The sequence below is a fragment of the Adiantum capillus-veneris genome, chromosome 9 (genome assembly GCF_014529385.1).
Source record: "Adiantum capillus-veneris isolate H3 chromosome 9, ASM1452938v2, whole genome shotgun sequence".
Classification (NCBI taxonomy): domain Eukaryota; kingdom Viridiplantae; phylum Streptophyta; class Polypodiopsida; order Polypodiales; family Pteridaceae; genus Adiantum; species Adiantum capillus-veneris.
Window position 1 is genome coordinate 53,749,169 of NC_140939.1, and position 72,089 is coordinate 53,821,257.

Genomic DNA, 72,089 nt, shown 5'->3' on the forward strand with positions numbered 1-72,089 from the left:
AGCCCAAATTGTTTATGGTATCCACCTCCTTGTTCCGTGGAGCCAAAATTGCTCTATCCTTGAAAAAGGATGCATGGCAAGTCTATTTTTCAAGGTCTCTATATATGCAGGCAACCAATGCTTGCAAATTATTTTGTGGTAGCATCATGCAAGCCGGCAGGGCCACATTATCAAGTATGTCCCCATCACAAACATCGCCATTACCAATATCAAGTGTCCATTGCACAAACTCTCTTTCAATAACATCACTTAAACAATTGACCACTCACATATTCTGTGTTAGATGCATGATTTCTGTACGTTTCCAAATGTATGAGTGGAACAAAGATGCATTAACAATGTCTTCTCTTCCCCCTTTTTGCACAACAGGTAATATCTGTCTGAAATCACCACCAAGGAGGAGAACCTTTCCACCAAACAACATGTCATTTTTCATGACATCTCTTAGTGTCTTATCAAGAGCCTCAAAAGCGTGTCTATGAGCCATGGGGGCTTCATCCCATATGATCAGTGAACTCATTCGCAACAGCTCAGCAAGATGACTGTTTACTTTAATGTTACTTGTGGACTCAGAAGTTATATCAATAGGGATCTTGAATCTAGAGTGTGCAGTCCTTCCGTTGTCAAGAAGCTGTGCTGTAATCCCGGACGATGCACATGCCAAAGATACTTTGGACTCTCCGCATATCCAAGAGAGCAAAGCATTGTAGAGATAAGTCTTTCCCATTCCACCTGGCCCATCCAAGAAAAAAACAGTCCCTCTGCTTATGCAAGCTGCTTGTAAAACCCGATTGTAAGCTTCCCTTTGCCCAACATTGAAAGATGATTCCATTTGAGCAGACAATACTCTTTGTTCCTCTCTGTTATACATGAACTCTTCAGGCGGCACTCCATGCTCACTCATAATTTGCAAGGTGTGATCCACCTGGGGCATTCTAGAATAATCCGAGAGCCTCTTTCCATAGTGTTGAAGCATTGTCTCTAAGTTTGACAAAGCTTGGTTTTGTGCCATGTGTTCACAGATATTCGCATCATTTGTGCGAACCCTCATATGATATACATCGTCCTCAGAAAGCTCCTTACAGAAGCAATTCCAGAATGCACCAGGATGTATTGGTTCACAAAAAACCAAAATGACTACAAACAGTAGGCGCAATTGTTGCCATGTTTGCTGAAAAGAAGCTTCTTCCAAACAAAGAAACCATTCATCATCAACTTGCAGTAATCCTCGTGCATTACATGTTTCTTTAAATGTGTCATATACTCGACCATTGAAGGTTCTAATATCCTCAAAAGACTTACATCCTTTGCACATGTTGAGTAACATACGCAAATAGTACAAATCTCCAGCATTGGGAACAATGTGGTACATTCTTCCAATCATGTCACCAATCTGTCTTTGAGTCCATGTTCTACTTGCTGGCTTCCAAACCCACTTTTTACGGAAGTCTATGTACAACAAATCGTTGGCCTCTGGATATTGTTGATTTGCAACAAACCACTCAGTGAGCGTTGTCTTGTTGATGACATCTCCCTCCACCACACTGTGTACAGTCGCTCTGTCGCTAAAGATGACTTGATTTTGATGAGGCAAGTGAACTTGGAGCCATTGTATGTTAGGTTTCTCTTGATGCATGTGAAACCAAAGTATATGCCAAATAGCCTCAGATGCTGATACATATCGAGCATTAAGATAGTTTGTAACTTCATTTAGAAGCCCTTCACTATCTTGTAGAACAACAGTGGCCTTGTCATGTCCCTTATACACATACTTGTAGAGATATCTCACAGCGGATATAGTGGAGCAAACCTCCAAATTGATATGTGCATTGTACCTTATTGACAAAAATGGATTGTATGGAACAATCCATTTATTACTCATTTGCACTTTATTACGAATAGTGTAATTTCCATCATCCCTCCTCATGTACGTTGGGTATCCATCTCTAGCCACAGTAGTCGATGCACTGAAGCTTCGAGGATCTTTAAACCTGCACTTCCCATCTTTCATACATGGAGCATTCTTATTCAAGTTTCCACACGGGCCATGCACATTACACCGACTGATAACATCATACAGCTGTGGAAACATTACTTTATCAGGAAGCTTTGCACACACAATCTTATCATAATGCAATGTCTCTGTTGGCTTATGCTCATATGCAAGTATCAATAGAATGTGAGCATGAGGAAGGCCTCTCTTTTGGAACTCAATCACAGAAATGTGTCCAATGACCTAACCAAAAATAGCTCTCTTAATCAGCAAGCCCATCAAATCCTTGAACCTATGGTAGAAAACACCGGCAGTAAGATCAGGACGATCATTGGATGTTTGCCCAGGAAGTAATGCATCTTGTATCTCCTTCCATCCAGGATTTCATGTGAATGTAATGAAGAGATCAGGTTTTCCTTTCTTGCGTACAATTGCCATGGCATCCTGGTACAGCTGGTGCATATAGCGAGGGCCACCAACATACGAAGAAGGCAATACAACCCTTCTTCCAACATTAGCACCCAATAAGAGTTCTCTATCATCCCTTGTTCCATCTCTCGTAATCACTTTGATGATTACGAACCCACAAAAGCCTCAACTCCTCCATACATTGTGTCGTGTCATCTCTAATTTGCAATCTATACTTGTAGAAATCCATTGTAGAACTATACTTTGTATTTCCATTTACTCGCTCTCTGCTTACTTCTTCTCTTTTCACTTGGGGTATGTAAGGATTCCAATTTTCTTCACCATTTGGAAATAGCAACACATATAATAGAGGCATGTATGACCTATGGCAATTTGAGATTCGTTTTAGACCACCACCCAAAAGATTCAACACAATATCACAATGGCCAATGTTGCTCTCTTCACCCTGACCAGGCATGATTGCAGCAACTTCCACACTTGTTGGAGCAACATATTGCCAGCCATTTGTACGCTTCTCAGTAATGACCATCCTAATCTCAGGAATATTGGAAGTTTGGACCATTGTAGCAAACCCCCTAAAAGCTTGAACATACGGATTAACTCGATGCATCATCGATTGCAAGCTTTCCAAAACATCTGGTTTGAGATTAGAAACATGACTCATCCTGTTTTGCAACTCATTCTCAGTGTCAAAAAAATACAACTGAGCAAAGCGAGGGATTTGACTTGATCGCTCTTCTGGCATCAATGGACCAATGTTATGATAAATAGATCCATGCACCTTGAAGGTATAGATTCCTTTCTTTGGCAGAGAGATTCATCTATATGAGCTCCCAAAGAAGCAAATGCCAACACACTATTGTATGCTCTGATATGTTTCAAGAATTTTCTACTTCTAGTATTACCCCCGTGCATCAATTCCCTTAATTCTAAAGGAGGTTCACTTAATGGCGGCAAAGAAACATTTTCTGAGTTGCAAGAACTCTTCCCCACAAATGTGCGAATGGTCTTTGCTTCCGTTTTCCAAGCTAAACCACCACAAAAGGAACATGCAAAATCCAAGTTGCCTATGTTGTGAAGAATACACTTTTCGTGAGAAATAGACAACATAGAGATTTGCATCAAGGAAGTGGTCTCTGAATATAAGTAGGTGATAGATAGGCAAAGTGTCTCAACTTTGGAGTAATCTCCCTCTCTGGAGACAATAACAGGCTCCTCAAGAACATCTCCATTATTGGCTTCCAAATTGTCTTCCACTTCAATCCCTACATAACTTTGCAAGAGAATTGACTCGTTATCTACATCCAATGCAATCCTTCCCTCAGGAAATTCATTGCATGGATTCACGTTTACCAAATGCTGGCAATCTTCCTAGCGAGGCACATCAATCTCACCCAGAGAACGTCGAACTCTATCTCGCGCTGCTGCACGTCGCGTAGCTCGAGAGGCTTGACATATCCTACTACGTCTTGCATGTCCAGGAGACAGCACCTTTGGACCAATAGCCATCTGTCCAAAAAAGAACTCCTATAAGTACTCACAGGTTTATACAGGTTAGTATCTAGAGAATTAACACTAGGTTGGTAACCTAACAGGACATAAAAGTGTCCTTTCAGGGTTTTGAAAAAAACCTCCAAAACCATAGTAGATCCACTCATTTTGTAAAATCCTTTCATGAGGTTATAGTTCAAGGCCTACTACAAATGGGAAAAATAAGAACCTTGTAAAATTTCTCATCTTTTGGTCACACCAAGCCTCCAAAGTTGATGGACCAGTACATTTTCATCAAAATAGTCATTTCTTACGTTTTGTTGCATAAAAATAAGATTAGGGATTTTTGTAGGACTTGAGATAAATTCCCTAGTGAACTTCAATGGGTTGGTGATCACAACATATGATTGATTCTCACTCACTATTTTTTGTTTTGCCAAAAGAAATAGGTACAAAAAGTTGAATTTTCACCATTCTGCAAACCTATCATCAAAGTTTCTATAGCCACGCTCAATACAAATAATATATGCATGTTTTCTTAGTTCCCTATTGTCCTTTGGGTTCATAAGGAGCCATGGAGCATGTCAAAAGAATAATACATCTCTTACCAAGGGGAATCTTGGCGACAAAGATGAAGTGCTAAATACAGCAAACATGAAAAAACTGGGTTCAGCATTATGAGTTGTAGAATCCCATAGAAACTATTCAATATCTAGCCAAATTTGATCCTTATGACTAGATATGGTTACTACCTACAAAATGCATGTAGTAGTCACAAGAAACTGACAATATTGAAAAAGCTATACTTGATATACTAGAATGTTTCATTTTCTTCTATAATTGAAAAAATCAACCATCGTTGTCTACTATGCAAAATAGGGTATTAGGTGCCCCAAAACTCAAGGAATATTAGCTTTATGTTACAATATTGTTAAGTATGGAGCCTGATTTCCCCTTTGTAATTTTCTGTGGTAAAAGCGCACATTTGTAAGGCCCCCATTATGAGGAGAAGCCATCGTGCGTGAAGGACAATCACTCACCGGAAACCAAAATTTTCACAGACAAGAATCAGGGGCAACTTTAAAGGCCTCGGGGGCGGAAGCCCCCGAGACTTTTTTTTTCGCCGGAATATTCTTTTTCGCCGGAATATTATGGCCGGACGGCGGCCGGAAAACAACCGATCGGTTGGCCGGTGGCCGGTAGTCAATGGCTGATGGCCGGTGGTCGGAAGTCAATGGCCGGTGGCCGATGGTCGGAAGTCAATGGCCGGTGGCCGGTGGCCGAATTCAATGGCCGGTGGCCGAATTCAAAAGCGGACTTTTCTTCTCAAGGGCAGCCACACATGGGCGAATTGGAGGGTCCGATTTGGACTTATTCGCACAAGGGCGGCTACACATGGCTGTCTCTCATAAGAGAGGGCAGCCCTTTTGGCCTATAAAAGGAGGCCATTTCTACACACATTTAATAGTGTGAAGTTGATGCAACAAGGTGAGTGTGAGGTGGTGAGAGTGAAGCAAGGCGGGAGCTCCATTAAGGGTATAATCCCTTTGTAAACTACTTCTTGTTTTGAAGTACTAAAGCCATTGAGTGGCTGCTTTCCCGTGGACGTATCCCACATTGGGTGAACCACGTATATCGTGTGTACTCTCTCTCTCCCTACTCTATAATCTCGTGTATATAAATCTGTCTCTCTCCATTAAGTAATCTACTCAATTATCTATTTAGCTACGTCTTATTTCCTAACAATGCGACATAGAAAATCAAAACTGCATTTGGATATCATGAAAGCCACCAAAAAAATCATAGAAGAGCTAAAATTGGCTAAAAAACAGGATTTGACAATTTTGGTAATTTGGTCATAACTTACAACTTTAACATTTATTTCTCCCTAGAAGCATCAGGACATATATAGGACTACTAAAGATGGTTCTCTAGCATTATAGACCTCACAAACATGAATTCTAGAGTGGTATAGTTGCAAAAAGTTGAAAAAAGCCAAAAACAGGACCCGTTTTTTCACACAGTTTAGGTTGTGAAATGTTGTGCAAGGACAAGGTTATGGAATTGATATTCCAAAAAAATGTGGAGTTTTTTTCAGCTCATGAGACAACTTTCTAGATAGATAGCACCTCATCATTTTGAAACTCTTGACATAATTCAAGGAAAATGGTCACTTAACAGGACATAAAAGTGTCCCATTACCAACCTAGTGTTAAGAAGAGAGTACGGAGAAGAAAGGATTTCCCAACTATGTCTATCTTTCTTTGAGAGAGTCAGTGAGAGGAGGCTTGCCAACCCACATGGTAAATGTCTATATACTTCTATATCTATCTCTCTATATCTCATCTAACTACTACTAAGGATATAGTTGTGGGAGCGAGTCCATCCGATTAGCCCACCGACGATTGTAGGTTAAGTTTCAGCTGGCAGTTTTCCGTTGTGGTTACAACGCGCCGGTCTGCACGTCAATCGGATTCTCGCCAGACTGAGGTCCCCTGACCCTTGAGGAGTCGCCACGTTATCCCATTATTGACCATTGGAAACCTTTGCTCAAGACGGATTCAAAGGTGCATCCAAATCAGCCCCGAAGTGCTTCATTATGAAGAGTTACCATGGTGACAGGTCCCCATTTGAGTTGGTAGAGTTGCATTGAGGCTTGTGTTGTTGTGTACATTCCGTTTACGCAATCAAAAGAAAATACCACATTGGAAATGGTGTGCATGTGATTACATTAGGAGAGACACTCTCGCTTTGCATCTGCCAAAAATAGCCCAGAGCTTCTTGACCCTACCCAAATTGGGCATATCTGGCAATCAATGCATTCAAAGAGACGGCATCCTATATAGGAAGCTCTCTCCCACTTTTTGTGCTTTATGAAGTGCTTCACATTTGTCATATCTAGAAAGAAGTCAGACATTGCACACACCTAGAATACTTTGTGTGTGTGTATGTGTGTGTGTGTGAGTGTATGTGTGCGTGTGTGTGTGTGTGTGGGAGAGAGAGAGAGAGAGAGAGAGGGAGAGAAGGAGAGAGAGATTCACTGCTACATAACTTGAGAGAGAGAGAGAGAGAGAGAGAGAGAGAGAGAGAGAGAGAGAGAGAGAGAGAGGAGAGATTCACTGCAACATAACTTGAGAGAGAGAGAGAGAGAGAGAGAGAGAGAGAGAGAGAGTTTCACTGCAACATAACTTGAGAGAAAGAGAGAAAAAGAGAGAGAGAGAGAGGGTGAGGGGGGGCGGGGAACGGGAGGTGTGACCCAAAAGACACAATGGCAACAAAAATACTACAATTATGGAGATCCTCTGAGAATGTAGTATCCAAAGAAGACAACCAAGAGTCATGAGCAAAATAAGCCTCCCCCAAAATAAGAAGACTACAGACATAAGCCTCCCCCAAAATGTAGTCAATATCCCCAAAGCCACCAAAATATAGATCCGCTATGTCTATAATGAGAAAGAAGTGAATATTACTATCGATTACATAATTCACTTCTTGCAAGGGTTGCCTTGCTTTGAACTGGATGGAACATCTCCAACGGCATTAATCCCCTTCTTGGGCCAATGGGTCGTTACCAATGCATGGAGCTTGTTTGAGATAGATCTAACTTCGGAGAAACCTATAGTATGTTGTACTGCTACGGCGGTCAATTTGTTGATAGTACTTTGTAATTCAGGCACAATGCTTTTGAAATCAATGCTATCCTTGTCAAGAACGGACCTCTCCAAGAGACTCATGATTTTTGCCTGGTTGCTTTCTATACGAGAAAGTTGTCCTTGCATTGAGCTCTACTGATGCAAAATACCATTAATCTGTAGCTGCATCCGCTCCTCTAGACGATGAAGATAAACCCCTTGCTCATATTGTGATTGGCTCAGCCAGTGAATGCTCTCTCTATAGGAAACCTGTGATGCCTCCGCTCTCTCACATGAGGCTTGAATTTTGGAGCATACTGTGTGGATGATACCTAGTCCATCTACAATTTGCTTCTTTGCAGGTCCATCGCCACCTCGGGCAACGGATATGCCTAACTTGGTTAGGGCCAAGAGAGCGGCTGCCCATCCCTCTCTCTCTCTCTCTCTCTCTCTCTTTCTTCTCTCTCTCTCTCTCTCTCTCTCTGATGTGTAGGCATATCCCACAATGAGTGCACTCCAAGAGACGACATCCCATAAATTAAGCTCATTGAAAGCACCTTTTGTGCTTTATGAAGTACATGGCAGTTGGCATACATGTCGACCAAGGCAATGCTAGAATTGAAGGGCAGAATTTCTCCTTTTCCAGAACACTCACTCACAGTCTCAATCTCACGTGGAGAGGACATGTATCAAATGAAACAACTTGAAATGTTATATTAAATGTCTTCAAAGGGCCAAGGTCTATGAGACCTATTTTTTGTATCCGTTGGTAGACTTTGGAAAACCAAGCACCAAATGGAGGGGATTCCAACCTAAACTTTTAGCGTTTCAAAAAGTGTAGCTCACACCACCAAAAGGTCTTGCAGGGTGATATCCGCTGCCATATCTCAAACCCTCAATTGTTAAGAGTGTCATATTGTTCTAAGAGTGTCACCTAGTGTCCGGTGGTACAGAGTGCGCTCAAGATGTTGTCAATGCTTCTCTCAAACCCTCAACTGTTAAGAGTGTCCCCTAGTGTCCGGTGGTAGCTGTTCCCATCTGCGAGTGAGGTACACTTTAATTTATTTGTCTTGTTGTTTAGTGATTAGCCCTACTCACATAGGGCTCTGATCCAGTTTAAAACTCAAAGGATAATAAGCTGAAACACATTTTTCTTGAACACTGACTCACAGACTCAATCTCACGTGGAGAGGAGGGAGATGGAGATGAAATGAAATGTTATACTAAACGTCTTCAAAGGGCCAAGCTCTATGAGAGCCCGCAGAGATGGCGATGACGCTGCTGCAGTAGCCAAGAGGAGGATGTTGAGCCCGGCTACGCTACTGCAGTAAGCAGGCTCAGATGGCAATGAGCCCACAAAAATGACGATGGCGATGAAAAGCGATGACAGCCCGCGTGCGCTGCTATAGTAGCCCGGAGGAGGATGGCGTGTGCTGCTGCAGTAGCCGGGAGGATGAAGGAAGGCTGCAATGGCGAGCCTGCGTGAGAGTCAGGTGGCCAACACTGCGCCATGCTGAGACCTATGAGGGGCGGGTGCGGGGGCATGAGGTTCTGTGGTCACCGCTGCATGCCGAACACCCTCGGGAATTGATGACGGTAACTCACAGTCTCAATCTCACGTGGAGAGGAGGGAGATGAAATGAAATGCTATATTGGCTATTTCAAGCTGGACATTTCCAGCAATCAGTGCATTCCGTCGGCGGCTATCGTAAGAGAGAATATACGTATGTCTGCATGCAATAAAGGAGGATAGTGGCAACACTAATACATGTGGCAAGGCCTTCTCGATCACGGTGTGGGCCGTGATGGGGAACTCTTGCGATCCCCAACCCTTGCGATCCTCAAGATGGACACAACACCCTCCTTCATTGAAGCTTCACCTATAACCCCACTTCATCCATCTCCCCAGAGAATGCTCTCTCTACCATCTTCTCCTTGATTGTTGACGATTGTGAGTAGCCAAGGATGTTGAAGAGGGGAAAGAGGAAAATCTCTTTAGGGTTCTTTGGTGGTCATTTAGCCGGTGGCTACCACAATAGAGAATATACATACGCCTAGGGGCTATAGAGGAGGGTAGTGGCAACGCTAATACATGTGGCAAGGCATTCGAGTGGAATAGCAAGGGCATTGACACGCAGTAGGTGTGGGCCGTGACTGGCAACTTTATGGGCGTCCGCAAATATTGGCTTAGTGCATTCCCGCAATCAGTGCATTCCAAGAGACGACATCCTAGGCCAAGGTCTATAAATGACCCCTCTTAAAATAGCTCAAAGCTTCCTGACCCTGCTATTGGACATCAATGCACCCTTGCGAGGATCGATCGCATCAAAAAACAACACACGCCTACTCTTTCTCTCTCTCTCCCTCTCTCTCTCTCTCTCTCTCTCTCCCCTTGACATCTCGAACAGGAAGCTCCTCAAGCACTTTTTGTGCTAATTCCCAAAATACCCTTTAAATTTCAAAATTCTCAAAAGTACTTTCAAAATTTCAAAATCCGTTTTTTAGTGCTTAGCATGTAATTTGTGGTAAAATAATGAAGCAATTCATCTCCAAAGCCTACATAACCAACACAAATTTCTCTTAAAATAATTTGTCACAATTATCTATAAAAAAAAGGGCATGATGTTGTAAAATAATGAAACAATTTATCTCCAAAAAGCCTACATAACCAACACAAATTCTAGTTTTAGCATATTGTATTGAAAGTGCATCTCTGGCATCTCCAAAGCCTACATAACCAACACAAATTTTTTCTTCTTAAAATAATAAAGCAAAACAGCGCCTTCTCAGGAAAATGAGACTCTCTCTCTCTCTCTCTCTCTCTCTCTCTAACATTACATTCCATTTCATTCTATTCCATAACAATACACAGGCGCGGGGGTTTCATTGCATTTCATTTCTTGCATAATATGGCGGCTTCATTTCATTTCCGCGCTCTTGCATAATATGGCAGCGCAGGGTGACAGTTAATACGGCGGCGGCACAGGCCCATCTCGCAGGTAGAAACAAAGCGAGAGAGAGAGAGAGAGAGAGAGAGAGAGAGAGAGAGAGAGAGGGTGACAGTTCATTGCAGCTCGCAGGTGGAAACAAAGCGAGAGAGAGAGAGAGAGAGAGAGCGCTACGCTTATACCTGCAGTCGGTGGTGCAGTCCTCGAGTGGAGCCGTACTCCGCGAGAGGAGCAGTAGCAGCCGGGTAGAGATGGCATGAGGATAGCCGGGTAGCTCCTGCGATAACGTGAGGAGCCGGGGCAGACCTCTCTCTCAGGAAAATGAGACCCTCTCTCTCTCTCTCTCTCTCTGCCGCTGCAGCGATGGCAGGAAAATGAGACACACTCTCTCTCTGCCGCAGGAGCGCGGATGAGGCAAACCTCTCTCTCTCTCTCTTCTCTCTCTTGAGGAGGGCCTCTCTCTCTGGAGCGTGTGTGAGGACCTCTCTCTCTCTCTTGACGTGAGGAATACAGGAGCAGGAGCAGGAGCAGGACGTGGACCTCCACTTTCTCTCTCTCTCTCTCTCTCTCTCTCTCTCTCTCTCTCCCCCGCCCGCATTGATCAACACTTCGCATCGGTGGGCACGCCAACTTGAGTAGGCGGCTGGTGATGATGGTTTTTTTGAAAAGCCTTGATGGAGAGAGGTCGTGATTGTCCAAAAGCCTGCCCGTGAGGTCCCTGACTCTCTAGGAGTCTCCACGTGGCAGGGGGGGGGGGGGGGGGGGGGCAGAATCCCCTCCCCTTTTATCTATTAGTATAGACGAGAGGAGCAGTAGCAGTCGGGTAGCGAGCCGGTGGTGCAGTCGTCGGGTGGAGCCGTAGTCCGCGAGAGGAGCAATAGCAGCTGGGTAGGGATGGCATGAGGATAGCCGGGTAGCTCCTGCGATTGCGTGAGGAGCTGGGGCAGACCTCTCTCTCAGGAAAATGAGACCCTCTCTCTCTCTCTCTCTGTCGCAGCAGCGATGGCAGGAAAATGAGACACACACTCTCTGCCATAGGAGCGCGGATGAGGCAGACCTCTCTCTCTCTCTCTCTCTCTCTTCTCTCTCTTGAGGAGGACCGCTCTCTCTGGAGCGCGTGTGAGGACCTCTCTCTCTCTCTTGACATGAGGAATGCAAGAGCAGGAGCAGGACCTGGACCTCCACTCTCTCTCTCTCTCTCTCTCTCTCTCTCTCTCTCTCTCTCCCCCGCATTGATCAACACTTCGCATCGCCGGGCGTGCCAACTTGAGTAGGCGGCTGGCGATGATGGTTTTTTTGAAAAGCCTTGACGGAGAGAGGTCGTGATTGTCCAAAAGCCCGCCCGTGAGGTCCTTGACTCTCTAGGAGTCGCCACGTGGCAGGGGGGAGGGGGCCGGAATCCCCTCCCCTTTTATCTATTAGTATAGATATCCACAAATAACTTTTATATATATATCTCCGTGTAAAAATTCGAATGCTCTATAAGTTGGAGAAGAACAATAACTTGGTTCATCTTTTGTGTATGTGTGTGTGTGAGAAGAGGGGGTTTTTTTTGGGTGATTCAAGAGCTACCATGTCCGCACTCTATGGTCATCCATTGTGCATGCCCCCTTGCAAGTCTCATCTATACCTATCCATGGTTCATTTCAAATTTCCAAAACAATGTAGGAAATGTGTGTGCTCATACGAATAAAAAATTCTGATAGTCGGGTTCTATGTATACACATCATGGGTTGCATGTGCTAGGGGGTTGCAAACTTGTTGACACTTGCACAAGGGAACCTACAACACACTGAGTACTCATTCTAATAATCTCCCATTGAAAAATAGGGTTGTTTTTGCAAAAACAGGTTCTTGTCATCTTTTGGGTAGCATCTATATTCTATATTTTATATATGAAGCAACTTAAATTTTTTAAGGAAGGAGAGACCCTCGATGTGTCACTCACTGCTTCACTTAATAGAAAACCTTATAAAATCTCTCATTTCTTTTAAGTTTGGAATATTGGAATCTGTGAACCTTTTTAACCTTATCAACTTCTAACCTTGCAAGTAAGAAAAACAAGGTGAGGACTCGCGATGGCCTCTTGAAGGTAAAGGGGGAGGAAAGATTTATTCAAGAGGGAAATGGCGTAACCAATCTACTACACTTGGGTGATAGAAAGGTTATACCATTTTCCTCTTGAATAACAGGTCTTGAGTTCAACTCTCCTCGTCGGCTAGATCTCTAAGGTCTCTTGGGATAGTTTCCTACGCCATTAAAATTCTCTTCTTCTTCTTCTTCTTCTCTCTCTCTCTCTCTCTCTCTCTCTCCCCCCACACACACACTCACATGAACACATACATATACATGGAACCTCTCTCTACTCTCTTCTTCTCGTTGATAAGTGCCCTTTTAATCTCTCTCTCTGTCTCTCTCTCTCTCTCTCTCTCTCCACACTTACTCACACACGCACACGTATACACAAATACACAAGCATGTATGCACGTGTTGAAATTGACCTATCTACCATCCCAAAAGCTGATTTACACAAGAAGATGTACTCTTGCTAAATCTAATAGTGAGTTGTCCACAAAATTCCTCTCTTTATCAACTCTCTCTCTCTCTCTCTGTCTCTCCGGTTACATACTTGAGTTGCATCGATATCCACCCCATGGATGTCCGAGCTTTGTCATGAGCAGGCAAGCCCTCCTCTCTTTATAAAATATACTCAATGTTTGAGTTTTTGTTAATGTCTCTGTCATGTGCATGTACATACATACATGCTCTCACTATAGTAACCGATAAATTGAGAGAGAAGGGACACCAACACAAGTGCCCAATGCCAACAATTTTTCAAGCACTTTCAGAAAGGGTATAGAAGTGTCTCTTTATAGTTATTTTTAAAATTTTGAAAATACACTTGTTTTTTTCCAAAATACACGGATGCCGTTGTGGCAAGCTACGGCAAGTAAAAGTTTGTTAGTATAGTATACCTAATTTGTTCTTGGTAGCCTCTGGGAGAGAACAAATGTGTAATCTTCAGCACCTCAAGGCTCGGCTAAGCTTGAGGTCTTTTTGTAATTTCTTTGAGATTTAAATACATTCACTTACTATTGTGATTTTGGCCAAATTTTTATATCTGAAAATACACTCATAAATTGTTAAGAGATATCAATATTGGTCTTTAAAAAAACCCTTTGAAAAAACAAAGGAAATTTTATCTTTAAGAATTAAGTTCTCATAAAACAATAAAATATCCACAACAATTGTCAATTTTTTTGTTATGTGCACTTAAGCTGGACTATTTATTTTATGTAAAGTAGAAAGCCTTTTGACTTTACATTTTCCAAAGTCTTTTTGCTATGTGTACTGTTCAGTTACTTTGTGTAAAGTAGAAAGCCTTTGATTTTCAATTCCCAAAAGTCTTTTCATTTTTTGCAATGTTACTATTCACTTTTGCATTTTAAATCTTCCTACCTTTGAGCTTTGCATTTTAAAATAGAGGTCTTAGAAGGTTTTCTCTTGAACGAAGCAGTGAGTGAGTGAGTGACACATGGAGGGTCTCTCCTTCCTTAAAAAATATAAGCTGCTTCATATATAGTATAGAAGTCATTTTCAAGCATGCAAACAAAGTAATTTAAGCTGCTTCATATATAGTATAGAAGTATAGAAGTCATTTTCAAGCATGCAAACAAAGTAAATGCTGCCTTAGTTTAAGCTTTCTATTCACAAGACTTTTGAATCCCTTAGGGACACTTGTCTCTCAAAGAAGGTGATGTAAGGAAACAAAAGGGACAACAAAGATATTTTATAAAGAACCTTGCTATGTGGCGCTCATCTAGCCAAAGAATCCAATGGCCTCAATTTTGCAACAACTTTGCACACTTAACCCTATGGCCTTCCACAGGCCAAAAAAGGTTACCAAGGCAGCCACCCCTACCAACCCTGGTTGTAAGTATGGTCCCTGAATGTTGTCATGGCTTAACATGAGCGTGACGAGACCTTGTAATTTTCTGAGCTGTTCAATATAATTCACTCACAATTGTGAGTTTTGCTAAAGGTTTGACTGTTTTGCTAAAAAAGGAAGAAAAAAGAAAAAAAAGGTTTGACTCTACTTTCCTAAAGCCAATTGAAGAGTGGCTAAATTTGTTTGTATGTACGCCACCAAAATCTTACCGATTTACTTCAAGACGATCTTCAAATTTGGCTAAGATTTTACAGTTAATACATTAAACCCTGATTTTAATCGAACAATGGTCTTGAATAGCTCCAAAATGGAAATGTGTGCATGTGTGTGTGTGTGTGTGTGTGTGAGAGAGAGAGAGAGAGAGAGAGAGAGAGAGAGAGAGAGAGAGAGAGAGAGAGGTCTCAAAGAGAGTGCCAAAACAATTTTTCTTGATCAAAATAAATTTTAAGTAATTCTATACATATATAATGGAGCTTAAATTTTCCAAGCAAGGAGAGGCGTTCCACGTGTCATCCATCATTGTAACTTGCACAATCGTCCACGTTTGGAACTCCATAAAATAACTACAACTTGACGACCTCGGCGCTTGAAGGTCTCGGACCAATCTCGACCTGTTTGTGTGTTTGTTCATGTCCATGTTGTGTGTGTGTGGTGTGTTCAAGTGTTAGTGTTGGGGTGTGTGTGTGTGTGTGTGAGAGAGAGAGAGAGAGAGAGAGAGAGAGAGAGAGAGAGAGAGAGAGAGAGAGAGAAAGAGAGAGAGAGAGAAGCTACATGATTGGCCACTGATGTGTATGTATGAGACTCTAGTCTCAACCTACAATGCGTTTATGAGAGAGTCCAATATAGCTGAGCGAGCCCGTGTGGGCACTCAAGGTTGTGTGTGTGTGTGTGAGAGAGAGAGAGAGAGAGAGAGAGAGAGAGAGAGAGAGAGAGAGAGTAGTTGGTCCTATAGCCAATCACGAACAAAGGCGAGTGAGCCCAAGTTGAGAAACCCAAGAGAAAATCTAGGATAGGTTGCGAGCAATTGCAAGTTAACAATGACGAAAGGCAGGGTAAATTGTTGACTTTGTTTAAAGGTTTTTGCGCTAAATTTATCTGAACTATGTAGGTGTTCTCAACTTCAAATTATAGTTTAAAGGTAAATTTCAAAATTTGTGGGTGGGACTACCCTAGACCTAGGTTTTTCCCTATTAACCTCATAGGCATTCTCACCTTCAAATTAGAATTTAGAGGTAAATTTCAAAATTTGTAGGTGCGATTACACCAAACCTAAGGTTTTTCGAGCACTTGGACACACAGTCCTTTTCTGTAAACTTCATGGGTTTTCACACCTTCAAAATCTAGAATTTAGAATTTGTAGGTGGGATTACACTAAACCTAGCCTTTTTCCTAGCACCAGCACTCGGATATATAGTGATCTTTTTCAAAAACTTGGAAAACCTACATATGAGGCCCTTCCAAGCAGGTATGGCATTTCCTAGGGGAAAACTGCCAGGTTACAAAGGCAGTTTAGTGAGGTGAGCGATAAGTTACGTGGAGGAGGCAACTCCATAGGGAAGACCAAAGCAAATCCCGCAATACCTGGGCCTCTGAACAGAGGTACTTGGTCGCTGTCACGCCCATATCATGTTAGCGAAATGGGTCTTTCAAGGGAATGGTCATGGCCCTAGAAGTGTAGATAACTTTGGCCTCTAGTAGTCCAGAGGAAACTAGTGACAAAAGTGCCTACCTTAGGATTCTGGGTGCATGGTCCTGGTCATTCTTTTTGTATACTTTTTTGGTGTATAAGGAGAGTGGTCGGGAGTACCCTATCTCACTTCTAAAACAAAAAAATTTCTTGAGCACTCACATGAATGCACATACACACACAAATAAGCTAAAAACTAAAAACTCTACTCCTTGCGAAGTTCAAACCTTCTTCCTCTTCAATTTCTTATTTGCACATACTGACCTTGATGATTTTATGAGGAAGACACATATTTATTTAACACAAACATGTGGAAGTCTCTATTAAGAAAAAAAACTATATTGTGGGTCCTATTTTTCAATACACCAACTAAGAACTTCTCATTCAAAACCACTTTATCCATGTTTTAGTATATTCTTTTGTACTAATGGAACTGAAAAGTTTTAAACGCCTCAATATTTTTTGTTTTGGCTGTAGTCACAATTTTGAGTGGTAGTGTTGTATTAACAAAATGTTAAGTTGTGCCTCTTTTTACAATAACAAGTGAAAGAATCAGGTGGCTTTCTAAAGTAATTAGAATGTGGTAAAATTATTAGGTTGAGTTTAAGTAGAATCAATGTTCAAAAAAGGATTGCCTTAGCTTAGCCTTGAGCCGATTGAAAATGAAGACTACCTAGTTGCAAACCATGATAAAGGGAAGAAAAACTAGTGCAATATGTGAGAAAATACTTTAAAAATTCTGTAAATTTTAAATTTATGATAGTATTTCCGGTTCGGTTCTTTGTGGGAAGGAAACTCAGTCGATGATCGCTTAATAAAAGAGGCTTTCCTAAATATTGACTAGAATTAAGTTATAGAATGTAAGAAAAGTCAAGCCATTTGAAGTTGTGAAATAAAATGTGAAATTAAAAAAACTCATTAATAGATATATGTGTATGTGTGTATCCATAGAATTTACTAGAATTATGCAAGTGAAGTTTCACTTTAACATTCTAAAACAATAGATTACAAGAAAAGTCAAGATGTGTCAGGATATGAAATGAAAGTGAAATAAATATTTAAGGTAAGTCTCCATCATGGCACTGAAAACAATGAAATTCTCCCTAACCCAACACAACACTAAGGTTTCTTTTAGAAAGCCAAAAAGCATTATAGATTTTAAGATTGTTAGTTTCTTACTAGTCTGCTGGGTGATGAAAGAGCTTGATAAGTTGGTGATGCCAATTTGTGAATCCAACTTTGAATGGGACACTTGGAGATGGCCCGGGAGTAGCCTCTTTTGGAAACCACATTCTAAAGGCATTTACAATAAAAAGCGTTATAGATTTTAAAATTAGTGTTTGGCTCAATTAGTGTCTTTTGGAAAGTTTGTCTATTTGTGCTCTGAAGTGAAATGGCGTCTACACAGGTTTTTGTCAAAAAATACTACAAACCCAATAATGCTTCTGATGCACTTGCACATGTATGTGTGTATGCGAGAGAGATTTTAGTTCTTTCTAAGTGAGCTCAACTTTGCCCTTACAGGAAGGGTAAGAAATTTTCAACACTACAATCTACACTTCTGTTCATTTGCAATTCAACACGTATTTTTGCAAAAGCATGTGTTTCTAAAATTTTCATATTACTAGTATACTTAAAATAGTGGGTCATTACATTCTGTACAAAATTCGTATAAGGGGGGATGGCTCATTGCGAGAATGGCCATATCTTTTTTGTATGTAGGGGGTAGGTTAGCATGTAAGATATCGTACATAGGGGGGTTTCTCTAGTTTGGATGCACGCAGGTGACATCCCCCCCCTTTATTAATAGGGAATCCCTAGGGACATTCCTCTTTTGTCTCGTATCAAACATTTCTTTGAATGTAAGTCCATGGCTGCCCTAGCATCATGCCACGAGGAGAATAGATCTTCGGATGGTGTGCTGCGGATTCGTGCAGATTGCGCGGCTTGGAAGCATATATACAACACATGGCTGGATTTTGCCAGGGAAGCTCAAAATTTGTGGCTCAGCCTCTAGCTATGGATGGCGTAAATCCATTTGGTCAGAGGTCAACATCTTACAGTGTATGGCAAGTTGTCATCGTCAACTACAACATTCCCCTGTGTTTGATTACCAAGAAGGGGCACCTAATTCTAAGCTTGATTGTGTCGGGGCGGTATAAAGTGAAGAATATGGATGTGTATCTTCGTCCACTATTGGAAGAGCTACAACAATTGTGGATTGGCATAAAAGTGGTGGATATGAGCCGACACACAGGTCGACGCAATGCTTTGATTAGAGGCATTCTAATGTGGACCATGCATGACTATCTCAAACAAACAGAATGCTCAGATGATATATACTCAAATTCAAACACTATAAACCTTGGTTTTTCTCAAGCTTAACTTGCGGTGTTGTGTATATATGCAAGGCTTCAAATAAGCAGATACAGATCATGTGTTACATGTGGACCTAGAATTAATACACGTTGGACGCCCTCACTGAAGAAGCAAATCTACGAAGGTCATCAAGCGCATCTTCCAGAGAATCACGAGTTACATGATAGGTTTTTGGGAAGAGAGCCACCAAGGATGTCTGCTTGAGCATGGTTAGAGAAAAAGAAGATATGTGATGATGGTTTGCCCCTAGGGATGAAGAGACTCTCTCTATGGTATGAGCTACCATATTGGCCCAGACTCATGATCAATCACTAGCTTGATCCAATGCACATATTCAAGAATGTGGGTAATCTGCTGTGGGACCATCTCATCAGCAGCAAGAAAGATACTTTGGGGGCCAGAATTAACCTTAGAAATGTGGATCGTATGGAGCAATATTGACCGTAGAGACAACACCCAACGGATCAATAAAACTCCCTAAAACGCCATGGATTTTGACAGGAGGCCAACAACACAAAGTAAATAGATCATTCAATTTGTGTGGACGTCCACTAGCGTAATGCACTCGCTCTAAACATGTTTCACTAAAGAAGGGAAGCTTACTGATTTGAAGTCACCCAATTGGCATAAAATGTGTCAGGTATGTTTGAAGTGGAATATATCATAGTGGGAATTGTGTAACATATCCGTGTGTGGACTTTAATATCATTGCTAGACGTGTTTTGCACTTTATTTTACCGTGGCCATTGAGGGATGCTTGTCTCCTGACGTTTGTACCACAATCTACAAGCTTGCAAAGTTGGTGCAATGAATCTCACAAAAAAAGATCCATGTAGATTCCATACCATCTGCCAAACTAAACGCTGCGGAGCTTGTATGCATGTTTGAGAAACACTTTCCTACTACCATGCTAACAATTCAAGTGCATCTTCTTGTTCACATAGTTGATGAGATAGAAATAGCTAGCATAGTGCATTCCAGATGGATGTTCTTTTTAGAATGTTTTATGAAAACGCTCAAGGGATATGTGTGTCAGAAGGCACGTTCGGAGGGTAGCATGCCAAAAGGTTGGCTGATATCGGAGTCCCTAGTTTACATTGGAGAGTGGCTAGATGGATTTGATAAAGCCCAAGACACGCTATGGCAAACCATAGATGATGAGTGCATATCTGCGATTGTCATGTGCAATCATGGCGTTGAGAAAAAAATGACGAAAGATCTAGAGGCTAAAATTAATAGATTTTGCATACTTCACAATCCATTGATGCAAAATTGGATTTCACAATAGGAGGGTGCAAAGCAAGAGTGACAAAGGGCATGAATCGAGTGGAGATGGGGAAGACGACCACCGATGCATTATTCGGCGTGTCTCGAGAGCCTACCAGCATTCATGAGCTTAAGATGGTTGCACAACCAATTGAGAAGTGCACAACAGTGCGGTGAATAAGTGACTGAGGAGGAGTGGGAGTACTCTCAGGCTGCGCGGCCAAGGTAAGTTTGTAATATACGGCTCGTGGATTTCTAGATGTTTTGACAGCCACTCATAATCTTTGTTGGTTCTAGTATAAGTCATACATGGAAGCATGGTGTAAAGGTTGCCATTTTAGGGTGGAACGGATCGACAAAAAGAATTTTACACAAGATTGCGGAATCATGGAAAAATTTGAACAATCTAGTCGGCGACGGTCCTCTGATGTAGAACCTGTGGTGGCGGAACTGACTTACTTCGGCACGCTACAAGAAAATTTGAGGATCGATTATAGACGATTTTTTGTGGATTTGTTCCATGTGCAATGGTTCAAGATAAACATGGAGGGTCGCAATGCTACTGTGCGCAGACGAGAGTCAGGTTTCATTGATTGGATTCAACCTAAAAATGGACCGACCTTCAAGACACTTTCGCACTACCCGAGCATTGTGAACAAGTAATTCTGTAAATATTTAACATCCAATTTTAGAGGGCTATTGGTCTAGAAGCACTCATGTAAGCTATGTGGCTCTTGTAGGTGGTATTTCGTCCTACAAAGTTTCTACCAAACTGGTGCTATGTCATAGAGGTAGCCCCTCATAGTGCACGGACGTATGAGGGCCACCATGTGCCAATCACAGCGAAATGAGTGGAGGAGATAGGAGAGGATGCTGATTTGGAAGCCACTGAGGTGGTGCCAGACGAGCCTGGCGTTGCTACTCTCTATAGGATGCATGCGAAGGACCTACAAAATGAAATGGAGGATATCTGCCTAAACGCAGAGCTCTATATAGACATAGGGAGTTATGCTGAGTTTTGCGAGGATGAGAGAGAGATCTCTTGAAGCCATAAACATCGTATTTGAGCAACTTTGCTCCTTTTTATAATATATATTGTATTTACATGGAGTTTTGTTCATTCTTGTCTATATGCTATACTTGAGAAAGGCAATTGTGATAAATCAAATTATACCTTGTTCAGATTTTCTTCTCCATTCATCATTAAAATTTAATGTTCGTGTGTTTAATGCAAGTATGAATGATGATTAGTTTCTCTCTTCTCTGTCACCTGAGCAGAGGAGGTGGTACATGGAGAGTTATTTCTTTGGAGCACCATCGTGTCGTTCCACTCCTTCAGCGTCTCCTTCTATTTCGGAGTGATCAACGCACTTTAAGAGTTTAGTATCGACTAGACGATCTACACACTCTTCTAGGCACCGAAGCTCTAGTGGTGGCGGTGGTGATTGCTGCGGAGATGCCGCCGTTGATGCTTTGACATCGCTCTTCTTTTCCTGCCCCCGCATCAGCTACGGAATCGCTATCTACTCCAGGTTTTGCATGACTATCGGACGCTCTTGGATACACACCACTCTCTACTCTCTACTCCTCCGGGAGTCACCCCAGTTGGGGGACACTCCTTGCTTTGGGGCCCAGACTCCAATGGAGACACATGTCGTCCGTACACCCATCGAGACATCACTCGATACGCCACTCCAGACCCTTGCCGAGACACCTAGATTCATGCGTCACATGTGAGAGGGCTTGCCGTACTTGGTCGACATCAGTGGCAGCATCATCATGGATGACCACGGCAAGAAGGTGATCTTGTGTATGCGCGGCCTTTGCTCTCAAGTGTTTCGACACTACATACTAAACACCTAGTGTGAAGTGTCAAATGAATTAAAAGACATAGTCATCAGCATGTTGCATGACGAGTTTCTGTGTCAAGTCGGGATGAGCACTTCAATGAAGACCTCATGAAGGTGCGGATGCACGAATAATGCAAGCACAAGCACAAGCATTCTAAAGTGCGGATGCGTGAATAATGCAAGCACAAGCATTCTAAAGTGCAAAAAGCAATAGCATGGTGGAATAGGACAGATTGGTTGGCCAAAGAAGATTGGAAGAATGCAAAGCGAGCAGCACTCGAGAATCTTGATAAGTGGAAGCAACAAAGGGAGGCAGCCAAAGCGCGAGTAGAGGCAAGCAGCTCGCACCACTTGGGGAGCAAGGGATGGGCATCATTTGAGGCCGCTTTTGTAAGTGTTTTTGCATTGCCCTCTAGTAGTTATTGATAATTGTACTTTTAAATTCTAACATAACATATTCTTTGTATGTTTTGAATAGTGGTCGATGACAGAACATGACCCCACACCGTATGAGTGTGAGTATACGGGCAGAAAGGGCTTAAACGCCCTTATGGACATTCTTAGTTCTCGCTCGGGCATGGTTGGTATTTCACCTTACTCTCTTACATTTGTTGTATTTTAATAATAAGCTAAAAAATAAATTGTTTTGTAATTATTTGTTTATACTTACAAAAAGTTTTATTGTTTTTTTTGTAGAATCCGACAGATATGCCAATTGCATGCGACAATGAGACGTCTAATTAGACGACGTCAGTCTATCCGTAGCTAGATAGCACTAGTTTTCTTTTGTCATATAATGAGGTGACGTGTGTACATTATTTTTGTAACTATTGGTCAATGATGTATTTTCTCAATAATGACAATTGTCTTATAACTATCACATTTTGGTCAAAGCTTAACAATCAAGTGATTTTGCCTATGATGTGTATAATTTTATCATTGTAGTACTTTCGTCAATTCACTTTCATCGAAATACTTTTGTCAGTTTTGCATTTTTATTGTGGAAACAATGTTCAATATGGTTGATGGGTGGCAGGGAATTCATTGCCCTGCCACCCAAAATTATTTATTCTCGGACATCGCTATAAGTGCCTATGTAAGGTCCTGCAGCATTGCTAAATAAGGACCTGAACCGTCGCTATGTGCGTTGATATAGGCGTCTATATATAGCAATGCTTATAGCGACATTCTTGTTGCGACGCTTTTAGCGACACCGGGGGGTAAAAAATCCCATTGTATTTTCGTCGCTACAGTTGTCACAAGTGCACATAACCTGTTTTAGTGACTCTTAGCAAAAGCTCACCATGTCCATCTGGATAATCCTCAAAGATGATTACAAGAAATCACTCTCAAGGTGGAGCTTGCCTATTCATAAAATAGTAAAATAGGACTGTAGTCTTGATTCTAAGATATATTTTCAATAATCAATAGATAAACATAATAACTTGTGCGCATTACCCTATCTCAATAGATAATCTTTGATGCTTAATACTATGAGCTGGTGAGTATGGTGCATTCCAACTTCTAGGAACCTATGCTTTTGTCTTGAAGGTATATGGAACTATGTAAGACATTGATATGCACAAAATAATTCACGATCATATTGTTAGTTAAGGGATGTTGAAAGAAAACATTGTACTTGGAAATGCCAACATTGGAGTGTGTATTTTTTGCAAGCTTTTGCAATGAAAACCATTTTTACAATCTTTTTGACACTTAAATTGAATCCTTTCTAATGGCACAAATATGTTACAAAAGAAAACAAACATTACTCATACGATACACACCAAAAAACATGTATAACTTTTAAAAAGTTCGGACTTTGAGTTAAACATCTAGGAAGATATGAACCGCAAAGCATACATCTTTATATATAACTATTCTATATAGAATCATATAAATATATAACGTAAAATAATATATAACTATACCATGTATATATATAGCTATACTATATATCATTATACTATATTATATATAATTATAACTATACTATATATAATGATATCATATTATTATAACGTATAGCTATACATGCATGAAAACCTTTCATATGTACTTATTCATGCTTATCTTTGAGAAAACTGTCATTATCCATAATGTTGATGACACTTAGAGAAATATGAGAACACATAATGGATGGAGAGCCGTGTTCGCAAAAAAAAAGATGTTTTGGCAACCATTAAAAAATATGTTGCCTTCAATAAGGAAGATGTGGGGTGGATATTGCAAGATATGCTAAAAACATCCCTAATTATGATTTTTATTGCAAAAAATACAAGAAAATGTTAACAAGAAGACTAGCTTATGATTATTGACAAGGTGTGTGAATCATGATGGCGTCAATGGTCACATAGCTAATGGTGTATTGAATACATATAGATACTGCAAGTCATGTATGTTTGTGAAGGAAGTGTACCAACCGACATCACAAAAGTAAGCACAACCTTCTCATGTCTAATGGAGCCCGTATAATTTCAAAATTGTCATTCATAAGTTTACACATCTTGTAGTAGCTTCCATTTGCAAATTTTTCCCAGAGGACAATCCATGCATAGACATTGTTCATCGTTTCTAGCCTATATCCATAACAGAAAATAGAAATGCTAGTTTTGATTCTAATAAATCCTTGATAACATTCCAACAATAATAAAAATATTTCTCTTAAGAAATAATGCATAAGGTATTCTACAATTCTTCCTTTTAGCTTCTCATCTTACAAAGTCAATCATGCTACATATAGAGAGGTTTAAAGAAGAGCGTGGTTAATCAATCTCATATGTATTTATTCTGGTTTTAAGAATTCTAGGTCAAGCCATGTTTTGTACAGAGGTCAGTGGTTGTGTTTAGATTGCCAATATCCTTCCATAATTCATGTTGTATCTTCAATGAATCGCCAAAGGAAGAACGCACGTGAGTATGGCTGACAATAATATCAAGCTACTAGATCTAATTCATCTCAATCCACCATACTATTGTTCCTGATTTGAAAAACCTCCTATGTTGGAGCTCTTACCAATACCTACTACTGGTCCCAACCCCACACCATGTCTCCTTGAACCCAAACCCATCTGCATCATGGGTCCCTTGCTTGAGCCTACTCCTATTCTCATACCCATGCCAATGCTAGGAGCCATCCCTGTTGGCATAACAAGAGAAACTATTACACTCGCACCCACCACCCAAGTTTCGAACGAGAACCCATCGCTTTTCCCATCCTTTTGTCGTACTCTTGCCTGCCCACAAAGTATCATCCTTTATTCTTTTAGTTCACAGTTGATCACAATCGACATCTATGTATGCTCAAGGATTGCTTTTAGCTGCCAAAAAACATAGGATAATGTGAGTAACCAAGTTCAAACTAGAAAATTACACCAATAGAAGAAGTATCAAAATTTTTACGGTTTGCAATGTTCAATTCCTTTCTAATACTATCAAACCAAACAACCAATTTTGTTTCGAACTATTTTTCTTGTTGCGATCTTATGCTCCCTTATTTTCCATGGATGGCTATCTCACCAATTAGCAGTGAAGGGTTAAAAGAAGATGTGAAAAGCCCTTGATAAAGTAGGTTTAAAGGTGTTGATGCATTGAGTGAGAAAGATGGATAGAATCATTAACACATTCTCTTAAGAAAGCTCACAACTTGAGTTGTTGAAGGAAGAAAATGTGTTAGTGTATCAAAGGTGGCCCTAGCCACGATCACCGATACACCTCCTTCGAGTCAATGCCTAGAGGTGTGTAGTTGGGTGGTGGCTTGATGGCAACCTTAACAACTATTGAGCTTGTAGAACTTGAAGCTTCCCCTTTGAATGAAGAAATTCCAAAAAGATTCTCACCAAGATTCTATTGTTTGGAAAGGAAAAATAAATCTATTATCCGTGATCCAAGTGATTCCAGCAGGCATACCTATGTGTTGTTCTTTTGAGAGTTTTTTTTTTTTTGAGGAGGGGTGGGGGGTATATACCATGTACAATGTTTGGGGGCACGAAATTCGAAGAAACAGAGTCTCGAGAAAGATCACTTGTATCTTCACATAAACTTGAAGCAACACATTTACAACTCCATTTGAATTGAAAAGATCGCCTAGCTCTGCATTTGAAGGACTTGCACCTAGCATTGGTAGAAGCAACCCAACACATTGCCTTAACTTGATTTACCACATGCCATCAAGATGCAAGCATATGTGATTGCATTTGGAGGGACACCCTTGCTTGTCATCCGCTCAAAAAAGCCCAGAGCTTCTTGGCCTCATCCTTTTAGGGCATATCCCCCAATCAATACATTCCAAGAGATGACATTCCAGATAAGAAGATTCTCAAGCACTTATTGTGATTTCTAATGTTCACTACACTTAATATACACGTCACACAAGAAATTGCCAAGCACAACATTTTTTCTCAACAACACCTGACTAAAAATATCATCCTCAATTCTTTTGCACAAATGCGTAGTGTGACATCCTTCAAGATCCAAGCATAGATGATTCCATCTAGAGAGACACCCTCATGTCACATCCATCGAAAGCACCCCATAGAATCCTAGCCATATCCTAACAAAATGTGCGTCAAGGGATGACATCCAAGAGAGGATCCTCAAAAGACATTTTTGTGCTTTCTGAACTAAATACATTTGGCATACAAGTCAACCAAGGCATTGCCAATCATTATATTTCTTTATAACAACCCCTAACAAACAATATCATCATGGGTTCTTATGCCCATTTCATCATCTAAGGATTCAACCTCTCAACGATTCCCACTTCATTCACCATCTCCTTTTACCATCAAACTCATTCTACCCGTTGTAAATTGTACCACTAACTTTTTAGTGATTACTAACACTAACCACTAACCTTGTTGTAAAAACATGCACCCTCTACTAAAATAGGCACTTCCAAGTTATTCAATCAAACCTCTCTTCTTTTCAACACAATAATTCTCTCCTTTGAGCCCACATTCATGTGAATCAAAGGGTAAGAGAGACCACTCTCATTTGAAATTTGAAAAAGTCATAAGCCATGTTACTCTTAATAAAATTGATTAGGTTTAATCCTAATCCAGGATTTCAAAAACCTATAAGTAGAGTCCTTTTCTTCTTTGTAAAGGGACCCAATTGCATACATAACATAGCACTCTCCAACCCTAGTTGTGTGAGGAGATTGTAAGCTTTGAGAGATTTCTATCACATTATATTCATATGTGCTTAGAGATGCTTTGAGCCTATTGAGAGGATTTGAGTGATGCCCTACTCTCCATCAGATTTGTAGCTTCCACTTGATCATAAAAAAGATTGATAGTTTGGGGTGCAATTGTGTACAATGGTTACGACTCTTCTCTCCAAGATCAACTCGACAAGTTGTCTCAATGGCTTGTATAAGTTGAACTTGTCCTTAAGATTATTTGTGTACTTTCATGTTTTGTGGTTTTAAGGGGCTTCTTGAATTGTTTGCCTAAGACTAATTGTAAGAGGGTGATATGGTGAGAGGGCTCCCGTAACCCTAAGACAATGGTGTTATGGCAATAAGATAAATCCTTGTGTTGTCTCTCAAATTTTTTAAGCTTGAAAGCACCTAATCTTTTAGGCCAAGATCTAGTTTTTTAAAATTTCTACACTCTACCTTACTTGCTTCCAAATCCTTGTGGTTTCAAAGGACTTTGTTTGGGGTGTTTGTGTGGCAATTTTTCATTCTTCTCTTTGCATGTTGGGCTACATACTATTTGCATCCTAGTTTGCATCCATAACTAGGTGGTGCCCCTTTCATTTGTTGGGTTTGGCTATTTGTTTGTTGTTGTCTTGTGTGCTTGTAGCTGCCCCGACCTCAATTGAGCAGTACAGGAGCCTTGAGGGGTGTTTAGAGACTACCTCAATAATATTCAATTTTTGAAATGGCCACTTGTCTGATTTTACTTTAGTAGCTTTGCATGTGCATGAGGACCTCCACTTTGGGTGAGTGTTCTTCTCTTCTATCTCTTACTTGGACATGACTCCCCTCTGCTTGAGCACTAGCGACATCACTAGTGATGGGAGCATCCTTTTGCCAACAAAAGGGAAGGGCCCCCGGATGTGAAACCAAACTTAACATGCATGGCAATGATCACCACCATTGTCTTATCTGCTAGCTACAACCACCAAAAAACATTTTGTGGCCACTGTATGCCTGCTTGCACCTGTGAGGGCACTACACAGAGTTCCGTGCATGGGTGGGGGAGAGGAAACCATAGCCATAGGCTCCTCTCTCCCTCTTGGATACACTATAGTGAGCTCCTCCTTTGGGTATTATACCTCATGATATTTGCTTTTGCTAGGCATGTGGGACGGTACTTGTGCCACATAGCATTCACACGTTGAAAAGCTCCCTACAAGCTTCAAAAAAATTCAAACTCTCCAGCACAAAAATCTCATTTTCCAAGGAGGTTTGGGATGCCAAAACTTCTACCTCATTTGCCCAGTGCATACTTTGTAAAAGATCAGTAGAATTCCATATAGCCGGCTTTGGACCCACTTTACACATCCGCATTCTGACATTTACAAGACCTCAAATGAAGGGCACCAAAATTGAGAAAAACATCATCTCCTCTACCACCACATTATTTTTCTTTGACCAAGCATATCTTGGTACTCAAAATTTTGCTTGACGATCAATAAGTGCTAGCTTACTCCATATATTGTACACTTTCTCTGGTATTTCTAGAAAGCCTTAAAAAAAACGTCAATGGCATGCTTTCCAAAGCACTAATCCCAATACAAAACTAGCCCCTGTCAAAATTTCTTTTTCACATAACTTGATAATCCAGACTTTGATTATAGATTTGAAAAGAGCAACAAGCTCCATAAATCAAGCACTTTATCCTTGTTAGTTTACATACACTTCAAGCCATAGCTGCACCTATTCATCTCAATGGGGAAGTGCAAAGAACTTTTCTTTTCAAGATGCCATATATTGACCCTTACAGCTTTGGTTGATGAGCACTCTAGCTTACTTAAAGGAGCATTGTAAATATCTTTTTTTGCACCACAATATCTACACCTTGAACACTTTGAGCATCCATATTGAATATCCCCAAAATAGAGCTTTCTAGTCTTACAAACCACCAAAGACATACACATTTGGATATACATCTCTATCCATGACCTTCATAGCTATTTTTGCACTTGAGTATGCACCTGTAGACACCCATATCTTGGCTTGTGCCACTTTGTAGCTCTAAAATACTTTGGTTGTACCATCATTGTCCATCCCACTTGTTGAAAAATTATGTTTAACCAAAAAAATTATTTATTGATTTTGAAACTCCAAAACTTGTGAAAACTTGACTAAACAAAAAAAACTGCAACCATATATACAAAGTTTTATTCTTGTTTCCTATAACTTTTTTAAGGTGGGATGCCCAACCCCTTTAGCTACAAGTTGATGCACATTTGGCACCAATTCCCTGTAACATTTAATGGACTAGAAACTTGAGTGTAGAGGAAAATAACATGTACAAAGTGAGTATAGCAAGAGTGCTTGGGTGGAGAGAGCAAAAAAAATCATAACACCTAGTTAGATAGGCATGAACAATACTTCAAAAGAGAGAGAAATTAAGCTATTGACAATAGTTGAGGACCGGATTTACACGGAGCCGGTCCCCCCCCCAAAAGGCTTTGTATTATAGGTTTCCCCCATCAAGAGAGAGACATTTTACAATACAATTTTTTGTGTTCCTTTAATAACTAGCTAGTGCAATGAAGATGGAAGCTTCAAGCACTAAGAAGAACAATTATAAAACACAACATCAATTCATTCCCTCACGGTCTCAAACCCAAGACCTCACACACCTTCGAAGATGGTGAGACCTAGCGGTGTATGAGAGTAGAATGAGAGGAAGAAGGAGTAGTCTTACGAGAAAGAAATATATCTCCTCACATAATCACTCATAAAAGCTTAGCATAGCTTAATAATTCGAATGGTAGAGGAGATGAGCATGCATTGAAGCTTGGCTCTTGGTTGAATTTGCATCACAAAGACAAGAGTTGTTGGTGTAGGCCTCCCTTCTCACAAGCTTGGAGTAGATGATGAGCTTTCCATTAAAGCTTGAGAAGGAGAGAGAGAGTCTTCTTGCTTCACACATGAGCTTGTGTGAGTGTGTAAGTGATAATGCCTTCACAATTCAGCCCCCTCTCTCATCTTGGTCAACCCCTCTTGCTAATTCCTCCTGCTGGCTTCCCATTTGACCTTTCCAAGCTTAGCCAATAGGAATTAAGAGGCATAAGTGATAGCCTTGTGACATGTGTCCCCCTTTCCCCTTTTGTGAGAGCTTTATGTAAGTAAATAATGCAACTAAAATCTCAATGGACCCCTTTATCTTTTGGCCAATAGGAATCAGGCAAGCCATTAGGCTGCTGAATACACATTGGACCCCTGGGGAGACTGTCCAATAGTCTTCTAGAGAGCTTAATTCTTATTGGTTCTTTTATCAATTGTTTTTAAATGAATTAAAATAAAAGTACTCTAGCCTAATTCTCATTGGTCCACCTCTGTGGCCATCCAATAGGATTTGAGTGCACCTTGGGGGCAACTGGGCTAGGGAGCTAACATGTGTCCCTTATTCCCTTTGTGTAAAGGGGCTTGCATGAGTGTGTGTGTGTGTGTGTGTGTGTGTGTGTTTGTCTCTCATCCCCTACTAAAAGGGATCGCCCCCATCAATCTAGGACCACTTGAAGAATTTTTGTACACTCACAAAGCATCCAATTCCACTAAGCTTGACCATTTGGACTTACCTTTGGAAGTCTTAATGGGATGAACCCTAAGGTCTTTGGAGCCCATTTTTCACATTTCTCTTTTGCAGATGGCCCCCCCTTTGGATCCCTATTTTCTCTCCTGTGGATCCCTATTGTGGTCGGTCTGTGAGCTTAACCAATATTCTAGCTTTTTCTCCCCTGGCACTTTCCCATATTAAATGATCAGTTTAAGATGAGAAAATCGTTTAGGAGAATTAGATATTAGCTATTATGACATTACCTCTCTCTTGAAATCATAGTCATCCTTGACTATGGGGTAGAGAAGATAAAGCCTATTCATTAGTCGTTTTTCTAGTGGGTAGAGGATCCCTATCTTATCCTACGACATCGTTCCAGAATGGATGACTAATTCATTTGGCGCTTGAGAGCCTAGGGCTGCTGCAAGCATGTCTGCACATTAGTCCTATCAATCTTCCATAGTAGAGTGACAAGCTCTACTTGGTATTTGGGAGACGTCGTCTCCGCAAACTTGATTCCTAAGCATGCATACTACTTCACATTTGTGCACTGAAAAAAATGAGAGTCTTATAAGACAAAAACTTTGTTCATTTTAAACATTTGTACATTTGCTTACTCTAGGGAAGCATTGTAAGCATTGACAAGGTTTAGGTTATCCTTAAATTGTATGCCTTGCATCCATCTAGCATCTTCAAAAGAATGATTCTTAAACTTAATAAGATATTGTTGGATAGTCTTACCGCCTCTTAATACCTTGTCTTCATGTTGGAGAATGGACTCGAGCTGCAGCACCTCTTCTTGGTCCTCTATCTCTCCAGAGGGTCTTCAATAGTTGGTTCTTGAGGCGGCTCTCCTTTGTAGGGCTTTAGTAGTCTCACATGGAAAGCAGTGTGTATGAACCAATGGCTGGGCAACTTGAGTTGGTAGTCCATCTCATTGATTGGTCTAAGAATCTGGAAGGGACCATAGTACCTTTTTGCTAACTTAGCATAATACTTATGGTCTCCTGTAGGATTCTTGCCCATCGTGTGCCTTAATTGAGACTTGGGAAATTTAAGTAAGACCCAATCATTTTTTTGAAAGGCTTGGGCTCTTCTGTGTTTATCAGCAACAACTTTTTGCCTTTACTGTGAGATAGAGATAGCATCCTTAATCTTTTGGAAAGATTCTTGTAGGTCTTGGCTATACTCATCAGTATAGCAGCCAAGATCTTCCCGTGTACCTTAAGTAGCAGGGGACTTTTTGATCTTCCCTCAATTACCTCAAAAGGTGCTTTTCCCGTGGAAGTATGTACAATGTTATTGTAAGCATACTCCACTAAGGGTAAGTACTTCTCCCATTGGGATATTTGATCTACTTCCTTTACATAGGCTTTTAGTAGATCAAGAATTTTTAGGTTAGCTATTTCACTTTGGCCATGCAATTGCGGGTGATAGGTCAGAGAGAAGTTTAGCCTTGTCCCTAAATTCTCAAAGAGAACCTTCCAAAAATTACTGGTCATTATAGGATCTCTATCCGACACTATGGACATTGGCAAGCCATGGTACTTGAAGATTTGTGATATGAAGAGGGTTGCCATTTGATGGGCTTTCATAGTCTTTTTGACAAGTATAAAATGAGCTTGTTTACTGAACCTGTCTACTATCGTCCATATTCCCGTGTTTCCATGGATAGACTTAGGCAATCCAAAGATAAAATCCATGGATATTCTCTCCCATGGTGAATTAGGGACTGGCAAGGGTTGAAGAAATCCAGGTTTCTTCCCTCTATCAAACTTTGTCTTTTGGCATACCACACATTTAGAAACATACTCTTGTATGTTTGCTTTCATGGTAGGCCAATAGAAATATGTTTCAATCCCTTTTGGGGTAGATTGAATCCCTCTATGCCCCGCATAAGGAGGAGCATGAGATTCATACATTACTTTCTCACGTAGTGAGCTAGTAGCACATAGTCTATTGCCATAGATAAGATAACCATCTTGTAAGGTAAATGGTTCCTCTTTCTTTCCTAGTGCAAGGGCTGAAATCACATGGCTAAAATCAAGATCAATAGCATACTCATCTATCATAAAAGATAGATCATTGTGAGTTGCTATGGAAACCGCATTCACTCACGGCCATCTTGAGAGTGCATCGGCTACTTGATTATGCATGCCAGCCATGTGAACAATATGAAAATGAAATTGCAAAAGAAAATTTGCCCACCTCATTTGTTTGTCGGAGAGCTTGGTCTGTGTCATGAAGTACTTAAGACTTTGGTGATCTGTCCGCCGCAGAATGAAAGGAATCCCCAATAGATAATGCTTCCATGAGTCTAAGGCATGTAGAACTGCAAGGAGTTCCTTTTCATACATGCCTAGAGATTTCTCAATAGGTTTGAGCCTTCGACTTTCATAGGGTATGGCGTGCCCTTATTGGAGAAAAACAGCTCCAAGGCAATCACCACAAGCATCACATTGGACCTCAAATGGCTTTGAGAGATCCGGCAAGGTAAGCATTGGTTGAGAGATAAGATTTTCTTTAAGCATTGGTTGAGAGATAAGATTTTCTTTAAGCTTTTCAAAAGCATTGTTCTCCTTGGAAAACCATGTATACCTTACATTTTCCTTTGTTAGGTCATGTAATGGTCCTGTAATTTGTGAGAACTTTTCTATGAAGCGTCTATAGTATGCACACATATGTATAAAGCTTCATAGTTCATGAAGATTCCTTGGTTTAGGCCATCCTTTTATTACCTCTAACTTTGATGGATCCATTTTGATGCCATCTTGAGAGATAATGTGACCCAAATATTGAATCTCTTGTAAGAAAAACTCACTTTTCTTTCAATTAACATAAAGTTTATTCTCTCTTAAGACCTGAAATATTAGATGGAGGTGTTGCTTGTGTTAGTCTAATGAATTAGAATAGATGATAAAATCATCAAAGAACACTCCATCCAAGGTTCGGTGAGGCCTGAATAGCCATCAAGCGGTTGAATGTGGTTGATGCATTGGTCAAGCCAAAAGGCATGACAATGTATTCATAAAGACCAAACGTAGTGCAACATACGATCTTTACAATATCTTGATCAACTATTCTTATTTGATGGTATCCACTTTCTAGGTCAATCCTAATGAAGTAGGTGGACCCTTGTAGCTTATCAAATAGGTCTTCTACCCATGGAACAGGAAACCTATTCTTGATAGTGATCCTATTTAGTGCTCTATAGTCGACATACATACGATATGTGCCGTCTTTCTTTTGCAATAATAGCACAGGTGAACAAAATGGAGATGAGCTAGGAATAACCATGCCTTTCTCAACCAACTCATGCACTTGCCGCATAATCTCCTCTTGTTGAGCTTGAGATACTCTATAAGGAGGTTTATTAGGCGGTGAAATTCTTGGAAGGAGTTCAATTGCATGGTCATCATTGCCTCGTTTATGAGGTAGCTCACCAAGGGATGTCGCCAATAAAGACATCTTGAAACCCCTTGATCTAGTTGTATAACTCTAATTCCTTGTGATTTTTTATATTTTCTTTTGCTAAAGCATTAGAATCTTTAACAAAAATCATGTACACGGAAATAGAGCTCTTTATTGACTTATTGAAAGCTTGCGTATGTACAATGGGTATGGTGTTACCCATATCTTTGGCATCGATATACATATATTTTTCCCTGAACCTAAAGTAGATTCTCCTTTCAGGGAATTTTAACATTGGCAGCCATGCGATCAAACCATGGTGCCCCTAGGATTACATCCTCGTGCTTAAGAGGAGAGATAAAGAAGTCCTATTTTTCCACAGAGCTTTGGACATGGAGCCTCAATTTCTCAATGAATGGAGTGATTGAATCTTCTTGCCCCTTGAAAGCACCATTTGCGGGTAGGACATCTCCCATCTCATAGGGTTGGATGCCTAGCTTGGTGGCCAACTCTGTGGATATGAAATTGTGAGTAGAACCAGGGTCAAAGAGAATAAAAGCATCATGTTCTCTTACCTTTCCCCAAGCATGGCATAGAGGAGATCCTTTTGTGGTGAGCTTCCTCTTCCTGGATTTTGACCAAGGTAGCTCTAGTAGGCTCATGGTGGGTGTTCTTTTGGGGACAAGTGTGGTAGCATGCCCTTGCTCGACACACTTGAAACAACGATTATCCTTACGATAATGCTCAAGCTCTTTAGGAGAGAGTTTTTTTTTGCCTTTGTAAACTCCCTTCTCTTAGTTTTGTTGTTATTGGAATTGCCCTTAGGATACTTTTGGACATTTTCCTTCCCCTTAGGCTCATTGGAACCCTTGTTTTTCGTGGGCTTAGAATTTCTCTTAGCCCCTGTTTGGAAATTGATTCGAGAAGCCACCATAGTATGGTGTATAACCGTAGATATGATACGTGGCCATTGGGAGTTGACATACTCCGCCATTTCTTCACTTAAGCCCACACAAAATTGTTGATTTTGCTCTGCAAAATCCATCTTTTTGAAGACATTGGCTTTGAGATGTAAGTCCCAAAACTTGTCTACGTATTTATGAATGGATTCGTAGGGAGAGAGCTTCAAGATCTACCATTTGGTGAGTACTTTGTCTTTGGTATCGTGGCCAAAAACTGCTTCATAATGGAAGCTCTTATAGCTTTCCATGTTTGTGGAGCTTCACCGTTAGCCCGTAGGCTAGACCACCATTGCCCAACGGACTTTTAAAAATGCATAGCTACATGGTAGCTTACAGGACTCCGTGAAGCCCTCATCTCCAAATGCCGCATTGAATTGTTGGATAAAGGCCAAGACTTTTTCCGTAGCACCAAAGGTGCCATTGTAGGTAAGGAAAGAGATGCTCTTTCCTCCCTCTTTGAACTTCTTGAGCTTGGATGACCTCTTCCACGCGGCGTAGGATTTCCTATGGCCTCTTCTTTTTTATGGTTCAAAAGTTGCACCATCGCTTTCTTCAAAAGATGAAGAATTTGAGGAAGATGGAGAAGAGGGTGACCTCTTTCTCACCTTTTTCTTGCCTTGGTTCTCTTTGTCCGCACCATCACTTTCTTCATAAGAGGAAGGGGGATGAAGAAGATGGAGAAGAGGGTGACCTCTTTGTTGCCCTTTTCTTCTCTTGCTTTTTGTCATCCCTCTTTGAATTATGGTGTGGAGAAGTGTGCCATGTTCTTCTCCGTTTAGGAAGTGATGGAGAGCGTTTAGCCCACTATCTTTGTGGATCCATCTCTGCTGAGGTGGCAGGAGACTCACTTGTTTCTCATTCCTTCGGTGGGGGATCTTGAGTTCTCCTTTGGGAAGGAGATGCATCTTCAAGAAGAAAATTTATGAGCCCTTCGTATGGATCCTCTTCTTCTTCCCGAATCGGGGAGAGGCCTCTTTTGGAAGTCTCACAGGAGGCTTCCTAGGTACTCTCTCTTCATGGTGGGGAGCTTGGAGAATCCCATGAGCACGTAGCTGCCGTTGCACTTCACTTTGGAGGGATGGATTGCCCATGGCATGTTGAAGCCTAGAAACAAGGTAGCTAACAAGCATAGGGGCATCATTAGTATCCTGCTCATTAGAAAAATCAAAGCTATCAACATTAATTTCACTCTCTTTACTATTGTCAACCATTCTAACAACTTTTAGGTGTAAAATTTTTTCTTAACCAATATTCTAGTTTTTTCTCCCCTGGCACTTCCCCATATTAAATGATCAGTTTAACATGAGAAAATCATTTAGGAGAATTAGATATTGGTTATTATGACATCCCTCTCAATGTATAACTTGAGAGATACACACCATTCATCTTGTGTTTGAGATTTTTACCATATAGAAACATTAGATTATGGGTACCATTGGGAAAAGATTTGTAAATCTTGTATCATCCCGTTCACTTCTTGTGTAAGGTGAAGTCTAGATAGCTCTCATACTGTATCACTAGATCTCCCTCCTCTATCTTCTTCTCTGGCAAGCTTTGTTGAACTTTGTAATACGTTTCTCTTTGTTCTTCACATAAAAGTTTGTTGAATCCTCCCTGTTCATCTTCAATGCTTCAATGAAAGTAATCCTATCATTAAAAGCATCTTGGTGAGTTGTGTTAACATGCCACATACCCCTCAATCCAGCCAATTGGACATGTACATGCAACACCACCTCTTTGCCATAAAACAACTCATACAACAGGGTAAAGTTGGTAGCAACCTTATAGGAAGTTCTATAAGCCCACAAACACTTTTCAAGATTAGATTCCAAACACTCTACCTGCTTGCACACATACTTTGTAAGCATTTTTACAATATTCCCATTGGCACTCTCAACCAAACCATTGCACTTAGGATGATAGGGTGAAGAAAATCACTGCTGGATACCCAACTTCTCCACCAATGCATGCACCAATTTTCTTTGAAACCCTTGACCTCTATAAAAAAGTTAGCACCCAAAGCACTAAAAAATGAAAGCGAATGCAATAGAAAACAAATTGAGCTATGGTGTGAGCATTTACCTCTTTCATTGACTTTGCCTTGACCCCTCAACCCATCTGTTGAGATAATCAATGCCAACCACAATATACTTCTTACCACTTGACATTCTAGAAAGTGGGCCAATGGTGTCCAAACCACACTTTTCAAATGCATTTTGAGCCGCCAATGGATCTTGTATCACCACTCCTCCTCTTGCTTTCTGCAGCACATACACCTTAAACTTCTTGCATGCAAACATAGGGTCATCACTCACGATGTTTAGCTTTTCTATAATTCATCTCTCCTGGACTTGTCACACAACTATCTCAGTAGAAATGACTATTGAATTTATGTTCAAACACATTGCAAGACCCACAAGAAGATTCAAGGTTGTCAAGCCTAACATCCCTATTCAAGGATGTCACTCTACATATAAATTGACTAGAGCCAAAGTACAAATTACACTATGATTCTCAATTTTAGTCAACAATTGGAGATAGGTAAAAAGATCAGATAAGTTGTAATTTGAGTTGTCTCAGATTGTGGGATTAGATTAGAAAATGCATTGTGTTTACACATGATAAGAGCTCTATCATAATTTTGACCCTTTTAAGATGTTGCTGATAAAATGACAAGTATGGAGCCATAGCTAGTGTGTACTTTTGATCCTGAGTAGAAAACTGCATTGTCATGGAGGTAGGCAGTTCTCATTCTCTATTGGTGCTTGGGAGAAGTCACGTCCCTAAACATACCTAGTTTTTTGCATGATTCCTTAGAAAATATATTTCTAATAAAAACGGAAATCTACTTGCAACTATTATGTCTCTCTCATGAAGCTACTCTCACCACTTGTTTTCAATAGAATGACCATTGATAAATACTTCATTAATATATAGTAGCTTGACCCTTGATTATACTCAAATTTTTCCAATTGACCCCTGGAGTTTAATTTCCAGCATATCATCTTTTCTCTTCTTTGCATATAAGTACTTTCATTGTTGAAAACCTTTTAGTAAAAAATGATTCTTCTTGTTATTTATGATTAATTAGACCCCAAAAGTTGACCATAAAGACAACAATTAGAAGTGTTTTCATAAGTGAGATGTATAGAACATGGTTCACATTGAAGTGTGTGTTTAACAATTTTGCTAACTTCATGAATAGTGCTGGCATAGATGTGAGAGACGGAGGACATGTAGAGCACAGTAGGGTTGGGTTACTAAGGTAGAGGATGGCGCCAACAATTAGTACGTTGATTTTCTTAAAAGCCATTGGATGTTATAGTTATAAGAGGAACCCTACAATTCAAAATTGAGGATTATGGAAAACCAGCAAGTGGTCAATAGGCTAGTGAGGTTTTCCATTGGGGACGTGCTCTTTGAGGTTGGTAAGTGGTGCATCTTGGCCAACCCTATCTAGAAAATATGTTTGATTTGTGCATAGCAAAGACAACGCATTCACTTTCCTATATTTTGCCAGCAAAGTACAGTATTTGTTGTGCATTGATGGACTTTGTGTCCTCCTCAATGTGGCAAAAAATCAGCTCCCTAATTGTATTTTGATGGCAAAATGTAGTGTTTGTCGTTGCGTAAGCACCACTAATGGTAAATTCTAGCATGACAAAAATGTAAAAAATAAAAAATTAACATCCTCCTTCTTTCAGGAAACTGAACTATATCGACAGAGTTTTATGGTAATTTTTGCTTGCAACAGCATTTTCGCCAGCAAAATAGGTTTGTATAGTGAATAGTCAACATGCGGGATGAATGGCACTAGTTAGCCTGAGAAACAAAAGAAGCGTCACCAACTATGAGAGAGAGATATTGGGGCGGGGGGGGGGGGGTATCAATTAGAACACCCAATGTGATTGGTGAGGGCATCACATAAGCCCTAGCTCCCCCTATTCTATGACCCTCAAGACCTAGTTTTATGGGGCCTATGGGGGAATAAGTTCTTGAACTTAGTAATTTTTTTTGGTTTTGGTAAGAAATGTATTCTTGAAACTTCAATCCAAAACCCAAGAAATGTAGAAAAACCCCAAGAACAAGACTAGTAAACATCACTTACACATGTAGACCCACGTTCACTATGACAATGGTTAATTATAGACTAGGTAGCCAAGATGTAGGTGGACGTGATTGGATGTGCATTTTAAGGGCTAAGCATTTGTAGCAACTGCAACTGATGGATATTGGCCATCTCAACATCTATAGCTTGATAGTTTGCATATTATCAAACCACTCCTACTCAGTAGTTGGAATGGCCTCAAAGTGCAACAAGTCACCATATGGGATTTGCAATTTGGTCACGGAGACTATAGGGAAAGGTCATTCACTAACCTTTGCCCATAATCTGGGCAACTCATTGGCGATTGACGGAGGTTGTGAGCCATAAGGAGCACAATTACAAGAAAGGTGAGTGCATGACCTTCCCTTTCATCAAGTGTCGGGGGGGAGGGGGTCCCATTAGGTGTAATCATTGGTCCTCAAAGTGGAGATGTGATAGTGAACTAAGCACTGGCATCTGAAGTGGAAGCACAAGTACACCCTCATTGCGTGTTGCTCATTACTATTGATGTGGCAGGGCTCAATGATCTTGGTCCATTATATTTGGATATTGATATTGGAGGTGGCAGGAGATGGTGCAGTCAAAGGAATTCTCAAGGTTGGTGTGTTGCACGGAAAAGGCACCGAGGTGGCATTGTTGAGGTTGTTGCAGTATTCCTTGTGCTGATGTGTCAATAGGAGATACCATTCCTTGTGCTAATGTGGAAGAGATGAGTGGTTTCCATCATTAGAAATTACACCAATGCTGATCTTGCAATGATCTATCGATTGCATACATATTTTTGTCAAGGAAGGTAAACGTGATGGACGGTCTAGATCAACGGACCCCTGACCCCAAACCTTGACGACAAGAGAAGGATAGTGGACTATCCTTTTAGGGCTATCAAAATTCTAGGAGAGGGAGGCCATGTAGCTGCATAAACTTCATAGAGGACACACAGGTCAGACAACAAAGTTCCATGTGTTGAAATGTCAATCATTAATTCCATACAGCTGACTATTCCACATTTTAACAATAGTAGATGGATAGATGAGGTGTGAAACACCCTAACCGTGTACTTTGATGGTCGTCATGGGTCACTATATCATTTCCTACCCCATTCATTTCTCTCACTTTGTGTATGTTTTTATGATTCAAAATCAAGTGTCTTAAGGGCCATGGACTACAAGATTTTCTTGCAAGCATTATTACTACTTGTGCTACAAAGAGTAAAAATATCAAAGATGTAAACAAGTTTGTTATGGTAAACACTTATCCATTAAACTGTTGTATCTTGACCCTCATCGCTTCAATCTATGCATCTTGAACACTTTGATTATACATTCTGAATAGACCCAAAATAGAGCTTCTTGTCTAACAAACCACCAAAGATAACATATTTGGATATACATGTTTTCCCACGACCTTCATACCTATTTTTGCACGAGTATGCACCTATAGACACCAATAGCCTAGCGTGTGACACCTTCTAGGTTTGAGATACTTTGGATATACCAATGTAAGAATACCTCGTCTTAACTTTTCTTAAAAGTAACTTGTGATATATCTTATTAGCACAGATGAATTCCTTGACTTGCCTCATTCCTCATCAATAGCCAACCCCACCATAAATGATGGTTGAGGCTAAAAACCTGACATAAGCATGAAAGAAATAAACTTAGTCATAACATGCTTGGCAGCATTATAAGCAAACTCCGGAATAGAGAGATAATATTTTTGATTGGATTGCTTCTCACTACCGTACCATCTTAGCATATCCTCTAGCACTTGATTAACATTTTCAAGCTACCCATTCATCTTTGGATGCATTAGGTGAAATTTGGACTCACAAAGGGGGCCTTTAAGGAGTTTGACTCTACCTCTCTCTACCAAAACGGGCGCATGGATAAATTTTTGCAAACAAATTCCAAAGTTGAGGGAGGTTTGACAGTTATAATTTCCTCTTCAAGCTATATCTACTGATATATAGCATGCCATGAGATTCCTCATATTTTAGAAGATTCTTTTTTTGATTTACCTATGATGTGACAACTCTGTCACAATCTAAGTGAATAAAAAAAATAAGTTTCTAAAATATGAGGAATCTCATGGTGTGCTATATATCAATAGATAGAGCTTGAAGAGGACATTCTAATTGTCAAACCTCCGCCAACTTTGGAGTTTGTTTGCAAAACTTTATCCATGCGGCCGTTTTGCTAGAGAGAGGTAAAGTCAAACTCCTTAAAGGGCCCCTTTGTGAGTCCAAATTTCACCTAATGATTGGCACGACTGATATTGAGTTGTGTTCCCCACCATTGACAGACAGTCCTCCAAAAATGATTGGTAAAAGTGGGTTACTCTTAATATTTTTGGGTAATCTATATAATCAATACATATTGTAATAACCAACTTAGCCGGAATTGATTGGAATAAACTTACAAAGTTTAGGATATCTATCTATAATCACCGCTGGTGGTTGGTAGACCCACAATAAAGACCGTAGAGGTAATGCACTTATCGTGACTAAAAAGCTTCATAAGCTATCAAATTCATGAATTTGCATGTCGCTTCAAATATGGCTTTGGTAAACACTAGTGCCCATAACACCTAGTGTGCATGCATTTAGCAAAAACATATCCAAGCATACATTTCCATGACTAAGCATTTGTAGTTGCCAATGCTTATGACGGATGTTATGCTCACATACATGAGAAATGAGGAGATAAAATCTTCAAATAGCTCTACAAAATAAACTAAATACTTCCCACTAAAACTACTCGATAGCCTTGCTAAAACATTTGGACCATAATAGAATGTGAAGATAGATCACATCTAGGTATATTTTCATTAATAGGACATATCCTTGCTATATGTGCAATATGTATGCAAAATTGATGCTAGAGTTACGGTTGCAGACAAACACACATGGCTTGGAGAAGACAAAGAAAGCTCAAGGCATAGAACAAAGAGTGTTTTACTTAGTGTGCAATGGACACATAGATAGCCCTAGAATGATGGGCGTATATACAATGCATAGGGGGAAAAATATCCTAGTGACGGAAAATTATACCTCAGCAGTCCTAAGTGTGCTCACACATCACTAACACATGTATATGGTAACAAATCCCCCCTTGAGAGTGATGTGGTGAACAAGAGCTAGCACATAGAGTATAGGGAAGTGCCATGCCCTGTGAGAACATGACTAGCCCACAAAGGGGAGTAAGCCCAAAGCTTTGCAGAAAGCTTTGAACTTCTCATGAGACAATGCCTTTGTGAAAAGATCTACACGGTTTTCCTGTGTTGGCACATAAGCCAAGCTAATATCTCTTTCTGAGAGCCTCTCCTTGACATAGTGGTAATGCACCTCAATGTGCTTTGTGCGAGCATGCAAAACTAGATTTCTTGCAACTACCAATGAACTCTAATTGTCAGTGTAGATAGTATTGGCACTGTCCTATCCAACACCCAAATCAACCATAATGCGTCTGAGCCATACACACTCAATTGTAGCTGTGAAGACTGCCTTGTACTCAGCCTCACAATCATGAGATACATGAACTACCGAGCATGAAATAAAAACCACTTGTGGACACTCATGTGTCAAAACAACCAACCCGATCCGAGTCTGAAAAAGCATGTAAGTATGGCGGCAATGATCCCCTTGGGATAAAATAAGCCAAGATGTAAAATGCCACTCAAGTAGCAAAAAGTCCTCTTGACAGCTTGCCAATGCTTAGACCCTAGGCTATGCATGAATTTGATGACTTGTGAGACTGTAAACTGAATATATAGCCTCATGTTGCATACATAAATAAGGCACCCAACAATAGTTTGGTAAAGAGTGAATTTGGAAGGATCACCAGCATCATGAAGACTCACTTTCAAACCTGTTTGCATGGGAGTGGTGCATAGTAGTCATACAACAAGTGGGAGCAAAAGTCTATTCATAATCGATGCCTTTTCTTTGTGCATAATCCTTTGCAACAAGTCAAGCCTTATAGCGATCAATGTCAGCATCCGGCTTGCATTTCAACTTGTAAACCGAGTTTGTACCAATAGAATTTTTGCCAGGAGGAAAATCACATAAACTCCATGTATCATTTTCTATGTGTTTTCTATGAGTGCATCATATTCTGATTGCATGGTAGCCATCCATTTTTTTGAATTTTGTACTTCATCAAAAGATAGAGGTTCCTCAACATCACATAAACTAGACACAACCAAAGAATAATAATCTAATTGCTACCATATACATGTGGTAGTGTTGTGTGTGAACACACTTAGGATCACTGGGGCATTTTTTCCCTCTCTAGGATGTTTTTTCCCCTGTGCATTATATATATGCCCATCATTCTAGGGCTATCTATCTTTCCATTGCACACTAAGTAAAACACTCTCTGTTGTGTGCCTTGAGCTTCCTTCATCTTCTCCATGTTGTGTGTGTTTTCTTGCAACCCTAATTCCAACAATTGGTATCAGAGCAAGTTGCATCCTCCCAGGCCTAGTCACCAGCAGCTCCAGCACACACCTGCTCACTTTCTCCAATTTTTGTGAGCTTTGGTGAGCACTTGCAGGTCGACAAAAATTTCGGGTAGGATCTCAGTCTGTTCAAATTTTTGATTCGGGCTTATTTTACTACAAGCAGTACTGCATAGGTTATTTCATCATTTTGTAAATTTTTTTGTCAATGCCATTTTTTGCATAATAGGTCCCTTATAGTATTCTATGGTTTGTGCTATATGGCACGTGTTGTTCCCGCTTGGTTTCTCCTCTTTTTGAGCAGTTTTCACATCAAGTGCATCATTTACCATGGCTGACAACAACACAGATGTGTTCAAGATGTTTGCTACTGAGAACAGATTGGATGGAGACAATTACCCTATGTGGGCTTAAATGATGCAACATGTTTTTGTGTCAAAGGGTGTTTGGAATATTGTGCAGGGCATTGATGTATGTCCTAGTTCTGAGGATGTAGGCGATGTTGAGGATGTTGCAGGTCTTGCTGCAAGGATTGCTGCTATTAGAGTTGTTTTGCCTACGGTAGAACAAGCTGGTTGGGATGTAAAAGATGCACAAGTTCATGCATTGATTGTGTTGTCTGTGAAGTGCACCATTACTCCTCGCATTCATTTAGAAAATTTTGCAAAACAAGCTTGGGATATTCTCGCTGGCCTTTATGTAAGTCGCAATGAGGCAAAAATTGCATTGTTGTATAAAGAGTTGGAGTGAAATATTATTCATGAGAAAGATGGTATGGACACTTTCCTTACTGGTGTCAAGGATATCAATGAGAAACTTATTTCTACAGGTGAAGTCATTTCACATAGTTCCCTTATGCAGACTGTTCTTGATGCGTTGCCAGATTCTTACAAGACTTTTGCTAGTACTTGGAGACTTATGACTCAAGGAAATCCCGAAGTTGTCAAGTTTGACTCATTATGCACATTGCTATTGAAAGAGACTTTCCAGGAAAACAAGACTAGATAGCGTGCAGTTGAACATGCATTTATTGCTGCTTAAATAAAAGGTGGTAACAACAATGTAGACACTTCTCATGGTTCTTCTGCGAGTGGTAAATCACCTGTTTTTAATGCTTTTGCTGGCTACAATTTGTCTAGGAATTCCGGTGATAAGGGCAAATAGAAGATGCATTGCCATTACTATAAATCTAATGATCACTTGATCAAGCAGTGTCCTAAGTTGAAGGCCAAAGAGGCTAAGAAGAAAAAGGGTTTCCACTGCAAATGTTGGTTCCACTATAAATGCAGCTATTGTTGAGTCTTCTATGAAAGGAGACTGTGATGCTTATGTTGAATCAAAATGGGCTTTTAGTGCAGAGTGTACCTATAATCCTGTTGTTCATTATGCATGCATGTCAGTTGCTACAGATTTACATGTATGGTATTTTGATAGTGGTGCTACTAAGCACACTATCTCACATCATGATTTGTTCACCTCTCTTGAGTCTATCCCTCATGGGAATTCAGTTACTTGTGCCAACAATGCCTCTTATTCGATTCAGGGAATTGGAAAGATTGTGCTTACTGATGCAAATGGCAGTTCTTTCACACTTGTTGATTCACTTTATGTACCTCAGATAAAGAAGGTCATTTTGTATGTATATGCACTTGCTAGAATTGTTCTTGTAGTCAAATTCATGGATGACAGATATATAGTACATGATCTCAATTTTGGTGATAAAATTGTTGCATTTGGCATTTTATGTCATGGGATGTATAAGCTCACTTTGCATGACAAGTGTGGACACAATTTTGCAAATGTAGTTGTGGATTCAAAGGCTATTTTAGATGCAAAACTTTGGCATGCATGGTCATTTGATTTTTTCTAGTTTGCTGCATTTGCGAAAATCTGATATGGTTGCTTCTTTGCCACTTCTTGAAGGAGGTGCCAAACATTTTTGTGAAGGCTGTATTTTGGGTAAGATGCAGTGTTCTAAGTATCCAAAGGATGATTTAGTTAGGGAAACATGCAGGTTGCAGCTTGTGCATAGTGATGTTTGTGGGACCATGCAAAATATGTCTTTGGGAAATTACCTTTACTTCGTGCCTTTTATTGGTGATTACTCTAGGCATGCATGGGTGTATCCACTCAAGGAAAACTTTGAAGTATTTATGTGTTTCAAACAATTTTTGGCTATGGCCGAAAATATCTCAAAATTTACTATGGACACCTCCATTCCCATTGAGGGGTGGAGTATATGTCTCATGAATTTAATGCATTTCTGGCTAGTTGTGGATAAAACACAATGTACAATGCATTATATGCCTCAGCAAAATGGTGTTGCTGATGAGAGGAAAAACATATCACTTACGGAAATAGCATGATATAAGGTCAAAAGTTAAGCTTTGCCGCATTTGTTTTGGCTTGAGGCCATCATGTGTGCCACTTATGTACTAAACAGGTGTCCTACAAAAGCTTTGTAGTTTATGACTCCATATGAAGCATGGCATGATAGAAAGCCTAATTCTATTGAGCACATGCGTGTTTTTGGTTGTTTGGCATATGCTTTGGTGCCACAAACACAACGTAGAAAATTGGATGATAAGGCTGTCAAATGTATTTTTGTTCATTATAGTGCTGAAAGCAAAGGTTATAGGTTGTATCATCCACAAACAAAGCATGTTTTGGTTTCATGAGATGTTGTGTTTGTGGAAGATTTTGTTCAGCCCTTGCTGTCATGTACTAGAGACAATAATGTAAGCTCATAGGACATTTATGACACTTTGTTGCCTCTTTTCAGTGGTGGAAGTTTAAATGTAAATTCCAAGGACGCAAATGTATAGCCTATGGGGTTTTTTGAAAATGTTACAAATCATCCTATTACTGATGCAGATGTACAAGATGTACTTGATGAGAAAAGGGCTAAGAATGAGCAGGCTAGAGGTATGCCTAAATGGCTAGTGCATACTTTGTATGACAATAAATTGGATGCACCTTTGTCTAGTTGTACTCGTTCAGGTTGTCACCATGCATTTTATGCATCAATTTGTTATGCTTTGGTTGTGTCTAGCTTACATGATCTTGAGGAACCTCTATCTTTTGATGAAGCACATAATTCAAAAAATTAGATGGCTACCATGAAATCAAAACATGATGCACTTATAGAAAATGACACATGGAATTTATGTGATTTGCCTCTTGGAAAAAAGTCCATTGGGTACAAAGTGGGTTTACAAGGTGAAACGCAAGCCGGATGGTGATCGCTATAAGGCTGGACTTGTTGCAAAAGGTTATGCTTAGGAAAAAGGCATACACTATGAAGAGATTTTTTCTCCAACTTGTTGTATGACTATTGTGAATTTTCTATGTGCCTTGGCAGCTCATTTTGGTTGGGATATACACCAATCAAACATTGCTACTGCTTTCTTGAATGGTGATGTATTTGAGGAAGTTTATGTAACGCAGCCTCGCGGTTTTGTGAAGAAAGGATAAGAAGATAAAGTGTGCAAATGTAACAAAGCTTTTTATGGTTGAAGCAATCTCCTTGTGCTTAGTATGAGAAGGCTGACACTCATTTGGTCGAAAGAGTCTTTCTCGTAACAGTCCAACGGAAAGCACATTGTATGTAAAGTGTGAGGGTGATGTACTTCTCATTATGGTTCTTTATGTGGATGATTTGCTGATCATTGGACCAAATGAGAGAAAAATTGCTAAATTTGAGTTTGATTTGAATGCTACTTTCAAGATGAAATATTTGGGGTTGTTGCATCGTTACTTGGGTATAGAGTTTAAGCAGTGTGATGGTGGTATTGCCTTGAGTCAAAAAAGTTACATAGAGACATTGCTATGTAGATTCAAACTTGAGGATTGCAAACCTATTGTCCCGTGGAAGAGGTTTTAGATTGAGTCTTCATGATGCTAGTGATCCTACAAATGTCACTGTTTACCGGACTGTTGTTGGATGCCTCATTTATGTATGCAACACAAGGCCATATATTCAGTTTATAGTCTCACAGGTCAGCAGATTTATGCATAGCCTTGGGTTTAAGCATTGGCAGGCTATCAAGAGGATTTTCCACTACTTGAGTGACACTTTACATCTTGGCTTGTTTTATCCCAAGGGGGGATAATTGCCACCAGACTTACATGCTTTTTTGGACTCAGATTGGGTTGGTTGTTTTGACACACGAGTGTCCAAAAGTAGTTTTTGTTTCATACTTGGCAGTTCATGTAAATCATGGTTGAGCGAGAAGCAACCTACTCTAGCCACTTCTAGTTGTGAGGCTGAGTACAAGGAATTCTTCACATGTACGGTTGAGTGTGTATGGCTCACACGCCTTATGGCTAATTTGGGTGTTGGACAGGACACTACCAACACTATCTACACTAACAGTCAAGCACATTGGTAGTTTCAAGGAACCCAATTTTTCATGCTCACACAAAGGAAATTCAGGTGCAATACCACTATGTCAGGGAGAGGCTCTCAGTAGGAGAGATCAGCTTGGCTTATGTGCCAACACAAGACAACATTGAAAATCTTTTCACAAAGGCATTGTCTCGTGAGAAGTTTGAGCTTTTCTCAAAGCTTTGGGCTTACTCCCCTTTGTGAACTGATTATGTCCTCAGGGCATGGCACTTCCATTTACTCTATGTGCCAGCTCTTGTTCACCACATCACTCTAGAGGGGATTGTTTACCATATACATGTGTGAACACATTTTGGACCACCGGGGCATTTTTACCTCTCTAGGAGGTTTTTTCTCCCGTGCATTGTATATACATGCATCATTAATGTCTATCTATCTTTCCTTTGCACACTAAGTAAAGCACCCTTTGTTGTGTGCCTTGAGATTCCTTTATGTTCTGCAAGCTGTATGTGTGTTTTCCTTGAAACTGAACAAGTACGACTAGACAAAGGTGCATCCAATTTACTATCACACAAAGAATGCACCAGCCATTTAGGCATACCTCTAGCTTGCTCATTCTCAGCCCTTTCCTCATCAAGTACTTCATGTACATTTGCATCAACAGTAAGCTTATATGTAACATTTTTAGAAACCCCCATAGACTGTACATTTGCCTCATTGGAATTTACATTCGAACTTCCACCACTTATTTTTTTAAGTGACATGTTTTTCCTCTGAGCAATGCTATTTTGCTAAGGTGTATACCACATTGTACATTGGTGTTTTATCCCACAACTTGCCAGAAATGCATTAAATTCATGAGACATATATTCCCCCCCTCGATCCAAACGAAGGGTGCCCATAATACATTTTGAGACATTTTTAGCCATAGCTTGAAGCACATAAACACTTCAGACTTCTTTCTAAGAGGATATACCATTGCAAGCCTGGATTAGTCATCAATGAAGGTCACAAAGTAAGATAATTTCCCAAGGACGGAGTTTGCATGGGCCCACAAACGTCACCATGCACAAGCTGCAACCTGCATGTAGCCCTAACTAAACCATCTTTTGGAAAATTTGAACACTGCATCTTACTCAAAATACAGCCTTCACAAACATGTTTGATAGGTGCTTCAAGAGGTGGCAAAGAAGCAACCATGTTAGATATTTGCAAACACATCAACAACTAGAAAAAATCAAATGCCCAAAATGTGCATGCCAAAGTTTTGCATCTGAATAGCCTGAGAATCCACAATAGCATTTGCAAAATTTTGACCACACTTGTCATACAAATTGAGCTTATACAGCCCACATCATAAAATTCCAGATGCAACAATTTCATCACCAGAACTGAGATCATGTATTGTACATCTATCATCCACAAATTTGACTACAAGACGGTTCTAGCGAGTGAAAATAGAGACAAAGGATTCTTCTTGATCCCATAAAGTGATCAACAAGTGTGAAAGAACATTAGATAGCACAATATTTCAACGCTCTTGTCTGGATGAGAGGGATTGTTGGCACAAGTGTCTAGATTTCCATGAGAGACATCCTTGAGAGAGGTAAACAAGTCATGATGAGAGGTAATGGCTTTGTAGCACCATTGTCAAAGTACCACAACAACAGACAAACATGCATCATGGACACAAGGATCATAAGTGCACTTTGCACTAAAAGCCCATTCTACTTCAACATTAGCATCAGAATCTCCTTTCAGAGAAGACTCAACAATAGCTGCATTTGTAGTGAAACTAGCCTCTTTCTTCTTAGCCTCTTTTGCCTTCAACTTAGGACATTTCTTGATCAAGTGATCATTAGATTTGCAATAATGGCAACGCATCTTCTTTTTGCCCTTATCACCAGAATTCCCAAATGAATTCTTCTAGTGGACTAGGTGATTTACCACTTGCAGAAGAACCATGAGAAGTGGCTACATTACCACCTTTTCTTTGAGCAACAATAAAGGCCTATTCAACTACATGTTGTCTAGTTCTATTTTTTTTGGAAAGTGATGCTTGCAAAAACAATGTGCATAATGCATCAAACTTGACAACTTCTGGATTTCCTTGGGTCCTAAGTCTGCAAGTACTAGCAAAAGTCTGGTAAGAATTTGGCAAAGCATTAAGAACAGTCTACACAAGGAAACTATCAAAAATGACTTTTTCTGCAAAAATAAGTTTCTCATTTATACCCTTGACACAAGTATTTTTTGACCCGTGGGTCAACAGCATGACATAACTCAACAAAAAATTATTTTTTGAGAGTTATGAAATGCGACGGATTATGGTTATAAACATCATTTGTAATAAGTACCTAGTCTAGTTGCAAAAGCCGAGGTGCAATGGCACCCTTGATTGTATACACAAAGCCATTTTACCCCTTGAATTTTTTGTAGGTTTAAACTATGGTAGCCTTTATATATAAGGTACCTAGATCATTTTGTAAAAACACTTTTATCATAATCAAGCTTTAAGCTATCGTGGATTGTGTGTAAGAGAGAAAGAGAGAGAGCGTGAGCATCATCCTAGCGTTGTCGGAGGATTTGTATTCGAAAGGTGAGCCAGGATGGCACAGGGCCCCTAGCTGTGAGAGGTGCGAGAAAAAGAGTTGCAGCAGACATAATCAATGGGGACAAAGCTTTAAACAGACAGTTTGATTCAGATTCTGAAGCCTGATAACTCAGATCAAATACTTAACAGTATCCCTGTTGAATCAAATGGTAATGGAGGAGGTTATGCTCCTTACAAGGATTAACCTGTCTTAATCCAGGTGCTTTAAAAAAATCAAGCTTCAGTAATGATGATAAAGTCTGGTCCGATGAAACAATACCAAATAAGCTCTTTTGCCTGAATTGATCTGCCACAAACTGCCTTAATCTGCTTCGTTTTCCTTCTGCTACTTCAAGGTAGAGAGAGATTTGATTTTCCTTCCACTATGTCTATGGGAGATTTGGCTTCAAGGTAGAGAGAGAGTTGATTTTCCTTCCACTATGTCTATGGGAGCTTTGGCTTCCAATGGCCTTAGGAGTTCCGATTTGGCTTAAGGTTATCAGCTTGACAATTATGGCTTAGGTTTAAGGCTTAAGAGGTCCAACTTAGGATTGCGTCTTACATGAATGAGAAGAAGAAAGAGGATCAAGGAGATTTGGAATAAATCGGTTCTCAAGCTTGGTTTCAAGAGCTTAACATCTATGATGGCTAAGAGATTCGAGGAGGTTTGGCTTTAGCGCTTATGATTATGATAGCTAATGATATCCGATGAGAGTATAAGCGGCTTATGGAAGCTTGGTTTAGAGAGCTTAAGGACTCTGGCTCTCTTCACGGGAGAGAAGAAGATGAATGGAAAAAGAGAGAGACAAAAATTTAGTCGCCTCCTCTTTTTTATAGGTTGCATGGACTTGCCTTGCTAAAAATGGCCAACCCATTAGCGATGTCGCTAATGGGTAGCCCTCCTAGCTGACGTGGCAATGACTATGACGACTTGCTCAGAACCCAACCCCGCTGGTGCCAAAACAAAGCGCAATGGCCTGGTCGTCATTTTTCTCTTCTACCGCGTTGTCATTGGAGCACCACCCATGTGGGTGCGAGCTCCTTTTCCCTGTCTACGCCATGCTCTTCCGTTGTTCACACACAAAAGCCCTTATTAATTCCTTACTAATTGGGTGGCCACCATGGGCGGGCGGCCTTTAGGTGTATGGGCCCTTGGGCCTTTGGGCGACCTGCTTGGGCACCTCATTAGCCATACATATTGGCCAAGGCACCTGCACTCAATGCACTCCAGGAGTCGTCATTTCGTACAATGATATCACCAAGATCTTTTTGTACTTTCATAACTAATGGCACACATAACCACATTTGGGATGCAAATGATGCTTCCGTAAAGGCGCCACTCTAAAACAGCATTGGGCAAGCCACAAGTAAGCATAACATTTTTCCCTAGCAGCCCCCATTGAGCAACGTCATCATGAAATTTGCTGCTTGTATCAAGAGACGACCTTAAAAGAGATTCCACTCAAGCATTTATTGTGCTCTCTGAAGTGCATCACATCCAGCATACATCTCAACCAAAGCACTATTACCTTGAGCACTTATTCTACTACGTTCAAAACCCTGGCTGCTGCTCAAAATTCCAAAATGGCACACCGATCGGGCGGACTGGATTGGTACGGAACCGACCCTCGGTGAATCTTTATCGGCCAATATCTTGGCAAGCGGGACTCCGATCCACTGATCTGAAAAGATGGACGCGCTCCAAAAATTTGTGCACTTCAGCCTGATGCATGCATTTCATTTTTGTCCCCTCAGTTGCAGTTGCCCAATCCGGTACATATTTGCAATCGACTCAAACTTCAAACTGCCATAACTTCTCACTGTAGCTCCAATCGATGAGCCGTAAAGACCGGCCGGTAGAGCACTTTAAGTACTACAGTTCTAGGTCATAATATCCTATCCGTGCCCACTTCAAGAATAGCCCTTTTTAGCATCATTAACACTAGGTTGGTAACCTAACAGGACATAAAAGTGTCCTTTCAGGGTTTTGAAAAAAACCTCCAAAACCATAGTAGATCCACTCATTTTGTAAAATCCTTTCATGAGGTTATAGTTCAAGGCCTACTACACATGGAAAAAATAAGAAACTTGTAAAATTTCTCATCTTTTGGTCACACCAAGCCTCCAAAGTTGATGGACCAGTATATTTTCATCAGAACAGTCATTTCTTACATTTTGTTGCATAAAAATAAGATTAGGGATTTTTGTAGGACTTGAGATAAATTCCCTAGTTAACTTCAATGGGTTGGTGATCAGAACATATGATTTCTTATCACTCACTATTTTTTGTTTTGCCAAAAGAAATAGATACAAAAAGGTTGGATTTTTACCATTCTGCAAACCTATCATCAAAGTTTCTATAGCCACGCTCAACACAAATAATATATGCATGTTTTCTTAGTTCCCTATTGTCCTTTAGGTTCATAAGGAGCCATGGAGCATGTCAAAAAAATAAAACATCTCTTACCAAGGGGAATCTTGGGGACAAAGATGAAGTGCTAAATACAGTAAACATGAAAAAACTGGGTTCAACATTATGAGTTGTAGAATCCCATAGAAACTATTCAATATCTAGCCAAATTTGATCCTTATGACTAGATATGGTTACTACCTACAAAATGCATGTAGTTGTCACAAGAAAATAACAATATTGAAAAAGCTATACTTGATATACTAGAATGTTTCATTTTCTTCTATAATTGAAAAAATCAACCATCGTTGTCTACTATGCAAAATAGGGTATTAGGTGCCCCAAAACTCAAGGAATATTAGCTTTATGTTACAATATGCGACATAGAAAATAAAAACTACATTTGGATATCATGAAAGCCACCAAAAAAATCATAGAAGAGCTAAAATTGGCTAAAAAACAGGATTTGACAATTTTTGTAATTTGGTCATAACTTACAACTTTAACATTTATTTCTTCCTAGAAGCATCAGGACATGTTGAGGACTACTAAAGATAGTTCTCTAGCATTATAGACCTGACAAATATGAATTCTAGAGTGGTATAGTTGCAAAAAGTTGAAAAAAGCCAAAAACAGGACCCGTTTTTTCACACAATTTAGGTTGTGAAATGTTGTGCAAGGACAAGGTTAAAGATGGAATTGATATTCCAAAAAAATGTCAAGTTTTTTTCAGCTCATGAGACAAATTTCTAGACAGATAGCAACTGAAAATCCATTTTGAAGCTCTTGACATAATTCAAGGAAAATGGTCACTTAACAGGACATAAAAGTGTCTCATTACCAACCAAGTGTTAAGGAATGTTTTGGCCCTTTCAGCGGCATTTGACATACATTCAACATGAAACTTGGCCTGTTACTAGGCCTTAAACACTGTTCATTAATCATGTAGGCTTCAAACAAACTTGATGTGCATTTTTTTGGCATCTTTCTTAGCATGTGAGCGGAGCTGCATGACATGCACCCCCTTTGAGCCTGCACAGCCTCCGGTCTGTGCCAACCGTACTTATAAAGCATCATCAAGAGCATCATGAGACTCATCGCCTGATGCATACATAACACTGTCTTCAGGAGGTTGATTTGTGTTGAAGTCTCCAATATTAATCTCACCATCGCGTTGCTTAAACAACTTAACTCTTTTCCATGCAATAGGCACCTTGAGCACAGTGGCATCAAGCTCGCATAACTTGTAGGTCGCATTATCATAAACATGAAGTACTACATATGGTCCAAACCATCGTTTAACCATCTTCCACATAGCAGTGTACTGGTTCTCTAGGCTACTGTACATTAGGTCGAATGGCATAAAACTTGTAACAGAACTATGTCTAGTTCAATCAGCCTATAAAGCAAATTGTAGGAGTTTAGGCCAATGAAGAATATGTCCCTGGCATGCTTTGCTAAAGCTTTAACAATAGGCGGATGCCCTCTTTCACTTTTACCATTACCCTCTGGATTGTATGCTGTAGTGAGAGCCAATTTTATGCCCAAGCGAGCAAAGAAATCCCAAGCTTCATCTGCATCCAGCTCTCCTCTATCAGCATTAATTCTACCAACACATCCATACCTGAAAATAACATCCTCAAGCAAGAACTTGCATACGGAATTGGTAGCTTTGGTACGCAAAGCTCTGCCTTCCACATGATTAGTAAGATCTTCTCTGGCAAGAATAATATAATGTATCTGCCAGATACCTACTAGCATGGTAATGAGGTCCACCACCCACTTGTAGTGCATAGCTAGTGGATAGGTGGGATGCAATTCATCTCGATGTCGTACATTAGAATACTGTTGGCATATTAGACATGTCTCCACAAAAACTAAGCCACATATTCATACATACCTTTCCACTAGTAACGATCCTTAATCTTGACAAAAGTTGCACAGACCCCTATGTGTCCAACCCATAAACTTTCATGAAATTCTTTGATAACCTGCTATTGAGTCTCTTTATCACAAACAACCCGTTGATGTACTCCTTTAGAGTGTTTTGGTTGCTTCCATAAATGCCCATCCTTCAGAAAATAGCCGTAAGCTTTCTTTCTGGTCTTTTTGTACTCTTGATCCGTCCACCCTTCATGCTTAGTAAGAGTGCTAATGTAGCGACCAATCAAAAGCCATTCTCCATCATAGAACTCTTTAGAAAATTCCTCAAAATTATGAGAAATGTTTCCACAATTTGCATGCAGATAAGAAGACATATAGAACTTCAAGCCAACATCATCACTTGTGGTCAACATCTCTTCTTCATCTTCAAACCTATCTCTTGATAACATATCTGCGACAGGATTATCTCTACCTACAATATGAAAAAATTCAGGGTTAAAAGATTTAATGTAGGCTATCCATCTTAGCATAGCAATATCCGGAGTAGAGCAATTTTCAATCATCCCTATCAGTGGCAAGCAATCTTTCTCTACCACGACTAAAGCTCCAATAAAGTATTCTTTATCAAACCTTAGAGCAATAGCAACACCCCAAACTTCTCTCTTAAAATGTGGGTAGCCTCTTTGGCAAGCATTGAGCACTTTTGCTCCAAATCAAACCGCATACCTGTTCCCTTCTTCATCATCTTGACCTATAGCCCATCCAATACTTGTCGGGCTAGTGTCAACTGTTAAAATAACTGGCCTTTCACATTTGTAGTCGACTTTCCTCAAGGTCGGAGCCTCAAAAAGCATCTTCTTTAATTTCCTAATAGCTTGTGTGTGAACTTCTTCCCAAACAACCTTTTACCTTTCCTTAGCAATTGATACAGCACCTGTGCAACATGAGCAAAGTGTGGCCGCCAAATACGATAGAACACACACACACCCAAGAATTGACGAACTTCAGTAACCGAAGAGCATGTTCCTTCATCTTTTGGATAGCTTTAACTTTTGTTGGACTCAGCCTTCTACCTTTAGAACTGCACATATGTCCCACAATTAAGACCTCCTTAGCACCAAAAGTTGATTTTTGACCTGAAACTGTTAACTTCTTCAAGCCTTGATAAAATAGCATCACAGTCAACAATATGTTGAGCAACAAATTTTCGGCACCCCCTCTAATCTTTTGCTTCATATTTTGAGCCTTCCTCACAGCCCTTACTTGGTAGATCATCAATGAAAGGCATGGTAACATGTGGGATGAATTCCCTTAATACCTTATTCATGCCGTTCATCATATGAGTACATAATAAGTAGCACCCTATGGCAGGGTGCACATCCTTACTAAACCAAGAGGAGTACGCATTGTAGTAAGATCCTTGCTCTCCAAAGCTAACTGGAATTGTTCATATCCGGAATAAAGATCACCCATGGAGTAAATGGCTCTACCTGCAAAGGCCTCAGCAAATTCATCCACAATTGGGCCAATACCCACATTGAAAAATTTTTACCTTATTAACCGGTTGCATATCCTGAATGAACCTTAATGACCCGTTTTTCTTTGGAACAATAAACCATCGGCTAGAATACGGTGCACATGATGGCTCCAAAATTCCCATTTGAACTTTTTCATTAAGCAAATTGATAAGCTTTGGCAAGTGAGGTTTAGGAACTGGAATAGGATGTAAGATCCATGGCATGTGAGGAACAATGAAAATAACCATAGGTGAAACAACACTTGGATCCACACACCCAATCTCACTTGGCTCAAAAGCAAAAGCTTTACCATGTTTTTTGATCATACCTTGAAACACTTGATCTCCTCTTCATTGAGAAACCATCTTCTCCAACCTTCAGCTGTTGCAATGTCTCCTTAGTAAATTTATGCCCTATGTTCTTTGGATTCGTGAGTATAGGCTGTCAAGAAGCTTCCTTGATCATCCCATCACTTTCTTCTGGTAGTGGTGTAGCCACTGGCCTCACTTTCTTTGCAACAGTCTTGTATTTTTTCTCTACCTGTGCTTCAATTGCTTTACCTGAATCATCCTCAATATACATAAGTGCTTCATAATACCTAACTCATCATACATGTCCATTGAATGGACCTTAACCACTTCAGTTCCGCTTTGTAACCTGTGTTGACTGATCTCCTCAAGCTCTGACACAATATCTACATAAGATACCTGTTCAAAGATCCCTGAAATCACATCATCTGCACATCATATCCCTGCAATTCACTTTGGATACCTGAAACATACTATTTTCCCCACTTTGGAAAATCATTAAATTTTTTGAAAGATACTGAACCTTCAGATGTTTACCCCAAAAACCCTGAAGAGAAAGCTTCTCTTTGCAAGAACTTCTCCTCACTTTTACCACCATAGTCCCGCTTTATAGTGGCACTCCGAGAAAATTCTATGCAAACCTTTGTTCTTTAAACTTCTTGCGTATCTTTGGCATTGGATGATCACATAGACTATCCTTGTTCCTGGCATGGTCAACACATACAGTTAAGAATTGAACAGCTTTCTTACCATCTCGGCTTCAAACCCTGAGCCATCATCCAGCACCTTGGTTTCCATCCGCACATACAGTCAAGAATTGAACTGCTTTCTTACCATCTCGGCTTCGAACCCTGAGCCATCATCCACACCTTGGCTTCTCTTTGTGAGAACTTCTCCCCACTTTTACCACCATAGTCCCGCTTCATGGTGGCACTGCGAGAAAATCCTGTGCAAACCTGTGTTCTTTAAACTCCTTGCGTATCTTTGGCATTGGATGATCATGTAGACTATCCTTGTTCCTGGCATGGTCAACACATAAAGTCAAGAATTGAACTGCTTTCTTACCATCTCAACTTCGAACCCTGAGCCATCATCCAACACCTTGGTTTCCATTCACATAGCCATAATGTAGGGTTACCCCAAAATTAATGGATAAGAGGAATGCTCATGTATAAAGAAATTTTGCTCATCATAGACATCCCCTACAGTTACCTTAACATTTGCACATGCACCATAGAGGTCGCCTAGAAGCATGTTGGCAGCTCGAATCCGCCAACCATGGTCCACATCAATAGGCCATTTCCTCTTTTTGTGCAAGATTTTTGCCATCAAATTTATCTCCGATCCATGATCTATTAGTGCTAAGACCGGTTCTTCAATGTCGCCAAGCTTCACAATAGTTTCGGTTGTTGCACTTGCCCAATGAGTGCTTGAAAAGCGACTCCTTGGTATAATTTCATTATCTTCATCTTCATTGAAATGAACATGCCTTACCTCTGTACAATTGGGTTTGACACCACCACAGACCTCGACTCTTCTTCTTCAAGATCTGCCAAATATTCTTCATAATCATCCAAAATTTCTTCAATGTGGCGAACCGCCTGGCTCTTAACTCACTCTGGCTCCTGTTTTCTTGGTATCTGCCACTCTATTTTGATAATATCAATAATCTTCTTGTGAAACTCGCGTTTGGCAATTCCCACTTTGCTATTCAGAATGCACTCTTCAAAAACTTTCTTTAAATCTGTAGCTAATTCAATGTCTGATTTAAGCTTATACGAGGGTCCCCTGGGTTTAGCTTTCTTTTTATCCTTGGGTGCCTCCTCCATAACCACTTCAGGAGCGGGCTTAGGAGTAGGACCTTCTTATTTTTTATTGCTGAATCTCGTTGTCCTTTTCGATGTCCCAGGAACTTCTTCATCTCTTTTCCACTTTTCCTCCACCATATCCTCATTAGCTTGAGACTTAGCAATGAATGCATACATTGAGAGGGAATCCACTGGATCAATCCACCCTGTGGTTTCTCGAATTGAATTCCCTACCTGTTGTAGCTTACCATAAGTTACCTTCCCTATTTTTGTTGTCTTCAAAGAATAAGGCCACAATTGACCCTTTGTACCTGCACCATCATCATCACCCTTTCCGCAGATCTACAGCCCATATGTCCACAAGATCAACATTATGCTGGATTTCTTCAACTATCTTTTTCACACAAGTTTTTCAATATCTACGAGCACACAATGGAAGATAATGGAATCGATGATCAGAATGCAGTGGAGGGATTTCATTTAATTGCGGTGTCTGAACTTAAGGGCCGAATAAAAGAGATTCAGGTGATTCAAGGCCCAAAATGGCAGGACTTCAAGAAGGTGTTGCAGGAGGAATACTTTCTTGAGGATTCACAAAGGGTAACCAAACAAATCTTTATGAAGTGGGTGCAGAAGAAAAACAAAAATTTATCTGCACGAGAATTATTACGGGAACTTGAAAAGAAGTTTGAGCAACTGTCCTTGATAGAGCAACGTTCAATGAAGGATCAGAAGGTTGAACTATTCATTCAGGCTGCTGATCCACAACTTCAAAAGAGTCTAGTGCAGTTGCTGGAGGATTCAACAGGTAAATTAGGCTTAATATCCGACTGGAAGGTAGTCACTGAAGGAGTAAATATGATCGTGAAATGACAAATGAGAGTCGATAAGCTGATCGTGGCTGACATCATGGATGTTGTGGAAGAGGAACCTAAGGAGAAAACAACCTCGGCAATACCCAGAGTGGAGGAGCCAGTTCTTGACGAATTGGTGAAAGGTATTCAAGAATTAAATTTGAATTTCAAAGTTGTAAAATTTGAAGGGTTAGCTGCAAAGGGGTCTACTTCTGAGCCTAGACAACAGCCTCCACGCAAAGGCTAGGATCAATGCATGTGGTGAGATAGTGAAGACCACGAGTATGTTAAAGAATGCGATGAATTTGATGAAGCTTATAAAAGGAACGTGGTTTTTTGCAAGGACAAGAAGATTCACCTTAGGGCAACAGGTGAGATGCTCCGCCTAAATTTTGGTAGGGACGGTCTAATATCTCGGCCTTCAAATCGTTGTAATTTCTCGGTAACTGTGTGCCGAGCTTTCCGAATCCTCTCTTGCAGAGTATACTACTATTGGGCAGCCTATTGTTGTTGCATGTACGTATAAAATTGCTGCATCATTTGCTGCATGGCTGCCTCTTACGGTGTCGACATCTTTCTCCACAAACACTTCTCACCCCAGCTTGTTTCACGTCGAGTTCACTAAGAATGTCGGGGGATTTGTATTCGAAAGGTGAGCCTGGATTGCACAGGGCCCCTGGCTGTGAGAGGTGCGAGAAAAAGAGTTGCAGCAGACACAATCAATGGGGACAGAGCTTTAAATAGACAGTTTGATTTAGATTCTGAAGCCTGATAACTCAAATCAAATACTTAATAGTATCTCTGTTTAATCAACTGTTAATGGAGGAGGTTATGCTCCTTACAAGGATTAACCTGCCTTAATCTAGGTGCTAATTAAGCAAATTAAGCTTCAGTAATGATGATTTGGACCGATGAAACAATACCAAATAAGCTCTTTTGCCTTAATTGATCTGCCAAAAACTGCCTTGATCTGCTTCGTTTTCCTTCTGCTGCTTCAAGGTAGAGAGAGAGTTGGTTTTCCTTCCGCTATGGCCATGGGAGCTTCAGCTTCCAATGGCCTTAGGAGTTTTGATTGCTGCTTCAAGGTAGAGAGAGAGTTGATTTTCCTTCCTCTATGGCTATGGGAGCTTCAACTTCCAATGGCCTTAGGAGTTTTGATTTGTCTTAAGGTTATCGGCTTGAGGATTATGGCTTAGGTTTAAGGCTTAGGATGTTCGGCTTAGATGAATGAGAAGAAGAAAGAGGATCAAGGAGATTTGGAATAAGTGGGTTCTCAATCTTGGTTTCAAGAGCTTAAGATCTTTGATGGCTAAGACATTCGAGGAGGGTTGGCTTAAGAGCTTATGATTATGATGGCTAATGAGATCCGAGGAGAGTATAAGCGGCTTATGGAAGCTTGGTTTAGAGCTTAAGGCCTCTTGCTATCTTCCCGGGAGAGAAGAAGATGAATGAAAAAAAAGAGAGCCAAAAAAGAGCCGCCTCCTCTTTTTTATAGGTTGCATGGACTTGCCTTGCTAAAAGTGGCCAACCCATTAGCGATGTTGCTAATAGGTAGCCCCCCTAGCTGACGTGGTAGTGGCTATGAAGACCTGCTCACGACCCAACCCCGCTGGTGCCGAACAAAGCGCGATGGCCTGCTCGTCATTTTTCTCTTCTATCGCGTCGTCATCGGAGCACCACCCATGCGAGCACGAGCTCCTTTTCCCTTCATTGCTGCTTGTCACTCACTGTCTACGCCATGCTCTTCCCTTGTTCACACACAAAAGCCCCTATTAATTCCTTATTAATTGGGTGGCCACCATGGGCGGGCGGCCTGTAGGTTTATGGGCCCTTGGGCCTTTGGGCGGCCTGCTTGGGCACTTCATTAGGCATACATATTGGCCAAGGCACCTGCACTCAATGCACTCCAGGAGTCGTCACTTCACCCAATGATCTCATCAAGATCTTTTTGTACTTTCGTAACTCATGGCACACATAACCACATTTGGCATGCAAATGATGCTTCCGTAAAGGCACCACTCTGTTACAATATTGGGCAAGGCATTTGTAAGCATAACATATTTCCCTAGTATCCCCCGTCGAGCAACCTCATCATGAAATCTGCTGCCTGTATCAAGAGACGACCTTAAAAGAGATTCCACTCAAGCATTTAATGTGCTCTCTAAAGTGCATCACAGCATACATCTCAACCAAAGCATTGTTACCTTGAGCACTTATTCTACTGCGTTCAAAACCCTGGCTGTTGCTCAAAATTCCAAAAATGGCACACCGATTGAGCGGACTGGATTGGTACGGAACCGACCCCCGGTGAATCTTCATCGGCCAATATCTTGGCGACCGGGACTCCAATCATTGATCTAAAAAGACGAACGCGTTCCAAAAATTGAGCACTTCAGCCTGATGCATGCATTTGAGTTTTTTCCCCTCAGATGTAGTTGCCCAATCCAGTATAGATCTGCAATCGACTTAAACTTCAAACTGCCATAACTTCTTCACCGTAGCTCCAATCGATGAGCTGTAAAGACAGGCTGGTAGAGCACTTTAAGCACTGCAGTTCTAGGTCATAATATCCCATCCAGCCCACTTCAAGCATAGCCCTTTTTAGCATCATTAAGGTATGTTTTGGCACTTTGAGCCGCATTTGACATACATTCAACATTAAACTTGGCCTGTTACTAGGCCCTAAACACTGTTCATTAATCATGTAAGATTCAAACAAACTTGATGTGCATTTTTTGTGGCATCTTTCTTAGCATGGAGGGGAGCTGCACGACAATGCTACTCCCCGCTTGCACATCACATTGGAGATCAGACTGCACCATCACGATAGGCTCGACAAGAGCTATACATCAATGCCAAGCATTCCGCGCAAAATGGAGCAAACATGCTTGCACATCTACGAGCTATTTGTGGCCGTAAGTATATCAATTTTTTTTTTTTTGTGCAAGCAGTCACTAGAGCCGTGGCGACATAAGTGTGCATGTGCATGTGCATGTGTGCTAGAATACACATATGGGAATACTATTAGAGTCATAAAAAAGCTTGTACATATGGAGAAATTTAGAATTTACAATTGAATGAAATTATACTATGTAAGTATGTAATCATCAAAGGAGAGTTTACAAAGATTCTGTATTAATCATAAAGAGACAAACCCAAGCAAATGCATGAAATTGTATTGAATGAGTATAAAATTATCCAAGGAAATTCACAAGGATTGTAGTTTAATCATAAAAAATAAAAGCGAGTAATGGATGAAGATCTCTTGCTATCAATGTAATTCTTGTTGTAATCAAGAGGAATAAACCTCTTACCTGCCACCATTCAAAAAATGCAAGTCCATCGGTACTGGCATTAATTGGGAAGACAGGTGGCAATGACCCCTCCCCCTTGTTATTGGTGTCAAAACTTACAACAAAAACAATTAACCTAGAAAAAATCAAGTATTATGAGCTTAGACTTTGAGTCATTTGTTTACTATCATGTTTGTATTCTAGAAAAAATCAAACAATAACAAGAAAGAAAAGTGCTAATATGGGCACTTGGGCGCAAGCAGCACTCAGAGGATTGGTCTAGGACTACTTGTGCCTTGTTGTCAGCAGATGGAATGCCTAGGATGGGGGCAAATCTTGGCCATCTATAAATAAAAGATATCAGAATGAGGCGGGGTGGTAGGGGTGTTTACCCTCATTGTAATTATGATCCTTGGATGTTGTCATGGCTTAACATGAGTATGACAAACCTTGTAATTTTTTGGGCTGCTCAATATAATCCACTCACAATTGTGAGTTTTGCTATAAAAAATAAAAAATAAAAAATAAAAAAATCAAACAGCATCTCTTTGTAATTTGGATCAATTTTCAAAAGTTTAATCTAATGCTATCTCATCCAAGACCCTCACATGAAGATTAAGGCTCTTTTAGAAACATTGGAATGATATCAAAGCAAAATATTGACTCTTATTTCAAGAATTTTACATAGTTTTGCCAAAAAAAGATAGCATCAAAAATTAGCTTATGGTATTGAACTCACCAATGTATACTTACCTTGATTAGGGTTGCAAATCCAACATATCCATCTCATTAGGAATTTTTCTACAATATATCTGATGTAAACTATGTGTACCTAAAAAGATTATAAATTCCATATATCTACACATCAACAAGAGCTACCAATATCCTTGTGCTAGCCAGATAAAACACCATGTAAAGCAATTAGCCATGCGTATCTACTTGATTTTTAACGTTGATTCAAGACATTTCCTCCTCAAAAATCTTCTAAATTTCAGCCCCCAACAAAATGCGATTTGCATCTCAAAACCCTGGGGATATTGATCCACAAGAATGTAAACATCTATGCCAAAGAAAAAGATGAGCACAGCGTAGAAAATAGTAAAATTTTAGCTCTACTTTTTTTAATTGTTTTAAAAAACAAAGCAAGGTAGCAGCATGTTGCATCACTTTAGATTCTAGTATTAAAGATCTCTGAAAAGTGAAAATTTGGGCAACATCTCCTTTGTACACCGGTCAAATTTTCAAAATTCCAATCACTGCCGTCATTGTTGAGACCCTCACATGAGGCTTAAGGCTCCAAAAACCATTCAAGAGTAAAAATGGCTGCCTACTATCTATGTATATCCATTACCTATACGCCAATTTCAAAGTTCATTTGCCTTCTATTTTATGTCGTTGTCATACGGTAGAAGTGCAATGGTCAGATTTTAGTCTTTTTTTTTTACCTAAGATATAACGGCACTAATCTGTCAAAGAAACCATAGAAAAAAAGTTAAAAGGTAGCAATATGAACCAGCTAGAGCGATTATTCAGTATGGGCAGGAGATTTCCCAACAAATGAAAAGTTAAAAGGTAGCGTTACAAATCAGTCAGTCTCTGATTTAGTCATACTAAAATGATTGTAGTGACTAGTATATATCCAAAGTCTTATATCACTAAAGACACAAGATAGCATAAGTCAGTCTTTGATTTAGTCATACAAAAATGATTGTATTGACTAGCATTTATCCAAAGTCTTATATCACCAAAGACACAAGATAGCATATCTTCGTATGTAGACATTATCAAATGTATATTAAAATGGGCAATTATTAACTACTATGTTTATCAACAACCACAAAGGTATAATTTGAGTGTAAATTCCCAAACTGTTTTTAAACTTGACCATCATTAATATCATTTTTTCATATGTAGAAAGGCTCATATAATGAGTAGGGGTAGATGCACCTACTTGTATTTATCTCCATTATACATATTGTTGAATATGTGTCGGTAACTGGAAGTATCCATCGTTAAAGTTTTGAAGCCTATTCTGTTTAAATTTGTGTGAGTGATGGCCATCATTAATAAGGATCTTCTCGATCAACCAGGGTCATCATTTGTTGAACCACCAAGGTGTGTATGATGGATGTGGGTTCAATGGAAGCCATGATTTCTCTTGATTAAGCATCCGAGTGTAGGCAAAATATGGAGCTGCACATTTTGATGCAGGATCTACACATAGTCCTCGTGGGCACCCATAGCTAGTACACATAATCTTGGGTGTATGTGTGTGTGTGTGTGTTTGTGTGAATATATATATATATATATATATATTGTAAGAGGATGTGTAACTCCCATGGTATAGATCTGTGACAAGCCGGGAGAAAATCCCAAAAAATGATGGTATGTAGCATGAAGCATGCATATCTATGATTGTTAGGGGGCATATGCAACAGAAGAGGTGCACACAACCACTAAGGATTTTTACATGACACCCATATGAGGGGGAAGACAATGATCATTTTACGTTTTTTTTTTTTTTTGGGGGGGGGGGGGGGGGGGGGTTAAAAGGGAACTCGGTGGTATTGCATGCATCCAATAGGCCTTAAAAGATCCTAATCTACCCACATGATATTAGCTATGAAGATATCCACTGAGAGCTCATTAAAAGCATGTACACCAACCATGGCAAGCAGTGAGTGAGGTATATCTACCTACCCATATCCATCCATTGGAAAACAAGGTAGGTGAAGCCACATTGATGACCCAAATCAAGGTGAGGGAGATTAAAAAAAGATGCATTCACACTGTATTATTGAATATGTGAAGCTACCACATCACACAATTGAAGCTCAATGATTGATGTAAAAAAAGGCGAGGGAATACATTATCAAAACAATTTGCTTTGAGTCTTGGTCAATTGCAAGATAGGCGAGTAAAAAAGAACAAGCCCATGAGCCAATTGTTATGGCAGTTGAGAGTGGGGAGAAGAACAAGCCAAGCTTAGAAACCTCAATGCGATATGATTAGTTCTAGTTACACCTACCTCGGCAACCTTAAAGGGTGTCTTGTGTACAAGAACGATGGAAAGCCCTGATTCCACCTAGACTGAAGAAAAATGCACAAAATAGCCTCTTTTAAAATAAACCTTGCGTGCATGTACAGAGTCTCCTTTGTACATTGAGACCCCTTTCAAAATAAACCTAAAGTACATATGCACCCTCATTTGAGGATTTGGAAATGAAAATTCCATATGAGAATTACGTCATCCAAATACCTTCTAACTATTACCAAATTTGGTGTATAATTGTTCCTTCCATTTACATCAATAGAGAGCATATCTTACCATTTTGATGTATATAAAGTTCTTATGAGCAGAAACCAAGTCATATGACCACATATACTTACAACTATTAATGTACACAATCAAAATACCACAAGGAGAGACTTGCATATCCTAGAACATTCCAAAGCACCTGGATATTACACTCACTAATATCCAGGTGTGTGTGTGTGTGTGTGTGTTTTGGTTTGGGGGGGTGGGGGACATGTCAAAATTCACTCAATATTACACAAGAAACTCTCATTATTTTTCTTTGGCATACTTCCTCACACGCATTAAACCTTATAATCAACAATTGATATATGTCTATGCATGTCAAATCCACTAAGTATTATCCAAAGCAAAATCCTATTAGTTTCGCTTCTTGTATTAAAAAATCCAAGGTTTATGTATGCACAAAACTACCTTTGCTCATCCACCTGATTTTTAGGAAAGGGTTAATCACAAGGCTCACATTTTACACATCATTTGAAAATGTTGTTTCTGTAATTGTCACTATACAATAATGTACACACAAATATAATCACACCTAGTTGTTGAAATCCTCTCTGAAAGTGGTTGGCATGGCCAAATTCAATTATTCTTGTCTATATAGGATCTTGGGGGGTACATTATGTAATCATGTTAATGTTTAACGTGAATTTGATAGGGGGGTTTTAAAATGCAAAAATTTTAGGCAATTTAATAGAGATACATTAAAATAATAGGGTTTTATATTCATTTTTGAAATTTTTTTCTAAAATAAGGGGTCATTTTATTCATTCAGACATGTTAAAGAAGGGGTTTTTAAATACCCCATGAATATTATATAGGGGGTAATGAACATTGAACCCCCCGAGTATAGGATGCTCTCTTGTTGTTCCAAAATCCTATATTTTTCAAAAATATTCTGTTGCATAAGGTCATAACTCATTGAGTAAATTTTCCATCAAGGTCGGATAGATCTATGTGATCAAGGACTTGAGATGTGTGTAGTAGTTCTAAATATATACAAATATATACGCAAACGAATTATACCAATTCACAGACCAATAATTCTAGGCAAATACACTGGCTTTGTACAATAATTTATTTGTAGTTGAGAATAAATTATGTACAAGGTAGTAAAGATAACAAGTAAAACTTGGGAAATAGTCATCCCAGACTTTGGCATGAAGTTGTTTCAAGGTAAGCCAACTACTCCCAGTCATCTACCATAAAGAACAGAATGTTTTTATCAAAGAAGGTAGCCCTCACCTGCATCCATAGCCACAAGAAAACAGTTCTTTAGCACGTGGCTGTACACAAGTGATGCTGGGCATCCCAGTTGTTATCCATGTCACAATGAAAAAACAAACCGTTCTTCTATATGTAATTTTTTTTTTTAAAAAAAAGGAGTTATAATAAGAATTCCCCTTTTTTTCTAATCAACCCATTAGAGTAAGCCTCCTCTCAAAGCTAATACCTATTGATTTACTTAATTAAAAAAAAAAGATCAAACCATAAGCCCTATCATCATATGAATCTCTTAATATGCCATAATCGACATATTCTTCAAAAAGCCAGTATCACACATAGTCGCAAAATATACTCATAACCACCGATTTCCACCTACATATACGCAACCAAGGCAAGTTCGTACATTTTTTTATGAAAGAGCAAGAAGACGAACAAATAATCAGTTGCTTTTTTTTATAGTAGTCTAGCCTTTCCATTTTCCAAAGTTATGCACGCTAGGGAAGGTCATTTAAAAGGCAACAACTTGCACAGTCACTACCATCTAGAAAAACCAAGACCAACAACAACTCTTATCTGGAGTGTCACACAATCAGTGTTTTTCTCACCAAGTGTAGTCCAGTCTCAGTCAGACCAGTTGGGAAGGTCTACAAACATGGGATAGGCAATCAACTAAAAACAGGTGACAGAGACCAGTACAAGCTAAGTAAAAACGGACCAGCACATACTCTCAAGTATGCAATATATCATCGGTCTTCCATTAAAATTTACACATTATGCTGAGGAAATTCTTCTGTATACCATTATGCATGTGTGGAGTCATTCCATTATGTACTGATACAGTAAGTGACGGTAAGTTTTAGAAACATTGATGTTAAGGGTTTCTAAAGTTAGAGACTCATTATTTATTTAAAAAAGCAAGATGCATTAGTTATTAACAATTTATATCCTTTGAGGGGTGATCAATCTGGTAATAAACATCAGCTGGAAAAACAACATTCTTTTTTTTGTTTTTTACTCGACTCCTACTATTCAAATGCTCATAACATTTCAACTAAGTTTCCCAAATCCCGACTATCCCACATTAACCACCTGGTGAATTAGTTTCGAGATTTGGCATCTCTTAGCATCAGAAAAAAGTCCCAAAGAAACCAGCTGGAATCACAATCTTAGAACAAAGGAGTTATTTTTTATCAAATATTAGTCTAGTTAACAAATTATCAATTTTAAGCTTCTTCTTTATAGCCAAATCTTTCAGTTTGTACTGTTTTTAAAGCCTCCAGATAGCCGAAACCATAATTACCGAGTAGACCAGGAGATGAAGCAAACTAGTAGGTCATAGGAAACATAATAACCAAGTCCGTATGCTCCATAAAGAACAGAACTATGATGACTCTTTTTTATGAGTAAACCATTCAAGTATGATCTGAGTCAATCTTTGTAAGACCTATACAGAAGGTCTAATACCCGGAGATAGTAACCAGGCCAAAGACACACAACGAGACCTTCCTTGACTTAGTGAAAGTGATCTTAATGCAAGAGTAGAAAATTTATAGTCAATATTTTAATCAAAGACAACAGAGAATGCTGAAAAAACCATTTTATACTCTTCCATATAGCATTATGCAGGTATGCAACCATAATCCCATGTATAGATCAAACGTCAAGTTCAAAAAAAGTCATGCTTTAGGACTTCCTACAGTAAGTGACCATCACATTTAAGAAAATCAGCCATTAAAGTTATATCCTGTAAGTAAAAAACCAGGCAAAAATAAGTCAGCAAAAATTATTTTCAAGATTCAAGCATCTAAACAGAAAACTCCACTTTACATGGATAAGAACAACATCAACATCCATAGCAAATTTTTATCCTGCCTGGCATAATCATAGTAGAGACACCATTTTTAAGTTTCGAGCTATGGCAACAAATGGCTACAGTCAAAGTACACCAATTTCATTTAGTATACTAGTCGACCTACTTCTCATGCAATAGATTTAAGCCAAACTTACCAGCATACATTGTTTTCAAGACTTCAAGAAAGTCGAAACAAAGTTAGCCAGTCGACTAGGTTATGAATCCAACCTGCTCGGTAAGTCAGGTCAAAAGTACATGGCTTAATAAAAGCCACACTCGTACATGCCAGAAAGACCAGAGTTTTGCCACATCTTTTTCATGAGTAAGTCTTGATTCAAACTCAATAAGATTTAAACGGAATGTCTACTACCCAGGAAAGGTTACTTAGCCAAAGACAAATAACCCAAAAATCTTCCAGACATGCAACGGTTCAGTGACAATGTCCTACATACATAATAATGAGTACATATTATACAATCAGTATTTCATTGTGACAGTCTTCATAGTAAGCCTGGAGAACCATTTCAAATTTTTCTATAAAACAACATGCATGTAAGCTATAATACCCCTATGCTTTTGTCCAAAGATAATAGGTGAATGGTACAATCAAAATAGGTAAGCTTAGGATGTCCAAAATATGGTGACCGAACCAAAACAGGCAATAAGCCCATTGTAAGTAATATGCCTAAAAAATCTATGCTTTCAATTTTCAAGCTTTTTAATAGACAACCCATTATGTACGAATGTATATTGCATAAAAAATCAGCAAAATTTTCCCATTCTTGGCCAAACCATTTAACCTATTTGAGACATCATTTTATCATCTCAAGATCTGGCAGCCAAGCGTGAAGTTAAGGTTCCCAATTTTCTTCAAGAATATCAGTTTTAAGCACATTTCCCATAACTCTAGGCATAATCCAAAAAACAATCATATTAAACGGCTTCTTAATTACTCCATTTCAACCATTCGAATCCCCATCCACACATCAAAAAACTGTCCAGCTCACGACTATGTTTAAAACATCAAGAGAACATCAAATAACCTGTAGACTTGATGACGATTAATCCATCACCACTTCCTTAAATTTTTTCGGCATGATGAGGACACCACAACAAACCAAAATTGAATGCACAAAAGCGGTTACAAAACACGATGCCAAGTGAGCATTAAGAACTCACCTTCCAAGGTATTTATAGGTGATGATTCTACTCCATAGCAGAAGGGGCCCGAATTTAGTCAGGTACTGCAGCCATCGAGGTCGACATTTAAGACCCCCTATCTAGGAATTATACACAGCACTGGATCAGGATGCAAGAGGTCAGTGTAGGGATCTCTTTGCACAATATTCGCTCACTAATACTCTCATTCTATGCAGAAGAAGCCGTGCGGCAGTAACCTACAGAAAAGGCTCTGCAACATTTTTTACAGGCGCTACATAGTTTTAAGCATCAAAGCACAATTTATCCTTAAGTAAATGAGGATAAAAACTCAAATAAGTTAAAAGGCATACACGCCATTATTATGAGCCATATATTCTTTATTGAACAAGTTGCAAGATAGCCAAGTATTCTTGCCTGCTTTTGAACAGTCGAAAACTCGGTAGACATTTTTAACAAACACTCTACTGTTCACAGCATTGGGTGGAAAAGACCATCTGTACCTCAAATTACCAATATTTCTCATGCGACTATAGTCAGAAAGCCATTTAAATTAGACAAATTACGAGAGTAGAATTTGCCAATCACTACCAAGTGAGATAATGTGAGGGAGTAAATTATTTTGGGAATTTTGAAGCAATACACATTGAGTACAGGTATCAATGTAGGTCTATAAAAGAAGGGTATTTTTTTTGAAAGGGTGAGTGCACATAATCTGCCTTGAGTAGCTTTCTGAGAGTTTTTACATCCATCATCTCCTATTGTTATCAGTTGTGTCATACATATTTATATGCTATGACTTCTCATGATGATCACATTTTATCTATATCAATTGCACATATTTAGCAGTCAAATGAGTCTATTAAGAGAACCACACTACTCCATTATGAACGTCATTTATCTTTTCAGTTAGGAACATGAGTTACTCAGACTAAGTGGTGGACATATAAGAATAGAGTGACGCGGGTGACTCTTTGGGGTCGAGAGCATTTTAAGAATAATATCCATCTGGCGATGGTGGCAGAAGCCATGGGCCTAGGGGCACAATACTATTATGTAGAACATTCAATGAAGCGAGGTTTTTCCGAATGGTTATATGTGCTAGCGCAGTTTCTTCCACCACAATTTTTTTTTTTGTATCGTGGTTATGGGCAGCCACTCCGAGGGTACTTTAATTGCACTCCCCACACTAAGGAGTATGGTGTGGTCTTGGAAACCCGTATCTTACCTCTGGATGAGCGACCAAACACCTGCTATTACTGTGATAGTTGTTTGTACGATCAGGATGGTTTACTTGATATGTAGCGGAGAAGAAAGGAAGGGGTTTTCTTTATAAAAATTAGGCTTTTCCATTCTAATTAAAGTGGCGAAGTAAGAGAAAAGACACAATTAGTTGTGTGTGTGTGTGTGTGTGTGCCCACCCATTCCCAGGCACCATATTCTAATAGGTAGTAGACCCATAGAATATGGGCCTACTACCTCAAGAAATGTTTTTATAGTTTTGAACCTTTTAATACTCTTATTGTGGTTCAAGAAGACTAATCAAATTCTGTAGGTCAAACTTAAGTCCGGACCACTTGTGTTTTGTTAAAGAATTACAGATACAAGCAACAAGGGCTCTTTTAGAAAACCCATTATTAATGAATTTGGTAACAAGAGTCATGATTTCTTCAAAATCTATAAAGCTATCTGACGAGGCATACATAATAATAAAAAGCATACCTAGACAAGTGTGTAATGAGTTTTTGAAGGGTCTATTGCTTTTCCTTTTTGTAAATTCAGAGGATATGAGATTGAGATTTTCTCTTTTCCAAAAGAAACGAGTATAAAAATTACCCATGAATGGGGGGGGGTCAGAGTAATCTCAATATTCAGGAAGTGCGTCTTGGAAATGACCCATTTGTCAAGCCATATTACTCTATCTGAGAAATTCGGTTCAATGTTGAGACATGGTGGATAAATATCTTTACATGTATCCATGAACATTGCATTGTTAAGGATACACAAGTCATCCATAAACCTAAATGAATGACGAAAGTGTGTGAGTGACAAAGTATTGGCTTGGTTACTTAACATTTTTAAGAGCCATTGGTATTCGCAATGACAAAGATAGAGATTACACATAATCGGAGAGCACAAAAATCCCATTGGGATCCCTAAGATTTGCATGTAGTAGGTAGCACCCACTTGAATACAGCTATTGTTAAGGAGCCAAGA

At 39.8% G+C, this 72,089-nt stretch overlaps 1 protein-coding gene across 1 annotated transcript; it reads right to left on the reverse strand.

The window, feature by feature from the left end:
* Positions 1-265: 265 nt before the first annotated feature.
* LOC147450491 (uncharacterized) lies at positions 266-58,193 on the reverse strand. Its single transcript, XM_086520473.1, has 9 exons — positions 57,982-58,193; positions 57,234-57,297; positions 57,115-57,150; positions 56,617-56,763; positions 10,676-10,770; positions 8,775-9,023; positions 3,776-3,931; positions 2,577-3,087; positions 266-2,236 (listed from the first exon to the last, which is right to left on the reverse strand). The coding sequence occupies exons 1-9, from the start codon at positions 58,191-58,193 to the stop codon at positions 266-268; spliced, it is 3,441 nt and encodes a 1,146-aa protein (XP_086376599.1).
* Between the last annotated feature and the right edge of the window lie 13,896 nt (positions 58,194-72,089).

What these genes read in the sequence shown, in the direction of transcription:
- LOC147450491 (XM_086520473.1), bottom strand. Translation starts at nt 58,193, where the DNA reads ATGGAGGAGGCACCCAAGGATAAAAAGAAAGCTAAACCCAGGGGACCC. An exon ending in CCAAGAAAACAGGAGCCAGA is followed by an intron (nt 57,298 to 57,981) that starts GTGAGTTAAGAG and finishes ATTTTCTCGCAG; the next exon opens with TGCCACCATGAAGCGGGACT. An exon ending in GACTGCACCACCGACTGCAG is followed by an intron (nt 9,024 to 10,675) that starts GTATAAGCGTAG and finishes ACTCTCACGCAG; the next exon opens with GCTCGCCATTGCAGCCTTCC.